We start from the raw sequence: 72,089 nt of genomic DNA on the forward strand, positions 1-72,089 counted from the left end.
AAGAATTCCTATCCTTAATTTCTCCTAGATTTATTTTTGTTCCTTAGAACTATGACTTTAGTTTTTTGAGTGTTTCTTTTCTTGTCTACTTGCCAGGGTCTATCAGAAGACACTGCTCGAGTTTACTTTCAGAAGACTCACCATTCTGGGTATTCAGGGAGATCAGAGGAAAGCATTGCTCTTTGAAGCTTCTTTATGACTTCATGCCTTAGCATCTGTGGAGACTTTTAAAAGTACAGAATGCCCTGGCATATATAGTAACTCTTGATTTTAAAATAATAGTAGCTAAAGTAGTAGTGCTTGATAAAATGAGCTAATTTCTCTTATTTCTTCTTAATATTCAATATTCTTCTAATGATTTAGCATAGGTCTCAGTTTGATATAGTTAAATCAATTATGGTACAATAATTCAATGGTATACTACTATGGCATTAGAAATAACAAATATGAAGTCTCTGAAGGAACAAGGGAAGACTCATAAATTTATTCATAGTGAAAGAACAATTATCAGGAAAATTATATACATAATGACTATAATAATAAAAAGAACAATAAAATGTAATGGAATATTGTTTTCCATTAAGATGACCAAACTCTTTCCTAGAGGAGATATTTTTAATGTTTTTTATTTGTTAAATATTTCCAGATAATATTTTTAATTAGCATTTTTCATTTTCAAGTTCTAAATTCTCTGTCCCCAAATTTTTGAGGAGGCATGCAATATGATATTAAATATAAATGTGTAGTCATGCAAAACATATACCATGTTGAAAAAATGTAGAAAAATAAGCAGAAAAAATAAAGGGGGAAATTATGCTTCAATCTGTATTCTGTGTTTATGGGTTCTTAATATGGAGGTGAATAACATTTTTCATTTTATCATTCCTATAAAAATGTCTTGGATCATGGTAGTGATCAGAGTAATTAAGTTTTTCACAGCTGATCATTCTTCAGATATCTCTGTTACTGTATATAGAGTTCTTCTGGTTCTGCACACTTCACTTTCTGTGGGTTCATAAAAAGACTTTCAAGATTTTTAAAAATCATTACAACTATCATTTCTTATAATAATATTCCATCACAATCGTATACAGTTTACTTAGCCATTCCCCTACTAACGGCATTCTCTCAATTTACAAATCTTTGCCACCATAAAAGAGAATTGCTATGAACATTTTTGTACTTAATGAATGTTTTTACTTTTCATTGATCTCTTTGTGACAAAACTAGTAATGCTACTGCTATGTCAGAGGGTGTTCTCAGTTTTCTAGCCCTTTGGGTAATGACTCATATGTTTAACAATTTGACTCAGTTCCCTATGTATTTGAAAAAATGAGGCTTTATCATAGAAATTTGTAAAAAAAATTTCCCAGTTTTTATTTTTTCTTTCCTTCTCAAAGTACCAGCTCCTAGCCTTATTTATTAGTTCAATAGTTCTTTTACTTTCAATTTTATTAATTTCTCCTTTGATTATTATGATTACCAATTTAATTTTTATCTGGGGATTTTTAATTTGTTCCCTTTCTAGTTTTTTCCCTTTCTTTTTTTATTAACATATTTAGTTAATTTAAAACATTGTTCTTTGGTTACAAGAATCATATTATTTCTCTCCCTCCTCTCCTCCCACCCTTCCAGTAGCTGACATGCAATTTCACTGGGTATTACATGTGTCCTTGATCAAAACCTATTTTCATGTTGTTGGTGTTTGCATTAAGATGTTCATTTAGAGTCTACATCCCCAATCATATCCCCTTGACCTATGTAATCAAGCAATTGTTTTTCTTCTGTGTTTCTACTACCTCGGTTTTTCCTCTGAATGTGGATACTGTTCTTTCTTGTACATCCCTCAGAGTTGTTCAGGATAACTGCATTGCCTCTAATGGAGAAGTCCATTACATTCAATTTTACCACAGTGTATTGGTCTCTATGTATAATGTTCTCCTGGTTCTGCTCCTTTCACTCTGCGTCAATTCCTGGAGGTCTTTCCAGTTCACATAGAATTCCTCCAGTTTATTATTCCTTTAAGCACAATAGTATTCTATCACCAACATATGACATGATTTGTTCAGCCATTCCCCAATTGAAGGGCATTCCCTCATTTTCCAATTTTTTTTTGCCACCACAGAGCGCAGATATGAATATTCTTGTACAAATCTTGTTCCTTATTATCTCTTTGGGGTACAAACCCAGCAGTGCTATGGCTGGATCAAAGGGCAGACAGTATTTTAACACCCTTTAGACATAGTTCCAAATTGGCCTCCAGAATGGTTGGATCAATTCACAACTTTACCAGCAATGCATTAATGTCCTACCTTTGCCACATCCCCTCCAGCATTCATTACTTTCCATTTCTGTCATGTTAGCCAATCTGCTAGGTGTGAGGTGATATCTCAGAGTTGTTTTGATTTGCATTTCTCTGATTATAAGAGATTTAGAACATGTTTTCCATGTGCTTATTAATAGTTTTGATTTCTTTAACTGAAAATTGTCTATTCATGTCCCTTGCCCATTTATGAATTGGAGAATGGCTTGATTTTTTGGACAATTGATTTAGCTCTTTATAAATTTGAGGAATTAGACCTTTGTCAGAGGTTTTTTTTTATGAATTTCGTTATGAATTTGTTATGAAATCTCAATTTGTTGCTTCCCTTCTAATTTTGGTTGCATTGGTTTTGTTTGTACAAAAGCTTTTTAATTTGATGTAATCAAAATTATTGATTTTACATTTTGTGATTTTTTTCTAGGTCTTGCTTCATTTTAAAGTCTTTCCTTTCCCAAATATCTGACATGTATACTATTCTGTGTTCACCTAATTTACTCATAGTTTCCTTCTTTATATTCAAGTCATTCACCCATTCTAAGTTTATCTTGGTGTAGGGTCTTTCTAGTTTTTTAACTTGCATGCCTAATTCATTGACCTCTTCTCACTCTTATTTGATGATTTATGTACTCAGGGATATAAATTTTCCCCTGAGTATTGCTTTGACTGCATCCCATAGATTTTGATGAGTTGTTTCTTCATTGTCATTCTCTTCAATGAAATCAGTAATTGTTTCTCTGATTTCTTCTTTGACACATCAGTTTTGAAGAACTAGATGTTTTAGTTACAATTAATTTTTAATCTTCCTTTCCACAAGCCCTTATTGGTTATAATTATTATTGCATTATGGTCTGAAAAATTGCATTTATTAGTTCTGTTTTCCTACCTCTGTTTGCAATGTTTTTATGCCCTAATACATGGTCAGTCTTTGTATATGTGCCATGTGCTGTTGAAAGGAAGGTATATTCCTTTTTATCCCTTTTTGTTTTTCTCCAGATGTCTATTACCTCTAATTTTTCTAACATTTCATTCACTTTCCTTACTTTATTTCTTGTTTATTTTTTTGGTTCACTTCCTTTTTATGGGTAAATTCATCCCATTCACATTCACAGTTATGATTACGATCTGTGTTTTCCTCTCCATTTTGACTTCCTCCTTTGATTCTTCCTTTTCTCTTATCACTCTTGCCCACCCCTTCAACTTTTTACTTTTAGTCAGTCTCTCCCCTTTCCCTTCCCTAATGTTACTCCTTTTTCCATCTCCTCCCCTCTTATTTATTTCCCTCTTACTATAGTACCTTTTAAATGACCCCCCCAGTCCCTCCCTCCTTAGATTGCTTCCCTCCCTCACCAGCCCATATATTACCCTTCTACTTCACTATAGGGCACAATACAATTCTCTGCCCCATTGGATCTGATTTTTCTTCCCTCTCTGATTCAATTTCAATGCATATAAGATTTAGATATTACCTGTATCCAACCTCTTCTACCCTTCCATTATATTAATTTCCCCATCCTCTATCCCTGTGTGCTTCTTTATGAAATATATATTTACCCTATTTTCTCTCTTTTCCCACTTCTCTTAGTATTATCCTCTTTTTTCCCTTAGTTTTTATATATATTTTTGACGTATCATGCATTTTGTCATTGTTCACTCTAAGTATACTTCTTCTAGTTACCCTGATGACAATAACAATTTTAAGAGTTACCAATGTCATCTTTTCTTATAGGAACACAAATCATTTTAACTTATTGCATCCCTTAATTTTTTTCCCTTTCTTAATTACCTTTTGGTGATTCTCTTGATTTATCTGTTTGGGCATCACATTTTCTGTTTATGTCAGATCTTTTCTTTAGGAATACTTGGAAGTCTCCTATTTTATTAAATGACCATATTTTCCTCAGTAAGAATATAGTCAATTTTACTGGGTAGTTGGTTGTAAACCCAGTTCCCTTGCTTTCTAGAATATGTGAAGATGAGATTAACTCTCCCCTGCCCATTTTTAGAGTTTAGAGATTTATTCACCAGGAGCTTATACACCGCACTTTCACTTAAGTGGGGGAGGTCTGTGACCCACATGTCCAAGAGTGGGTGAAAATCAGAATCCACTGACTGCCCCCTGGGTAGTCCTAAGCACAGTTTTAGTTGTAATTGGTACACATAAAATGGAAGGAAGTCACAGGAAGTGATGAAAAGGAATGGTCTTTAAAAATACCAAGAACTTCCTGTGAGGAGGTCTTTCATCTTAAACTTTACCTTGGAGGATCTCTGACTGAGGATTTGGAGTGCTTCTATTTTCCTTAGAACTGCCACATGGGATGAGTGAAAAAGGCTGGCTCCTTTCCTGGATGTTTGGAAGGGACTAGCCTCAGGAGAGGCCTACCCTATTGAAAGGGGCTATCTGTATCCCAAGTTCCTCAGCTCAAGATTGAGGTCCCCTCCAGTTAAGGATCAATTAGTCCTGCCTGGATTGAGCCAGGGGTTGGAGCAACATATTTAGTGTGGAGGTTAGATATCTTACCCTATCATCTCTCTGAATTTCTTACTTCTACTCTTTCTATATTTTATAAATAAATTGCTAAAAAAATCATTTTTCAATTGATTAAAATTCCTGGTGACCCTACTCTTAAATAATCCAGTCCAATCTTTTATATTAAACTCATTACATTCTTGCCTTTACAAATATCATATCCCATGCCTTCTGGTCCTTCAGTGTGCATGCAGCCAGGTCTTGTGTTATCCTAACAGTGGTTCCATGAAATCTTGAATGGTTCTTTTTAGCAGTTTGTAACATCTTTTCCTTGGTCTGGAAGTTTTTGAACTTAACTATAACATTCCTGGCCATTGTCAATTGGGGATTTAATGCAAGAGGTGATCTGTTGCTGCTTTCAATCTCCACCTTACACTCTTGCAGTTTTCTTTGATAATTTCCTATAGAATGATGTCCAGGCTTTTCTTCTGTCATGATTTTCCAGTAGTGTAATAATTCTTAAATTGTCTCTTCTGGATCAATTTTCAAGGTCTATTGTTTTATCAATGATGTGTTTCATATTTTCCTCATTTTTTTCATTTTTAAAATTTTGTTTTATAGACTCTTGTTGCCTTGTGAAGTCATTTACTTCTAGTTGTTGGATTCTAATTTTTAAAGGATGAATTTCATCCCTGGATTTTTTTATCATATTTTTCCTTTGGTCTGTTTTTCTTTGTAGGTAATCTTTCAGTTTCTTTGCCTTATTTTCAAGCTGGTCAAGTCTGGCTTTCAAAGCACTATTTTCTTGTTTTAGTTCATGTGCCTCTGTTTCCAGATGACATATTTTGCTTTTTAAGTTCTTTTCCCAATTTTCTTGATCCTCTCTTAATTTTTTTTGAATTGTGTTTTGAGTTCTTCCAAAGTCTGTGTCCAATTTACTGAACTTTCTGAGTTTTTGCTTGGTGTTCCTTGGTCCTCCTTTGTTCCATTTGATATTTGTTCATTACCTGAATAGAAGCTGTTGATTGTAATTCCTTTTTTTCTTTTTTTCCCTGTTGTTTACTCATTTTTTTTAAATTCTCCCCCCTCCCCAACATTAACTGTATCATTACTCCTCTGTTTATTTGCTGAATCTGTGGGTTTGGGCTATTGTGTTTTGAAGGGGCTTCTTCTCTTCTCTGCTGATTAACTGGATTAGTCTGATGTAGCTGACCTGTGGTATTAATGAGCCCTGAGGCCCAGTCTTCCCCAACTGCCAGCATAAGATGAAGGTGAAGGTGAAGGAGAAGGTATGGAGTATGAAGGTAGTTACCCTCTGTTCTCCTCTCTTCCTTCCTGCCAGTTCCCTCCCTTACAGCTCCCTGGTCAGAGCCCTAAACTTCATACCAAGGTGCGCTGTCACATGCTGCAGCCTTTGCCATAGAATCCCAGTCAGTTGAATTCCTATGATAAGTCTTAGTGTAGTTGGTGGGAGAGGGGTGCTGGAGATTGAGTTTCCCTGCCCTCTGTAGGATTCTTATCTGCACTATTGATAGACTGGATTAAGCCAGCTAAGCTGATGTGCCCTGATGCCAAAACCTCCAGAGGTATAGGCCCAAGATGGAGGAGTTGTGGCTGAAGGCTGTGATAAGACTGCCCTCCTCTCTGCCCTTCTCCTCCAGCTGCCTCCCTGCCAAGTGTTGTCAGAGCCCTGAGCATCAAGTAGCTGTGGTAGCAAGGCACTCCTCCTGGGCTGAAATCCTCACCCTGAGATCCCAGCAACCACCTGAGTTCTAACACAGTAGGTAGAGGAAAGGTCCTGGGATTTCCTTCTTTCTTTTTCAACCTTTTCTGTGAACCTTTTAATTTGAATCAAGCAGGAGGGTACCCTTGCTGTGTCCTGTTGTATTTGGTTTTGTGCCCCCCTAGAAGAGCTTTGTTTTTTATTGTTTTGGAAGGATTTTCACAGAGGACTTGACTTTGGTGCTTCTAAACAACCATCTTGACTCTGCCCATCTGCTTTCCTTATAATTTTGGCTATATTGTTTTGTTTGTACAAAGGTTTTTAAATTTCATATAATCAAAAGTATCCATTTTATTTACTGTGATCCTTTAAAGAGAGTACATAAAAATTCTATCTTACTATCTTTGTGTCAAAAGTGAGTTACTGAGGATGTGGAATATTGCATATACCATAAGATTTAATCAATATTCTGGGAGGTTTTTTTTTTTGCTTTTTAAAAATAAAATCTGTATTATAAGGCAAAGGTGTCAATTGGGGTTCATAGGCTCCCTGTGGCCCATGATACTCCTGAGAAGACTCTAGCCAGAATAAAATGTAACTGAGAAATAATTGACAAAATAAATAAAAATACAATAAAACAGATAATATTACAGACTAAAACTAATTCAAAAAGTGACCCACAGGGATATTTATGAATGCATTAGTAGTTCCCATTTCTATTTTAGTTTAATACTATTTTGTAAAGGATGACTCACTGGATAAGAGAAAAGTGCAAGACATATTTGGAAATAAATATAATATTAAAAAAGCATCCATAAAAATAAAATATTAAAAAAACATTTAGCATGAACCAATGCAATATTCTAAATGGGGATACTTCTCCCTCAAATAGAACATTTGACCTTTATGGCAACTAATAGGATAAATTTATTGACCTAGTTCTAATTCTGGTTTACCAAATCCTATAAAGCAACATATTCTTACAACTTATCACCAGTGACCAGGTTTTCTCACATTACTTGTATCCTCATTTAAGCCTGAAAATGGGTCCTTTTGTTTGGAACTGTATTATTATTTTCCTCATGGGGCACTGTGTCATTGTGAATTTTGACTTGAATTTGAGCCTAATTTAGAATAAGAGTACCTCCCAGAATCTAGGAGCTCTGTGAAGATGCCTGAAGAGACCACACACTGCTCCAGAAGATCCAGAATGAACTTTGAGATATGGTGAATTTGAATTTTGGGAGGGTTGAATGCTTTTGTTTTGAATGTATACTCATGCCAAAGGGGACTACCCCTAATTGTTTTTATTTTGTCAATGCACCTATTATTGGTTTTGTTCCTTTCCCTTTTATTTTCCTCTTATCCTCAAATTATTGTAATTTCTCTTAAAAACTGTAATATTTGATACCTCTTGTTCAAGTTACAAGTTAGTTATGTTTTCATGATCCATTGGGGAGACTGGTTTCCCAAAGAATGACAAGGGGGAAATATATTGATTTAGAATCTTGAACCCTAGAGACTACATTTCCCACAATCTCCTTTTCCCTTTTCCTGTCGTTTGTCAAGGGTTAATTCTGTATTCAGTTTTGCTTTTGAGCATGTTTTCGCTCTTTTTGCTAGAAGTGTGTGCTGGTGGTTGAAGTATGGAGCTAGATGAGGCTGGCTTTTTTCTCTAGTTTTACTTTTCTCTTTGCTCTAAGTAAATTTTTAATAAATAGTACTGAAATAATATTTGGAGTGTTGAATATTAATTTTAATCTTTACAGAACCCAAACATTTTCACATAGGGTCACATGTGTTTCACAAGTTATTTCACTGGGTGCCTGGTTCCTCATGGGATCTTCTCCCCCATACACACATGCATATAAACACATCACCACACACATTTTAAAATAACCTTTCCTAACCTGAGCCAAGAAAAAAGCCTCCAAAAGGTCAAATTCTTCCAGAAATCAGAAAAGCTATATCCAATGTCTAGTGGCTCTAGGAACAGACAATAACTTAGACGTCCAGGAGGTCAGTTATGACTACTTTCATTTTTTTATTTAGTATGGCAGAGCTGATACAAAAAAATCTTGATATTCTCAGAAGAAAACCTTCAGTTATGTCCATCCTAAATTCTTCCCAATTTCTAAGGCTCTAAAATGTTCCAGAATTATCAACATTTCAACCAAATGACATAAGGATTTTATCCTATCAAATCAACCATACATTTCATTGTTATCTCTAATAAATAGTGAAAAAATTAAACATTCACCTGAAGAATTGTTAATCCTTGGCCCTTTTTAAACTTTTCCTCACTCTCTCATTCCTATCTTCGTACCTAGCTAGGTAGTACAGTGGACATAGTTCTGTACTTGAAGTCAAGAAGACCTTGGTTCATAGTACACCCTTGGATACTTTTCAACTGAATGGCTCTGGGAAATTAATTTAATCTCTGTATCAGTTTCCTGAACAAAAAAAAAAGTGAAAACTTTCTCTCAAAGGATTTTGATAAGATTAACTGAGACAATATGCGTCAAGTGTTTTGTATGCCACTTGCAAATATTTGTTCCTTCCCCCCCTTATGCACCCTTCCTTTTCCCTTGTGTGCTATTACTACTCTGGAAGAAGTGAGAACCTTCTATGCTCACCAATATTTATAAGAGCAGAAGACCTTGTGGTCATTTCAGAAAAAAAAATAACTTAGGTTGACATTTTTAATGAATTCAAAGGGATTCTGACACATTGACAACCACAAGAATATTTTCTCTCTTTCTCACATGAGAACATGAAAAAATGATTAATGTCCACAAATGGGATCACTAGATGGTTCCCAGTCACATAATAATGATGGGATTAGATTTTTATATTATTTTCATAGTGAAAGAAAACTCTTAATAATGTCTCATTCAGCCTTCATCTAAAATGTCCTATTTCATTACATTTTCTGAGGATGTCCTTTTGGATGTCATATTTATTCTGGTGTGGTTTATGCTATTCTCAGAAGAAAGGAAGTGTAGGTGCAAATGTATATAATTTTCTGTATTCAGTCAAGAGAAACCAATCAATATTGATGACTCATCTAAATATGTGGTGTTCTAGTTACATTTTGCAAAACATTCCTATGATCACTGCTTCCTTTCTTAACCAGGCAATTCCTTTGTATTAATACTAAAACCATTTCTAATCTCTTCCTCATTCATTTGATTGACTTGTTAACATGACCAAGAAAAGGTTTTCTTCTGCACCCTCAAATACTTTACCTTTTCCTCCCACTGAGAATTGGGGAAATGTCCACTTGATTACCTGGGGCAGCACATGTCTCTTTCAAACATGTGTCTGAAGTATTTCCTACCTTTTTCTTTTAGTCTAAAATGGAGCTAACCTGCTTGCCCTTTACTGAGAAATGAGTTACAGAGCCTGAGGAAAGAAGAATTATGAATATTACATGCTGTGTGTGTTTTTTAAGTTAAAGACATCAGCTTGCTTAATCAAGTCAGACTTGATTTTCTCTAGTTTTAAGATATTTCTGTTCTCCTCATGATCAAAAACTTTCTCTGAATGGCTATCCATATTATACTTACCTCTTGTGGCCTAACTAAGATGAAAATAAGTCTTAGAACAAATATAATTACTATTCTGATCCATGAGTTATTTTCAGTGAAAAAAATCATTTTCTCAAAGAAACATATTTTAGAAATAACTTTCTTCAAGTTTGTAAAAGATATCACACAGAGAATAATGACTAGCTGATCTAAGAATCATATAATTTAGAACCTTGAAGGCCATCATCATTATCTAATTAAATACCTTCATTGCAGAAATGAAAATAATTGATGCACAGAAGGGTTACAACATTTGTCCAAGGTTTTGGTGCTAATTAATTGCCAAAGCCAACCTAGAACCAGCCTTCTGTTTCCTAGTACATAATGTTTCCATTATGCCATTTTGCCTTTCTCCTCTGATAATGGAACAGGAAGGTAAAAAAATGGCATTATAAAGCAATAAAAAAGGCTTTAGTTTAAAATTCAGAAAGAATTTTCCCATTTTTTAGGGTTAGCAAACTGCAGGGTAGTATTCTATCAGAGTTAGCCAGGTGAGGTAAGTTCAAGTACTGTAGAAGTCTGATTTAAATTATGTGTTGTCTAGTGGATTTCAGTAGCATAATATGGCCATACCATGGAATAGCTTTCTACCTTAATAAGAAATTTTTGAGAAGCTTCCTGGCTCCTGAATCTTCCTTATTTCAGAATCGCAATCTGCCATTTAAATTCCCATGGCTTTCTGGTTCCTAACTATCTTACTGGCTTTTGTTTTACTTCCTTACCTGGTCCTTTGTGATTTTTCTTCAAAAATTTTTTTTAACCATCTAGCTGATTCATCCCTCAACTAGTGCTGAAACACACTAAGTCAAGTGAGAAGTAACTTTTTTTTTTAATCAATGATCAATTTGTATGTTGGAATAACCACAATATAGATATCTGAGAGTTTTGAAATTCCCTTGTCCATAGAAACTCTCCTACATGTTTACTACAGGGCTAATGTTTCCATCATAAAAATTAGATTCCTTCAATAAAAGTAAGCTAAAACTCTCAAAGCACACAAGTGGATTTTTTTTTATCTTGTTGATGTGGATATTTTCTCTTAATAATGCCAGACTAATCTGGACAATTCTTGTACATACCTTCAATAAATATGACATAGGGCATTCACTTAAAAGTGCACAGTGTAATGTAGCACATAGTACATACTTAATAAATGCTTACTATTTGATTGGGAGTATTACTTACTTTCATGATACAGCAAAGATCTTGGCAGAAAAAATAGATGGTGTATTGGCTATCTATTACTATTAGCATGTGATCAGACTACCTTTTTATTTTATTATTTATATTATATTTTTATATCTTTCTTTGATGGCATTTTTCAATTTGCCATAATTCCTTATTTGAAGCATTACACAGGTAGAAAAAGTACTGAAGAATGAAAATTGTAGAAAGCTTTAAAAGAAACCTTATTGGAGGTAAACAACTCTGATTTCTTTGAAGAACTGATTCTTAAAGTATCTTGAGATGAGAAAAAAAATCTCAGACCTTATTACTACTACAGAGGCAAATGGAAGAATATCAACGACTACCGCTACATTTCCCTATTTTCCCCTTTATAAAGGGGTTTGGGGTGGAAGGAAATGACTAACAGTCATTTCATAATGAGATAAAAGAAAGGAGAATGAGCAATCAAAATTGTTGAGACTTGAATTTCCCTTCATTAAATGCTTTACTGCAGCCTGTAGGTTGAAGCATCCAATGGATATAATTGATGAGACAAATTTATAAGCAAGCATCAATTATTTGGAGGGTTTGAAATGCAGCAAAGGAGCTTTGATTAAGATACTATTTCACAGGTTAAACTCTCTGGCTAATATGGGTGGGTAATACTATACTCTGATTACTATTAATAACTTATTTTAATGTTTATTTAACATATTAAATAAATACCAAGAAAGACCCTAAGTAAATAATACTAAGCATAAGTAAGAGTGATTGACAAAAGAAAGAACATAAAATGGTTCTCAGTATATGGTAGTTCTAGTAAGAACAATAGCTAATGAAATACCAGAATTCAACCCTTAACAGGCTGGGATATTCACAAAAAAAGACATAAATCACTTGAAGAAAGGGAACTACAAAAGGAAATAAAGACCACAAAAAGGAAGATGAGATGAGCGATATAGTCAAATCATCTTCTTAACTATCTTACCTATGAATGGCAAGGAATGTTCTACTGACTTTTTAAAAAATGGATAAAGATGTATGGATAAAGATAGTGTCAGAGAATATGATTACTTTTCATTCTTTAGTGTTTTCTGATTCTATTTTTTAAAAAAGGTAACAAAAAGGAAAGATAACAATGGAGTTAATGAACAATGGAGCCATAATGGTAGAAATGGCTGGAACTATTCAACAACATATTTTCTTTAATTGTTGAAATTGCTCATGAACTCATCTTGACACATTTGGTGGTTAGATGTTATCAGTTCCTATTCATTTACTACAAACTTCAGTGAATGTAAAATTTGCATTATAATCATTTGGTCCTCAGATTTGGTCAGAGTCTTAGTCTGTTGCTCAGACTTTTTATAGAATCAATGGATCTTGTCATATTCCTTTTTTTTTTCATTGAAAATAACAAATCCTTGGTCTTTATCAGTTAACAAAAAGCTGGTTAAGGTTTTACTTTATAAGCAATGGATATCCTAGATGCTTATCTGTAAGAGTAAACTCTACTACTATTTTGTGATTTTGTGCTCTTGTTAACTGGTTTCATCAGTTATTCATCTCCCAGTGTTTCAGTGCATGAAATCTGCATTTAAAATCACATGTAAAACAGAATCCAGGTCCTTTTATATGTAAAATTGGAACTTTACATTCCAGTTAGACAGAGAGAAGAAATACAACTGGGATCTATCAAAGCATAAATTTTGTTTGGTTAAAAAGATTACATATTGCCAATTAAGCAATGAAATGTTAATTTTTGTGTACCTGGTTTTTAAGAAAATTAAGGTGTTTTACGTGCCCCTGAATCAAAAGAAACTGGACATTTGATTTCAAATCATAAAATTATTTTACTTCTTCTTTCCAATACCTCTCCATCTTCCTAGTGCCTGCAGTCTTCATTAACCTCCAAATTTATGATCACAGCAAAGGTTGAGCTTCATACTAGTTGATGATGAAGACAAATTCCAGCAGAGTTATTGGATACAGATGATGCAAGCAGATACTGAATTAGGGTGGAAAAAAGGATTCTATTTCGTGATTCTAGTCAAAAATGTTAATGTTTCTGTATTTTATTAAGAATATATTTTAAAACTATCTGCAAAAAGAGAAAAGAAATGCAATTTTAAGCTGCAGGATACATCCAGAAATGTTTAGGTATTTCTATTTGTATATGAATACCACAGCCTAAAGCACTTGTCTATAAATTGTAGATGTCTGTAGGTGTCATATTTTCAGCTCAGAGGTACTCCAAGACTAATTCATCTCCCCCACCCCTTGCTTGTCAATTTTTTTTTTCTTTATATCCATCCAATTAGTACTTGTTTCTTCATTTCTTCTTCCTCAAGAAAGCTGCAGCATAGAGACACCTGCTGGGAAACGACTGAATAAAAGCAAATTTAAAACTTGGCTTCTGGAATCAAAGTGATTTTACCTTGTTAGATAGGTTAAGATCATCTTTTTTTTTTTAACATGGCTTCGTTTAAAGGGATACATGCTCCTATGTTGATAAAAATATATCCACATGTAAAGTTCATTGCAACTGTGGTTCAGTGGTCTTACAATTTACATATAGAGAGACATTCTGTAAAATAGAAGAGTTGCTCTTTAAGGACTTAAAAATATAATAATGTTCCTAGGGTACAGATAATGAAACTTATTTTCCTTCTCATGGAAGGGCAGAAAGGAATAAGCAGCTGTGACTGAAACCATATTTTCATTGACATAGGGATGGAATAAGGAAATTCCCTCTACTCAGTTAGGTGAGTATCTCTAATCTATAGCATCAGAGAGTTGACTGGTGTACCAAAATTTTAACTCACCTGTTCAGGTCAAAGAGACAATTATATATTAGAGGAGACATATGAACACAGATCTTCTTGGCCCTGATGCCACCTCTTTATCTACCACACCAAACTTAAGCCAAGCTATGCCAAAGGCAGAATATCCATTCATTGTCATGTCTGGTTGTCGTTTTAGAAGTTTTTGCTTTATTTTGCTTCTTTATCATAAGCAAAATGGTCAGTTAGAGGCTTAGGGGTGGGGGTTCACTTTTTGCCTCTCAATGATTACATTGTAAAAACAAAAGAAATCAATAAAAAGTATTATTTTATAAAATAGAAGGAAAAAAGAACAATAACCAAAAGATAAAATAATACATAAACCTAACTATATAGATACATTTATTATATTTTATTTTGCAGATTACATAGATACAATTTTAATCATTTTCTGATATTTTATGATCCATGTTATTCCCCTCCCAGTCTCTCCACTCCTTTCCCTAAGATAAAGATAGTAGGTAATAAAAGAGATATTATACAAGTACTACCATCCAATACATATTTCCATGTTCATCATATTGTGAAGGAAGGTATATATATATATATATATATGTATATATATATATATATATATGTGACATTAGAAAAAAGCCTAGGAAGAAAATAATGTAAAAAATGGTCTGCTCCAATCAGCATGTAAACTCCATCAGTTTCTTCCATGGCAATTGATAACCTTTTTCATCATGACTCTCTTCGAGTTACCTTGGATTCTTACATTGCTGATAATAGTTGCATTCACAATTGATCATCATATATTATTATTGTTACTGTGTGCAGCATTTTCCTGGTTCTGCTCACTTCACTTTGCATCACTTCATATAAGTCTTTACAGGTTTTTTATGATCTTCCAAATATATTTTTAAAACAATAATTCCTAAAAAAATCATTAGATTTTCATATATAGAGCTGGAGGGAATTATAGACATCTTCTTATCCAACCTCCTCTTTTAAAAGGTGAACAAATCAAAGCTAAGGTAGTTTAAATTACTTATCAAGACACAGAGAGAGTATGCAACAGATTCAATATTTGAACTTAGGTTGTCAACCCCTAAATATAGTGTTCTCTACATTACACTAAATGGCCCAAGAGTTTGCATATTCATCAAAAATTTCAAGGCTCACCTCATATAACATGGATTAAGGAATATGTAGAGTACCTTTATAAGAATAAATCATTTTTTTTTCATTTTAGCCTGAATTCCATTTTGACCTTCATCACTGATTACTGGATTTAGTGCTAGAAGAAACCTCATAGCCCACATAGTTCATTTAGCTTCAGACACGTCATTTTCCTTCTCTGAGTTTTAGTATTCCTTCATCTACTAAGATATTATGGTATAATCTTCATAAATGGCCACAGCAGAGCTAATGCAACTATTTAATATGTCTTAAGAACTTATTGTGTACAAGAACTGGTTCCAGGACCAGAAAAAAAAAGATATCAAGATAAAAAGTTACCCTCCAAGAATCAAATATAATGGGGGGAATTAAGTCAATAACAAGAATGCAAAATAACAGGAAAATAATAAAGAGGGTCAACTTTAAGCTCTGATAGCTTTGAGAAAGAAAAATCAGAAAGAGTAAGAGAAATAAAACCAAGTGCAAAGAAAAAAACAATAGATCCAAATGTATTGTGAGATCAGAAATGAGAGTTTGAATAACTGGACAGTCTGAGAAGAGAGCAAAGCAATATCAGAATTACTGTTTGGTAAGTGGATAGCTAATATTGATATAAAACAAAAGTCAATTAATTCAGAAGGATAAAATGAATGAGGAAGGCAAACAATTGTGGAGTTTGTAGCTAACACTTCACAGAAAGGCTTATGCTACCAAGACCTTGAGTAAGTCATTTAACCTCTTAGTTAGGTTAAATGCTAAGCTAGGTGTTCTAAGATTTTCTGCTCTCAGGGCCACTTAGCACTCCTAAAATTTATTGAGGACCTCAAAGAGCTTTTTGTGTAGTTTATGTCTATAGATGTCTACTATGTGATAAATTAAAATGAATACATTGTTAAGCAATGCAGGGAGTCTAATCTGTAGTGTGAGGGAGCAGGGTATACCAACATATATTGGGGGGGGGAGCTTTCCTCTTGGCCCTTCCAATGAAGGAAGGTGGCATTCCCATAAATCCACATTCTAAATATGTCTGACACACACCAGTGAAATCACAGATCTCTGAATCACAGAAGTATAAGTACTTATTAAATGAATGATTAAAAAAACCTGATAGTCATTGCAGAGACAAAGTCTTACTCTATTTTTACAAGTCCGGATAAGAATACAATTTAGGATTGTCATTTAGACCTTCTTCACAGTAGAGTGGAAGAAAGAAGAAAGAGCAATTATGAGGAAAATCTAGGATAAGCACATCTTGAAATGACAAAATTAAAAACAAATTCTCTTAATGATAAAAAGACAAGAAACTGTCATCATGGGAAAGCACTCCCAGAATCTTTGGTCAGGCCAGATGTTTTTATTTTTTTTAATTTTCTTTAGAAGTAGAGGGAAGGGGATAAAATAATAATTTAACCTTCTGTTTATATTACTTCAACTTAGAAACTTTTTCTACTTGCACCTTCCAAATTGGACCCAGATATAAGCAGTACTCTATTTATTATTGCCCCCTAAAGACAGGCTGAATGTAAATTGGCTAAAATATAGGACTCTCAGTATAACTTTTGGGTTACTAATAAAATTCATGGTGCTTAAATTGCTCACTTCTAATGCATATTTTACAAGCCTCAGAGGAAACCAGAATATTCTGTAACTTGTGGGTTTTTTTTTTCTTTTCCTCATTACTGGGTTTGGTGCACTTTAAAATTCTCTAAGATGCATTTAATACTTTGTTCAGTTCTTTAAAAGACCCTTACCAAAGAGAAGTTTCAAAGGAGATTAAATCCTGGGCTCAGTCTGGTCTTGATGGTGTCCAGAATCTCTAGCCCCATTTACAGAAGGAGAAACTGAGGTATTGTGCATAAAATGTTTGAATCTCATAAGGATAACTAAAAGATTTCTTATTGAAACAAGCACCCCTTGTCCATGTTATCTGGTCTCATGATTTGAAAAATAATACCTTTTATCTATGTAACAAATCCACTGTTTATGCCTAACAGCCATTTTGCCATAATGGTGCCATTGTGACCAATCTGTATTCATAAGACCATCCTTTTCACAACTAATAGCCAATAAATGATAACTACATTACTAGCTGTTACAAGAGGAAATTAGAGTATTTGGGTTTTTTTTTTTTTTGAAGCAAGGATTATCATGGCTTCCCAAAGTATGGATGAAGAAGGAGGAACAATCTATGAACATGAAACAGCATGAAGTCAACTGGCCCATACTGGTGAAAGACCTTAGACTCTCATTGTCACTATAACCATATTTCCACTAAATTTGTTTGTCATATTCTAGCTTAGAAACACAATAAAAGCAAAGCAAAAGTATAGTGTAAGATCTACTGACTTTCTCAACTTGAGATGCTTAGGGTGTTCGATTAAAAATATATATTTTTGAACTCTCAATATAATTGGTTTCCTTTATAATTCTAACATATTTTATTCATTTAGAGATATAATACTGAGAAAGGGTCTACAGGGTTTATTAGACTATCAAAGGGAGTTCACGAAACAAATAAAAAAAAAGATTAAGAAACTCTGATCTAGCACAAAGGGACTAAGGGGTAGGGGTAATAATCCATGGATAAATACCAAGGAGTCCAAGAATTTGGAAGAGAAAAATAAATCTTTATTTTAACTAACTTCTAACTGAAATTTAACTTTTCCCTCAATCATACTTTTTTATTTAAATCATCATTTTAAGAAATAGTTCTGAGACTTCTTAAGACTATCAAAGGGGCCTATGACCCACACAAGTTAAAGAAGCCTTGATTTAAAGCTTTGCTCTCCTTTTAGCAATGTGTTGAGTAGTTCCTTTGAAAATGTCCATTAATGAAGTATGTGAATACCCAGTACTATAATAAAAAGCAAAACAAAACTCCTTCAGTTATTCTCTAGGGGGTAATCAGAAATTAGATGCTTAATCTGTTTTCACAAAACATATGATTAAAGAGATTTGTGTGAGGAGGTGGGAATTATCATTTTCACCTGGACATGATCTTCCTTGCTATTTTATCCATATTAAAATGGATTCATTAAGGGGACTAGATACAGATGGGATGAAGATGCCTCTTCCACAAAGGTTTAAACATTGGGACCTATTTCCATTCACTCTTTATTAAGTTTTGATACTGCTTTGGTTTGCACAGACAGAGTAGATGACCTCTCAAGGTCCCTTCTACTTCTGTGACAAAATCTCCCTATAGTAAAAGGTGCACTTTGAAATATATTAATCATTTACGTTTAACAACCTTGACTCCAGCTCTTTGTTTCAAAGACCTGCAGCCTCTCATTCTTTCCTATGCCTGACGCTACTGTAGAGTTATCACTTAATTATTAATTTTATAGCTCTGCTACTCTTATCTCGATTGTAATTGAACAGGAGTCCCACTGCTTTAGTTCTTGGATGTAAGTTTGGCATCAGAAAAAAAAGTAATCAAAGTTGAGACCTAGGCATTTGCATGCAATGTATATGAAATTACTTATTTCATCCGCATTAATGCTAAATGAATTCTCCCCGATTAACGTTGCTACAAAGAAAACCGTCTGAAGTAATAATAATTGACCTGTTACGTTAAAAAGGGGATTCCAAATGTAGCTCTAATCCTCTTAACTAAAACAAAATTCCTGCTGCTTCTTTTCCTATTGCAAGAGTCTTTTTGAGTTCAGCTGCTATTCAGCCTGACGAAATGGGGTTAAAAGCTAAGCAATATTATCTCAAAGCTCCTGGGGACAGCAGTTAACCCTGATACCTAATGTCAATTTTAATACATCCAGTCTTTCACTTCTAGCACTATGTTTTAAGCCCAACCTGAAGTGTGGAAAGGAAAATGATTCCGGGGCTTTCAACTTGAAGCACATTAAAATTATCAACCATCATCCCAACTTAGCTCAGCATTAGTGACAATAACTATGCATGAGCTTTGGCTGAGTTAGCCTCTCCCAAATCGGGGCCTTTCCCATGATTAAGGTTGACCAGTTTGAAGTGAATGTAGGGGTTCAGAGAAGGGAGGTAGATATTTTGGAGTTGAATTCACTCCATAAGATCCCGTGAGAGATCAGATCTTTTCTTTTTTTTTTTAACCTTGACCTGTGATTTGATTAGAGTAATGAATTTATCTGAACCAATGCTGGAGACTACAGCAAGTTTTCATTCACAAGGATTATTCACCATGACCAGGTGGGATTTATACCAGGAATGACCCAATGCTGATTAGAAAGCTGTTTATATAGTCTTATCTGCCTAGCGGGCAAGAGATGCTAAGTGAATTGTCCAGGGCCACTAAGCTGCCATATATTAGAGGAAGCCCTTAAAGGACAGATTTTCCTGACTCCAAGGCCAGTTCTGTGTTCCTTGTTCAACAATGTCTCACTCAGTTCAGTTAGAGAAATGAAGGATTGCAACATTCAATCTGAGTCATTTGGCAGAAAGTATCCCTAGCATAGAACATCACTAGTCAAAAAGAGAAAAGGGTGTGGTATGGTGATGATGTTAGGTTGTGTGTGTGTGTGTATGAGAGAGGGAGAGACAGACAGACAGACAGACAGAGACAGAGACACAGAGACACACAGAAAGAAAATATAGGAGGAGGAAGTGGAAATTGGAGAAATTTCCATCTTTCTGGACAAACAATGTAGAATATGAGTTTGACTTCTCAATTATAAACAGAAAACCCACTTCTGGCTAAAATATATTCTAAGAGTAAAGAGGCGTCTGTGACACTAACAAAAATCTCTTTCAGAATTAGGAAGTCGAGCTCATTTAAGGTGAGAGTTTGTGTTTCGTTCAGAAACGAGTTGTTTGGCCACTACAAATAGAGTACAGCAAAGTTGTTTCCTGCAAGTACTACCTATTGGTTTATTACATCTCCCAAAGAGGAAAAAGAAGTTGTCTATTAATTTTTTTATATCAGCTATAGATTAAACAGTCAAGAGTAGGGCCTGTGCTCCTATTCTATAGACTAAATGAATTAAATATACTGTTTTAAGTTTCCATGACAGCTTGATTTAAGATTCAGATGACTGAGGGAGTTCACCAAACTTAGAGTTCTTGCTTTCAGGCCACCTGACACATATTTTTTTTTTAAGTTACCCAAGCCATTATTAAATGACATGAAAGGTGTTTACAGCTTCCAAAGGCAGCCTACCAGAATATTGCTTTTTTCCCCTCTGAGCTACACAATCTTTTAAATGGCACTTTCTATAAATACTAGGTCTTTTCTAATAGGAGGCAATGCTGTGATCTCAGAAAAGTCTCACATATTGTGACAAATCTTTGGGCCTCTGGGCTGTTTGTCTATTGCTGAACTTGGAGTGCATGCCTCTCTGTGTCTGTCTCTCCCTCTGTGTGGAGCTCATCTTTTGTACTAGGAAAGAAAATGTGAAAATAGATATTTTGTTCATTTATCAAAAAAGAAGCTAGGAAAAAAGACACAGTCAACCCCATTAAAAACAAAAAAGAAAGGTGAAGGCCATTTTGAGTAGGTTCAGTCCATGGGGTCTTACTGAATACCCACAAATGGAGATAAATCAGTCTTGTACTACTGTGCCCCACAACTAATTCTAGAGCAAGAATTGGTTTTAGGGGTGAAGTAATTCTTTCCAAAGGTCACACTAAACATAAAAGAGAGGTTCCTTATTATAAGTAAGACACTGCAATTAAATATATTTCATTTCATTCATTCATTCATTTATTCGATCAATCATTTGGTGGCTTCCTTTACATTCATGGTACTAAGCTTTTCTTTATGAGGACTGGTGGAGGGGAAGACAGTATGCCAAATAATTAAAAGACCATAGACCCATGAAGGAATTTGCCATGAAATGAAGGACATGATAGAAATGTAAAATGCTATCAAATAACAACACCTGGGGGGCAGCTGGGTGGCTCAATGGACAGAGAGTCAGGCCTAGAGATGGGAGGTCCTGGGTTCAAATGTGGCCTCAGACACTTCCTAGCTGTGTGACCCTGGGTAAGTCACTTGATCCCCATGGCCTAGCCCTTACCACTCTTCTGCCTTAGAACCAATAAACAGTATTGATTTCTAAGATGGAAGTTGAGGGTTATTTTTTAAAAATGGTCTATTGCATTATAAGTAGGAGGGCATCAGAAAAATATGAAATAATTTAATAATATCTAATGCTTATAGAATCTACTGTGAGTAAGGTACTTTATTATCTCATTTGATCCTCATAACAGTCCTGGGAAGGATATTTTTATTATCCTCATTTTACAAATGAAGAAATTGAGACAAGTTAGTTTGAATGACTCTCCTAGGTCACATAGCTAAGATAGTATCTGAGGACAGACTTGAACACAGATCTTCCTGAATCCAGGCCCAGTGGCCTATCCACCAAACCATCTAGCTACCCCACAACTTGAATAAAAGATATACAACCAGGAAAAGAATATACTAAGTCACTATAAAAATGTTAAGAAAAGAACTGGAGATGAACTCTGATTAATTATAATGACCAGAAAACAGATAAATTAAATATACTTTCCTTTTTTTAAGGAGAAAATTGAGAGATGGTATTTGGTGGAATGTCATATAAATGTCTGAGCATAGAACTTTTATTAGTAGGTTTTACTAAATTTTGTTTGTTTTTTGTTTTTGTTTTTTTTTTGTTACAAGCAAGTGTTCAACTGGTACTGTACCTTAAATGATTGATGTAAAAAACCAAAACATTTTTAAAGAAAAAAAGTTGCATATAATTGGTTCATTAAATAAGTCACAAAGTTATACTGGAAGATCAGAAGAGATAGAGATCCTCTGATTTAAAAGTGATTTAAAGTTTTCCATAAAGGTTTAAAATATGAATTAAAATAAGATAGATCTTAAGTGATACATAGAAAAGTAGAAATGAGCAGGAAGAATGAACAGCCCTCACATAAATGAAACAGAATGGGGAAAAAAAACTTATGGTGGAGGTAAAGAAAGGAAAAGAATTTATTAAGTATGTCCCATGTGACAGAAAAGGGATCTAGGTGGCACAGTGTACAGAATGCCTGGCCTAGAGTCATGAAGAACTGAATTCAAATTTGTAGTTTGGCACTTATTAGTTGTTTTACCTTACTGCAAGTCATTTAACCTGGTTTGCCTCAGTTTCCTCATATGTAAAATGAGCTGGAAAAGAAAATGGTAAATCTTTGTCAAGCAAACCACAAAAGAAATCACAAATAATTGGATACAACTGAAACAAATGTGCCAGGCATTGTGCTAAGTGCTTATTACAGACATTATCCCATTTGATCTTCATAACAACCCTAGCAGGTAGGTGCTATTATAATATCTATTTTACAGCTGAAAAAAACCAAAACAAAAAAAAACTAAGGCAAAGGTTTAATTACTTGCCCAGGATCAGATAGTTGGTAAGTGGCCAAAGATAGAACTGGGGCACAAGAGACCCAGTCACCTGGGGTGGAGAATGTTTGTGGGGTAGAAGAAGACACTCTACTGAGGAAGAAGAGAAGAGTTGGATCTTTTTATAATAACATGATTTTGATTATAGTGTTGACTACTTTGAGTATAAATACCCGCTCTAATACCCAGGTAAGAGCAGCATAATGACTGCCAAATAGGATTTGTATACTAAGGTGGTAAAACGATCCAAATGTTTTCACCCAGTATCATTTGAGCTACCATTTCTCCAAATCATACTGCAATGCAGAAATCTGAAAACCATTTAGCTCTGCCTCCCTAATCAGGTTGGCTGTTAGAGTTGGTTTCATTGTATGCAAATGAAGCAGAAGACATTCCCTTCTAAATAGCTGCCAGGGATCAACCTTCACTGATCTCTGCAAGGTTCTAAGCCCCTACTGTGTAAGCTTGACTGTGGAGAGGGACTGACACAAAGCAAACTAATCCCCCAAGTGCTAAATTAGTCTGTGAGTGAATGGAAGTCTTGATCTTGATTTGACCTTAAAATTGTACAAGACCACAGGTCTTGTCCTGCTGCTCAAAAGAAAAAAGTACTATCTCAAATACTTCTCTGTTTCCTACAATGGTAGGATAATAAGATGGGAAAAGTATTGCATTTAAAAGCAGAGAATCTATATTTGAATACCCACTTTATCATATACTGCAAGTGAACTTGGATAAGTCATGGACCTTAATTTCTTCATCTATAAAATAAGGAAATTGCAGTAGATGATCTCTAAGGTACTCACCAGCTCTCTCTCAATCTATGTTTGTAAGTAATAGGGTAAAAAAGTGTCCTTTTTTTCATTTTATCTAATTAATGTTGCATAATCAATGTGGATTCATTAAAATAGATAGCAAAGCTACAGATTGGAATTGTATGTCATGATGAGATAGGATTGTAGTTCTAGTTGCAAGTGAATATATTATATATGTGTGTATATTTATATGTATGTGAATATTCATGTAAATAAATATTAAATAAAATGATTAAAAAGTGAGCTGTTTAAATCAGGCATCTCTTTTATCTTTAAAATGATATAATCCTAAAAACCTAAATCTAATTATCTAACATGGTACAATGGAAAATACACTGTCATCTTTAGCCAGAGAACCCAGATTTAATTCCCACCTCAGAAGTCTCCTTCCTAAGTACTTAATCTATCTGAGATTCAGTGTTACATCTATAAAATGAGGCGACTGGATATTGGACTAGGTACCTATGATAGCTTTTATAGAATCATATATCTAATATGTGTGTTTACATGTACACATATAGACCACCCTAAATGTCTCCATGTAGTTTTAAGCTCCTAATATTTATATAGAGTATATAATAACACACACAAACAATGTCCCAAAAGTCTTAATCAAGTTTTACATGTTAGTAGCTTAGTCTTTTGGAGCTTCTTAAATGTTTGTGTATATGCATATGTGTTTATGAGTTTTATATAGAAGAATAAAATATACATGTATTGGGGTCATATGGGTATGTGTGGATATATAGATATATATGCAATCAAAGATAAAGAGATGGAAAAGACTTTGCAGGCTAGCTAGTCTAATTCACAATGTTCTCATTTTATATTTGGCAAAACTGAGACTCAAAGAGTTAGTGACTTGCTCAAGGTTCACACAATAAGTAAGCATCAGAGGTAGGCACTGAAGCTTGGTCCTTCAACTAAAGTGTGTCATATGATTTTCACTGTACTTTATTCATTAACTAAATTTGGGATCTTGGGATCAAGTCATTTTAAAGATAGAAGAGATGCCTAGTTCAAACATCTCCTTTTTAACAGTTTGCTTTTGGAAACTAATTACTTCTCAGATTAAGTGAGGCCCAAATCCTTGATTATGAGGGCAAATATATGAAAATATTGACTAAGCCAGAGTCCCTACACCTAAATACCAGATAAATACCTCAGGCAGCTTCAGCAACATTCAAATACACTGTTATTAACTGACAGCTTCTTTGCTATAAGGAAGGCAGAAACGCTTCATCCAATGAATACATTATAGACACATAAACAGAAATGGTTAAGGAACACACCAACTGTTCTTCCATGTTGTATACATTAGTTCATTTTTCAGTTTCACATGGGTCAATAGTGTTGAGAAACACACTGATAAAGTATTGATTTATGAAAAAAATAAAAGTAGTTTAAAGTTTGCATTAAACTTAGATGATTTAGATATCTAAAGTAATTATTAAAGACTTGAAAAATGCATTTTTATGGAAAAGCTAAAAACAAACAGGTTATTTAATACCTAAGAATAGAATGTTAAGATAATAAAAATATAGGATAAAGGATCAGATATCTATAGAATTATCATGTTGAGAACAGATGATTTATTTTTGACATCTCTAATAAATGATGACCTTTATAGTAAATGGGTTAGAATTGAAAGAGTAAGTTGAATATAGGTAAGAGAGTCCTGATTTTAAGGGGATTTTGACCCTCAAAATGGATTTTTGAGAGACTGTGCAATATTTGAAAGCCTTTAAATGGAGGAACTATGATGTTACAATGGGTCCTAAGGAACCATATGATTCAACTCTCTCACATCGTTCATTCAGGAAGTTATTTTTATAAAATGCATTTAATTGTGTTCTGTCTTTCACAAATCTGGAGAATATGCTCAATGCCCCTCTGATGAAAATGCTCCATATACAGGAAGACCTTGTAGCTATACTGGTATCCTGCTCCTGTACCTAACTAGTGCTATGGAGGTGAACCTGGATTCTCAAAGCTAAAGGTAAGCTAAGCTCAGGGAGAGGTTCTTTAAGTATTGGACTAACAGCAATCTGCCTACCAATTGAAATTCTGAGAGGCTACGCTGTCCATGAAGTAATGTTATTCATCCATCCATCAAACATTTGTTCATTTATCTATGCCACAGCCTAGGAAACATTGTGTGGTCTATCACAAGTGAAAAACTATGAAGTAGTGGGAAAAGTGGCAAATATGGAGAAAAGGGACCCAAGTTCAGAGTCCTAGCTCTATAATTTATGATCCGTATAACAAGACAAGTCATTTGTGTTCTTTGAATCTGTTTCCTTCACATCATTAAAGGTACTGAAAAGTAAAACAATCCCTTTTCTTGAGGATTTTACATCCTATTGGGGGAAATAACATGTCCATAGAAATGTATCATGACAGAGGCTAGCACTAAAGAAAAAGTGCCAGGCTGAAGAGTGGGTGAAATTAATTACCTTGATGGGGGAGGGGCTCCAGGAGTTTGGAATCTAGAGGAGAGGACTCGGGCAGGTAGAGCAGTGAGGGGGTCTCAGTCTTGAGAAGTCAAAGACAGAAGGTGGGAAAAAGACTTTCTCCTGAGCGTTACCCACCTTTACTGCTGGTGACTGGAATGCTTTCCCACCAACACTTCCCAATTGAAGGGACTTTATGAAGAGAAACCTGAGCAAACTTTACCTCAGCTCCTGTTGCCCAGGGGTGAGTCAACCTGACTTTCTCTCAGGGGGCTCAGGCTGCCAAGGCCTGAGGTCCCCCTAAACTCAAGGAGGGAGGGGAAAGGGTTTAGATAGAGACAGGGACCCCGTTTTCCTACTTTCCTTTTCCCATTTTTTACTGCCAGTTATTCCTTTGCATTATCCTGATTGAGTGGACATTAAAATACTTATCTGTTCCCCATGCTGTGAACAAATGTGAGTGAACAGATCAAGGGGAGACCTTTTGTTCTCAAGTAGTGGGGGGATAAGAGGGACAAGAGCAAATCTGGGAGAGCAGCTTTAGCTTAGGAGGGAAGGCAGAAGGGGGAAAATCTTCAAACCCCCTCTCCTCTCTCTGAGTCAACCTTAAACATCAGCTGTCTCCCCTGTAACCCACTTTGAGAAGGGGGGTCTCCACTCTTTCCCCCTCTCCATACTGAAAGGTCTTACCCCTCAGGTTACAAATTAACTCCCTTTATAAAACAGTATGAAAAAATGGATATAAGGCAAAAATAAAAAAAAAATTTGAATATCATTTCAATCACAAAAGGCATTATCTATTGCCTAGATTTAATAGCATCTTAAAATATTATTGATACTTAAAATTCTAAAGCATTATGATTGCCTTGTATACATTGTTTCATTGCTCTGTGATGAATTCCTCTACAATGTGTGACAAAGAAATCACTTTAAAAGACTGATTATATATTAATTTAAGGTTGCCAAGGAATTCAGCTATGTAATTCCTAAATGAAAACTCAAGTCAGCAGTCAACCTTTTATGGAGTTTTTAATTACAAACAGGAGGAAGAAAGGTGAGAGAGAGAGAGAGAGAGAGAGAGAGAGAGAGAGAGAGAGAGAGAGAGAGAGAGAGAGAGAAGGGAATAGGGCTTAAATACCCCCTCTGTTTAGGCTGGGCCAAACCCTTAGATAGCTGAGGCAAAGAAAAGAGATCAGTCCCTATCACTCACGTGACCAAAATGGAGAAACAGTCTCAAAGGCCCCCACCTTCAGCTTCCTTCAGAGCAAGCTTCTCAGAGCACAACCTTTCAGAGCAAAACCTCTCCCACCACCCTAGTCCTCAGACCCTGCTATCTTTAAGGAAACCATCCAAGTTCCCTCCCCTCAGTTCTCACATCTACCAATCACTGTCCATGTCTTCCCTGTGCCAATGGTGGCTCTACTTTAATCCAGGACCACCCAGAGGTCTGTGGCTTTGCACATGTCTGTTGAAGGTCATATTCTCAAATAATTAAATCTTGATCCTTTGCTGCAGCCCTTCCTAAATCCTGTTACCCTGAGTAGGGTGGAGATTGGAAGTTCCAAGACCTGGTTCTGTCATTCCAAGTATCTCTATTGTATCAATTCTAAAATCAATCATGACTCAAAGAACTTCCTGTTCTATGCTTAAGCATAGGTCAAAGCCCTTTCCATTGTTCAGCAAAAGGTTTCTGTCCTAAAGTAATCTTAAGTAGGGAGGAGAAGGACCCTCCCATGCCAAGGTGGGGTTCACATTCCAATTGACTATCAGTAGGAAATTTTTCAAGTATGAAATTTCCCAATGGTGAAATTTCCAACATTTATAAGTCTAAGAAATTTTAAGGTTTACAAATGACATTAATGTGAATACTACTTTCTCCCCAATAGAGATGAAGAAACTGAGGACTTAAGTGATGACTCAACCCACAAACTACAGTTCTTTTCTACTTGATGATTTTTATGCCCAAATGCAGAACATGGAAATTTCTGGTCAGCTTTAGTATGCTTGACTTTACATACTATAATTATATAAACAAGTTGCACCAATGCGACAATAAAGAAAGTGATGAACTATCATTTGAAACACAATGGTGTTGTCTGCAGCGATTATTACTATCATTCAACTACCATCATGTGTTTTCAGCAGTTGAGGATTCATAAAAACATGGCCATTGAATTTCTATATCTTGCCCTATTAATTGCGTCATATTTAGAAACATTATAGATGAATTTAAAAATCTATTAGCATTAACATTTTTCATTTTATCATTTACTATCATAGCAATAGGACTTCTTAGACTGCCTGATCATACTTTGTTCCTAGGCTAAATTTCAAATAATCAATCTGCATTATTTGCTCCAGATTTTTTACTTGAAGCTTCATTTCTATGATTTCTATTATTTTTTTTCCTTCATCTTGTGTTTTATATGTAGGCAATTCTCCAAAAGTTAGACCTACCTCAGTCTTCTATTGTTTTTATTTTATTCTCTCTACCTTGGAGAGCTCATAAATAATTCCAGAATCTCTATTTCTAACCCTGATTTCCCACTTATGTTACTTCAACTACTCATAAGTCAAATAAGATCATTCCATTTAGATTCTCTACCTATGCTTGATATTGAATATGTTCCAAACTTGGCTTAATAGACTCCTCCACCACCAAACTTCCTTCCTAAGTTTTCACTTATCAGCTAAAACTACATACTTCTTCCAAACATCAAAACTTAAATGCTTTGGGTTGTATTTATTCTACTTCTCCTAAATTCCCTCTAATGAATCTCTCACCAAATGTTACCCATTTTATCGTGTACTAGTCTTAAATTCCTCCTTTTTGTAAATGATTCTGGATTCAGTCACTGAATACTTAGTCTAGCATGGATTATGTCATTTGCATAGCTTTTGATAATACTAATAGCCCTCTAACGCAATTCCTTGCTTCAAAGGATCTCCACTGCTCACATCACCATTTTTTAGAAACAGAGGATCCACAATGTCAATGTCTTCTTTCTACTTTTCTGCCATTATTTTCCAAACTATTTAATTATAGTCAGTTCAATTTATCTCATAATTGTTTCCTAAGTACAATATGCTCATTCTTGTTTCTTTGCCTTTGCTCATTCCATCATTTCTCTTCACACCCTTTCTATCCCATTATTATCCCATTCTAGCACTTTCTGAGCTGGAATAGCCTCCCCAGATCTCTCTACCTATTCAATCCAATTTATCCTTCAAACTATCTGAAGTTATGTCTGATCTTTATGAAGCAGTACATGACCCCCCAGAAAATCTTGGCTTTTCCATTTCCTGATCAATCATGACATAAATCATAAACACTAAACATTTTACAGATAGATTAACATTCCATCTTCTACTATCTAATTGTTTTCTCTCTGTTGATTCTCCCCACTTAGATTATAAGAACCTTGCATCAAAGATTGTAACATTATATAATTTACATGCCAGAAAGTAAGAAAGAATACATTTTTGAAAATTCATCTATTCAGGTATAAAATGATGTGATATCTTTATATTAAATAATCCCTTCCTTTTCATATCAATGATCTTCCCCTACTATTAATGCAAACATCCTAGCTTCTCTTTTGTAAATTTTACCAAGGGGAATAATGCTTCTGAATTCTCCCCAGTATCGGGACAGGGTGAAAGTTTAAAAAAAGAAACTTTCACAATCTCAGGCACTCTAATATAATAAAAAGCTAGAAGAGAAGTCAGAGATCATTCAGTCCAACACCCTTACTTTACATATAATGAATATGAGGCCAAGAACTAATAATATTCTGAATGCGTTTCCTTCATGAATTTTTCTCTACTATGAATAATATATGTCTTCATTCACAATATAGAGATATACATTGGATGATAACACATGTACAACCTATATGATATTATATGTTATCTCGGGGAGGTGAGGGGTGGAAAAGAGGAGATAGCATGGAGCATAAAGTGTCAGAAAATGATTATCGGATTTGTATCTACAGGTAATCAGGAAAAATATTTTTAAAAGGCTCAATAATGGGAAGAACAATAATAATAGCAACAACAACAACAATAATAGAATAAAAACTATTTATATGACACTATCTATCAGGCACTGTGATAGGTGCTTTACAGTTGTTACCTCATTTGATCTTCACAACAATCCAGAGAAGTAGGAGTTATCATTGTTCCAATTTTGCAGATGAAGAAACTGATGGAGGTTAAGGTTAAATGATTTGCCTAGGATCACACAGCCAATAAGAATCTGAGGCAGCATTTAATCTCAGGCCTTCCTGACTCCAGCTCTAGAGTATCCCAATGTCTTAAATTGGCTAGTCACAGAGTGGAATCCATACAAAATATAAGCTGTAGAGTCTAGAGTATGGGAGTGAGGGGAGATAGGGATACAACAAAATTCATTCATCATTATCTATATCCAAAAAACTTTGAGAGAATCAGTTTCTAGAATGTGGGCTTTCTCCACTAATCTCCTTTCACTTCTTCTAAAAATAACAATTAAATATATCACATTTGCATAGGGATTTACATTTTCCAAAGTGTTTTCTTCCCAATAACCCTGTGTGATAGATAGTATAAACACTATTATACACATTTCAGAGAGGAGGAAATTGAGTCCCTGAGAAGTAATGCTGTTTGCCTAGAATAAAAGAATTTATAAGTAAATGTAATGGTATTTTGAATATAGGCCCTCTGATTTCAAATCTGGCATGCTTTGTATTACCCTTGGAGATCTTATTCTACTATACTGAATTTAATAATGTATATAGGTTAAATTTTAGCTGCAGTAGAATTTTATATTGCTATAGTTTTGCAATCTTCAATGTTGCTAATCCAAAATATAATACTGTGCATTATTACTTAGAGCCACAAAGTTGTCAACAGTAGGTAGAAAAATGAGTTTTGCTCTACTTCTCATCTAGTATTAACAGTAACATAAAATGATATGGGACTCCAGGGAACTGTCTAATGGGAGAAGAGACCTTGGGAGGGGTCTGGGTTAGAGGAAGTCAAACAAGGTTATATGCAGTTAAGGGACCCCAGCAGTTGATCTTAACCTTGCATAAATGATTCCAAATGTTCCTAGATTCAGCAAGTCAGGTTAGGAATGTAAAAGAAAATGTATAAAGCCCCTTAAACTTCTAACCATGGAAAGTGAATACTTATGCGTGAATTTTATTACATACATTAAAAGACAGCAAGCTTTGGCAAGTAAGTCCAATGTATATATTTTTTTCCTTTTTGCATGATTTACTAGATAAACTACAACTAAATAAGATGTCCATTTGGTGTACTATTAACAGTATTTTATGAAATTATTTCTTTAATTTTTTTTAAAAATTAAAAGAAATCCATCCTTAGGTCACCACAAAAGGTCAGCAGGGACTGTGTGATTTTGTAATAAAGATTTTGGATTTGGAATGAGAAGATCTGAATTCATATCTATGTTGGCCACAGAATCTTAAGAATATCACTTCAGATTTCTGAACTTTGGTTTCAACATCTTTAAAATGTGTATACCCTATATTAAGTTGTTTAAGCCTCATAGAATTTATCGGTCCATCTGGCTCAGATAAGTTTAGTGCACATGCAAGACAAGATTAACAAGGTAGGAAGGAAGGAAGAAGGAAGGAAGGATGAATGGAGGAAAGAATGCGAGGAAGGAAGCAAGGAAGGGAGGAAAACCAAGAGCAATGAAGTATAGTGTTAATTTACTCATAAATAATTCCATTTAAATGGAAAATGATTAAACAGTTGAGGGGAAAATAATCAGTAAGATTCAGAGGAAAGCAGTACAGAGGAAATGAAACTTTATTTAGCCTTTGAAGTTTATTTATCTGTTGGGTAAATCACTGTATACGTTTGGCCAATTTGATTGAATAATAAACAGATATGATAGCCCAGGACAAAGACAAAATATATTTGTATTACTTCACCCTAGGAGGTTGTGAGGAGATTGGTGGGGATAATAGGATTCTTGAGCAAGACATGCCATCTCCTAACTCAGAATTTTCATTTTCTATCCTCCAGACCTGAAATGTTCTCCCTCTTCCTCATTGCTCTAGGCATCGCTAATGTTCCAATCTAAAACCCCAATTTCGATGGGATATCTTTCCTGGTTCCCCTTAATTCCCTCTGTTGATGATTTCAAATCTATTCTGTATATATCTTGTTTGTGTATTTTTTGCATATTATCTCTCACATTAGACTTTGAGTTTCTTTAGAGGAGTGACTTTCTTTTACCTGCGTTGTATTCCCAACACTTAGCCCAATGCCTAGCACATAGTAGGTGCTTAATAAATGTTTATAAACTGACAGTCTTTACTGTTTTTTATACTTTTAAATTTTCTTTTTATTTAAATAAAGGTCCTTTTGCATTACTATGATAATATAAAGATGCAACTCTGAAGATCCAGGTTCAAAGATTAATGTAAAATATATTGTAACTACTTGAACATAGTATGGATTGATATTATAATAAATGAGTGCAGCAGAGAATATTTCAAGGAAGTGAATTTGTGTTTAGCATCTACCCAAATAAAGTAAGAATTTCTATATTTATCTAATTTCACTTTGCAGCAGACTATTGGCCAATCTCTATCACCAATGAATTATTGTAGCAAAACACTTAATTTATTTTGAACCACAAAAAACTTCCAGAATTAAGGGTGGGAAACCTCAGTATATAAGCACCTGATAATTTCAATCAGGCTTGCCATTGATTCATGGGGAATGTAGTCATTTTCTTTGTATGTTTCCCTATAATGATGTAGATTTCATTATAAAGTATCATTGGAAAGAATATGAACAAATTGCTGTTTTCCATAGAACTTTCAAAAATATTCCAAACTATTTTTAAGGTAAAGAAAAATTCAGATAGAATTTTACTTTATGGGAATTCAGGCTCTTCAATCTTATTCAAGGTCACTTAGGAGAGGGCTGGACAAAATGTGTAGATGGAAATTTTGTTTCATTTGAGAAAGTCAACAAATAGCCATTATGATGAGAAGATTCTCCTTCTCTCTCTCTCTCTCTCTCTCTCTCTCTCTCTCTCTCTCTCTCTCTCTCTCTCTCTCTCTCTCTCTCTCTCTCTCTCTTTTCCCTCTGTCTCTCTCCCACTCTCATTATATATATGAATATCTGTTCTTTCTCTCTTCATGTATATACATATATATGAAAATAATACTTTCTTTTGAGTTAGCTTGGAAAATTTCCATTTTCTTCTTTTAATATTTTCACCCACAGAACTAAATTCTAAAAATAGAACTGTAGAGCTGAAAGAGACCTTAGAGATTATCTATTCCTACCCCCTTCATTTTATAGATGAAGAAACTGAAAAATTGTATTTTAAAATCAGGACTTTGTAATCACAAATCTGAAAAGAGTGTTGTCAACTTAAATTAAAATGGATTAATTGAACAGATTTTCAATTTTAACATCCATGTGGTTGTTTATTCTTTTTTTTCTTTTTGAGAAAGGATATTGGTCAGGGAAGGTCTCCTAATTATATTCGTGTGCTTATCGTTATTCCGAAAATAAAGTGAATTTGATTAAGTAAATTATCATTAATAGCTAGTTTTATGTGATCTGTACTTCTATTTTGAAAGGCCCAAGGAACTCTATGTCAATTCTGGGATGAGAGATGATAGGCAAAAATAAGTAGTGAGAAATTTCTCAAAAAAGGAAATAATTATAGAAATTGTTCTAACAACATCCCCAAAACCTTCTATTTTCACAAAGGTAAAAAATATTTATGTGCAAATCACGGTATACCAAATCTCCTTCTAGTTCCCCAGATTCAATACTATGCTGATTTAGCAGTACTAGGTCATTTAGATGGCAAAATATAAATTTGGCCATTTTGTGTTAGGAGATTAGGAGATATGTAGGGAGAAATGTGGGAGAAAATACATAGGGATGAAGTATTTGTTGTATACATGGATTATTTTTAGTTCAAATTTAGTAAAAATCATCTCATATTATCAGGACAGCATACAGATGGAAATTTAATAAATCAAGTTCATTGAATAGTAGAATATATACTCAAGTAGGCCTTAGATGGAATAAGTGGTTCTATAGTTTCACAGAGGGTAGAAACCAGTTAGCACAAACCATTACTGAAAAACAATATCTCTATAAAATATATTATGACAGGTTATCTCTAAACTTTGCCTCAAGATTTTAGTAAAGAGCAACTTATCTCCTCTCAGGATAACCAACTCACATTTTGGATAGGTCTATTTGTCAGGAAGATTTTTTTTTTTCTGACAGTGCTTAAATATGACTTTGCAACTTAAGCCCTTGCTACCTTCTCAGGAAAAGAATAGTTTTAATCTTTTTGTCCATATCACAACCATTGAAATACTTAAAGACAATAATCATACCCTACCCTCAAGTGATTGCATTTCTTTTCAACATAGCATGGGCTTACGGCCCTTTATTACTCTAGTTCCTATATAATGAACTCTCTGGCATGTCACCTTCCTCCTCAGAACTGGCACTCCAACTCACTAGAATGTTTGATGTGAAGCCCAGCCAGGATATAATGTACCAGGATTATGATTTCCACTGCTTCTCTTTAAAACAGCCTAAGGTCACATTACCTTTTCTGATTGCCACATCCTATTGATGCAATCGACTAAATTCCTTAAATCTTTCTGTCACACCAACTATTGCTTAGCCATTTAGTCAAGCACACAATGTTACAGAAAATGAAACAAATCTAAAGCATGTGGATGGAATTCTTCAAAATCTTTCCCTTACAGGTATCCTATCTTAGGCAGTATCAGTATAATTATCCCATTTAAAAAATGAAGAAACTGAGCCCTAAAGAAGTAAATGATGTCCATAATCATGCATCCACTGAGGTCAATTTCAGGGTTCAAATAAGAGTTTTCTACTATAGCAGATGGAACTACTAAAAATGTTAGGGTCTATTTTATTAGGAACAATGCAAAAGAAAGAAAATAAGGAATAAAACAGTCTCAAAATTGAAAGAGACCTCAAAAAACATTCAATTTTCCCAGATTTATTCAAGAATCTCCTGTACCACCTCTCCATCAAGAGACTGGCAGATCTCTACATAGAATGTCCAGTAAACAAGAACTCATTTGCCATGGAAGGTAGTTCATTCTACTTCTGAATACCACTAATGTTTATTGTTTATCAAATTTAGCCTCTTAGTTGCTAATCATTATCTATTGATGTCAAGCAGAAGATGTCTAATTATTCTTCCATATGGTATCCCTTCAAAAGTGTGAAGACCACCATCCTATTCCCTCTATTTCTTCTTTGCTTAAAGATAAACCTCCTCAGTTAAATGATCATTCTTAAATAATAATGATAGTGATGGTGAATATAGCATTTACAAAGCACTTCAAGTTTAGTTTGTAAAGCATTTTACATATGCTATATCAACTTAACCTGATAAACTTCAAGTGATTTGTCCAGTCATACAGTTCCTGAAACAGAATTTGAATTAATAGTTGTATCTAAAACTATCTTTCATTTTGCTCTCTCATAAATTCTAAGAAGTAGTAGTCATCACTTTTCCCTAAAGAAATTTGTTTTTCAACCACCATTTTCTAAAGTTCTTAATGTTAACAAACTCTTCCTTATTCCAATTCTAAATATGCTTCTCACCAATTTCTACTCATTGTTGGAATAATTAAAATACACCTTTCACATGATAGACCTTCATGTATTTGAAGATGACTATTATATTTTATAAGTCTTTTCTAAAAGCTAATCTGCCTTGATTTCTTCCTTCAATCTGTCCTTTCCTAATATAATTTTCACTACCCTTTTTCTATTTTCCATTTGCTGTACCCAACCCAATTTATGAATCCTCTAGCATTTATAAATATCCAAGGCACTCAAAACTAAGACAATATTACATATATAATCTGACCAGGCCAGAGTCCAGGGGCATTGCCCCTGTCCTCTATAATTTTTGCTTTTCTTCATGTAGTCTAAGATCAAATTAATGCATCTCGGTGTGTATTTAACCTATTATGTTACATTGTTGATTCACATTCAGTTTGTAGTTCCCAGAACTCCCCTAAGACTTTTTTTTAAATATAGATGTTGTGGGATCATAGAACTAGAGGACGTTTAGTCCAAACTCTTCATTTTCCATATAAGGGACATGAGTTCCAAAGAGTTTATCAACCTACTCAGTAGCACAGAGTTGATAGGATACTGATATTCAATCTCAGTATTTCTGTTCTCAGAACTATATCATTTTACCTGAGTAGACATAATTTTCCATATCTTATAATTGTGCTGAAATTAAAGTATGTTGTAATTGTGTTATTTCCTTCATTTTCCAATTAAAAAACAAGGTCCAAAAAAGGAATGAGCTTGGTCTGGACTGTCGCACTTGGTGACCTTATGATGTCTCATTGTGATCACCATTTTCCCTTCTAACTGCGTATAAACTGCATCTTTAAAATATAATAGATGGAGAGAGAAGTGGGAGCGAGGGAAAAAATAATGAGACAGATTTTGAGACATAGCTTTGGATATATGAATTTTTTTTCTATTGGACAGGAAACTTTATTTCATATTTATAACAAATCATATGAATTATAACATAATGTTACATAAAATGAAATGAAAACAAAAATGGAAAATGGCCAATTTAAAATACATATAAAAATACAATTTTCTTCCCTTTGAAACTTCATAAAATGAATGAATATCCTGGCCTTTTGTTAAAGGTTAAAATAAAACAGTAAAAGTTAAATGATATATAATACTGTGATAGTTGTCACCTAATAGAAGCTAATTTAGAAAGGATTTGATGGAATTTCCAGGATTAAAACAGATTCCTCTTCAAAAAAAAAGTACTCTAGATGGTTGTCAAAAGTTTAAGTCAACATCAGCAACCTGCATATCTAGGTTGATTAATCCAATGTCTTCTGCTTTTTGAAAAGCACAACACATTCCTTGAGTTTTTAAAAGCAACTTGGGTTGTACACAAGTGAAAGACTTTCTGCTAACTAAATTTCATCTTGTTAGTAGTTTCAACCTACTATTTCCAACTGTTGAGACCTTAATTTTGCCATCTAACATATTAGCTATGAATGAAAAAAGCATTTACTTCTTACTATGTGCCAGACACTGTGCTAAATCCTGAAGATACACACACGTACACACACACACACACACACACACACACACACACACACACACATCATGAAGAGATTGCTTTCTTGCCAGGTGCTTATATTAAGGAACAGCAACACACATAAGGAAGTTATGACTAGTGAAGACAGCGAATAGATCTTTAGACAGGAGAATCAAAAGGGTAGTGGAGCTTCTAATCCTGTACCATATACATATTTGACAAGTATGCTTTTATTTTCTTTATTTCTATTTTATCTTGTATTGTGGCAAAACTTTTCCATGTTTTTATGCCACCAGTGCTCAGAAACTGTGTTTGTAGAGCTTCATGACTTGTGAGACATAAATATGGACTTCCAAAGATTTAGGATTGGCAGTGAACATCTTGGGGCAAAATATGACAGTGTACATAATGGAATAGTCATGAGGTGACTTAGTTGTTCAGTTGGTATTTCTTTGATGTTCTAATCAGGCTAGGAAAATTATAATTAGTGATTATTTAAAATCTACTTTTTATGTAATAGAAGCAAGCAATATATTTCCAGAGTAGTGACGGAGACATCATTTTACTCAAATATATTAAGAAACTGTGACTTGGTCATTATAAGAACTCCTGTTGTGAAAGATCACAGAACAATCCATCTATGATTTAGTAGATAAGTCATAGTGAATTGCCTGAGCCACAAAGAAGTTAAGTAATTCATCCAGGGTCAACCACAAATAATTAAACATTAAAAATGTAGGTCTTGTGAAGAAAATCTAAATGAGTTATGGTTATGTTTAATTATGGAAAGAAAAGTCAGGACTAAAATGACAGCTGAATTATTTGCAAACTGAAGTTCTGGCCTATCTTTACCCTTGACTTTGTTTTTGTTTTTTATCCCTTTTCTTTTTCTTTTTAAAAAATTAACAAGGATTTATTTTCCACTCCTGCCCTAATGCCAATTGGAAAAAAGAAAAGAACATTTTCAACAAATATATAGTTGAGCATGACAAATCTCTACAACAATGTTTGACCTCAAAAAAACTTCCATCAGGGAAATATGACAAAAACATGTGAAGATAATAAAATGTGTGTGTGTGTGTGTGTAAGAGAAAGAGAGAGAATAATCATATTGCTTTATATCAATTTATCTTCTTTTCTCATGGATAATGTGACAATTGATTAAGCAATGTGGTCATATTCTAAGTGACATTGTGTTAAGGACCCTAAAGAGTTCTGGTCCCATACCCAAATTTGGGGTAATGGCTATAGTGGAATTTCAGCCACATATGTGAAAATAGTGGTAGTAGGACATGTAACTATAGAAATTCCTTTCCCTATTTAACTCCAGCAATTATGAGTTACTGAGCATCTTGTCCTCCCTTTATCCTCCTCTTCCTCCCCCTCCCTGTCAACACATATAATGAGTAAAAGTTTTTTTTTTAAATAAAAGACAAGTTGGGCCAGTCTCTCTCACTTAAACCAGAGGATCTTTAAAATACATGTCCAGGAGCTCACACTTGGGTGTGAAATGGCTTGGAAATGGAGTCATACTGATATTTTCTCCTTGTAATCTCTATCCCACCAGAGGTAGAAGTCTAAAGAACAATTTCTCTCTTCATAGAAAGATGGGAACAGCAGCAGGGATGTTTTTCTTCTCTAGTCCCAAGTGACTCACACTGAATGAACACTGAGTCATTTATTTGGAACTTGGCTGAATTTTACAACTCTAGAAGCACCTATATTTCTAGAGCGGAACAATAAAGCTCATTTACACAACTTCAACCCCTTCCAAGTCACTGGGAACAGCCTCTTGTTTCTTCAGTTCTAATGCTAAATTCTTCTTGCCTCATTAAATATAAATATTCGTTAAGGTCATGCTGATTTGCTACCACTGGATGCACATTAGCAATTTGCAATCTGGTGTTTTAAAATATATAAGGACATAGCTATTAAGTCAAAATGGAAACTCATATTACATTTTCAGACACTTCTCAAAAATAATAGTGTTTCACCTTTATACTAGATGTAAACTGAAGTTTTCAGGACTTTTTTCCAAAAATTTTATCACCAACAAATAACTATCAAACCATATAACAAGAAGTAAAGCATTCAGATAAACTGCCATGGTGACTTCAGAGTAGAGTAGAAAAGTGAGTATATAAATAATATTATTATACCTGGGTTGTTCCTAATATCTAACCCTTATTAACTCTGTGTACAATACAAACAAATCTGCAAATTGGATTTCTACCTTTCTAAGAGTGGAATATTGCAACTACCTGTACAGTTATCTCCTTCGAATAAGATGATTTTACTTAATGTGGAAAGGTTTCATTTAATCTGTAATGTAAAACAACACATACTAACAATTTTTTTCCATATTTCAGACTAGAGGAAATTCAGTAACCAAAAATGGGATTTTAAATTCTTATACTATTGCTATTATTTTATTCTTTATTAAGTTCTCTTCTCAGTTTTTTTATAAATCTCTTAGTTTAATTACCTTGGAATTATAAGCAACACAGAATTATTTCAATCCCATTTTGTGGATATCTATGTAAATGTAAGCTCTCATCAACATAGGCACAACCTCTAACATTAAAGTTTGTAATACATTCACCTTTTCTCATCTCATAACTGCTGAAGAACTAGAGAATAAAAGTTTTTGATGCTTGAGTTCTTTGCACTATCAAATACTTCTATATTAAAAAATTAATATAGTTTTAATTAAGGTGACAATGTTAAAGGAGATGAATTACATTTTACCTTGCCATTATGCCTTAGGAAATACTAGTTCTTCCATTTGACTTATAGCTAAAACTTCCTAAATGTGTTTTCTCACTCTTTTTACCTCCCTTTAAATAGGGAATGTCTAGCTTTCTGTTTCTATCTTTAGCACTGAGTATAGTGCTTGGTACATAGTAGGTACCTATTATGTGTATTGATTCTTATTTTTTTTCTTTTATGCATTCTTCCAGTGTGACTTCATATCTTTTTTATAAGCTATTATTTGATCTCCCTATATGACTAGTCCACACTCTTTTTAGACCATTCCACTGATGACATTCTTCATGTAAATTGCTCAGTGAATTTTTTTTTATTTGTGGTATACTATAACTTATCTTTCCCTGTCATACACTACTCTTTGGGTGATCAACTTCAATTACATGAAGTTCATTAATCTATAACTAAAAGCCATATACCATTATGAGAAGAGTAATGCCATTAAAACTTTGGACCTAGGGATCATTAAAATCACTCGACAAGTTCCCAAAGGTTACTTGGGGAAGGTAATTTCTTTCTTCTATTCCAGGCAGGGCTAATTGTCTATTTGATGTCAATCAGTACAGAGGCATTCATTTTCATCTACTGTGTTCCAGCCAATATGTGAAACACTGGAGATAAAAAATCGGCCCATGCTCTCCAGGAGTTCAAAGTTCAAAGGGAGGACAATAATAAAACAACTATGAGAAAGTAAGAAATCATCAAGATTAAGTGGCAACAATCAACAGAGGGAAGGCATTAACATTAAGGAGGATCAAGAAAGACTTTCAGTGGAAGGTAAATTTTTAGCTGGGACATGATGTATGTAAGTCAGAGAACCCAGAGTAAGATGAGAAGAGAACTACTTCAAATTATTTTCTAAAATGCAAATTAGTTATTTACATAGTGTAGTTTTGATGGGGGGAAATGACCAATATGCATTGATCTCAAAAGTGTGTTTCCTTTTGCAGAGAGTTCAAGACTTTATACAGGTTTTTTTGTGAGGCATAATGGACTGATATATCATTTAAGAGTTCCAAAGTTCATTGTCTTTCCAGGAGTAGTTTTTTTTTTTTTATTAATTTATTTGGTCAATTTAGAACATTATTCCTTGGTTGCAAGACTTATGTTATTTTACTCCCTCCCTTACCCCAACCCTTCCCGCAGCCAACATACAATTCCACTGGGTATTACATGTGTCCTTGATTAAAATCAATTTCCATGTTGTTGATGTTTGCACTAGGATGTTCATTTAGAGTCTACATCCCCAGCCATATCCCCTTGACCCATGTATTCAAGCAGTTGTTTTTCTTCTGTGTTTCTACTCCCACAGTTTTTCCTCTGAATGTGGATTCTTTCTCATAGATCCCTCCAGGTTGTTCAGGATCACTTCACTGACAATAATGGAGAAGTCCATTACATTCGATTGTACCACAGTGTAACAGTCTCTGTGTACAATGTTCTTTCACTCTGCATCACTTCTGGAGGTTGTTCTACTTCCCATGGAATTCCTCCACTTTATTATTCCTTTGAGCACAATAGAATTCTATCACCAACATATACTACAATTTGTTCAGCCATTTCCCAATTGAAGGGCATCCCCTCATTTTCCAATTTTTTGCCACCACAAAGAATGTAGCTATGAAGATTATTGTATATTGTCTTTTTCCTTATTATCTCTTTTGTGTACAAACCCAGCAGTGCTATGGCTAGGTCAAAGGGGAGACAATCTTTTAGCTCCCTTTGGGCATAGTTCCAAGTTGCCCTCCAGAATGGTTGGATCAGTTCACAACTCCACCAGCAATGCATTAATGTCCCAACTTTGTCACATCCCCTCCAGCATTCATTACTTTCCTTTGCTATCATGTTAGCCAGTCTGCTAGGTGTGAGATGATACCTCAGAGTTGTTTTGATTTGCATTTCTCTGATTATAAGAGATGTAGAGCACCTTTTCATGTGCTTATTAATAGTTTTGATTTCTTTAACTGAAAATTGCCTATTCATGTCCCTTGCCCATTTATTAATTGGAGAATGGCTTGATTTGTGTACAATTGATTTAGCCTTTTATAAATTTAAGTAATTAGACCTTTGTCAGAGGTTTATGTTATGAAGATTGTTTCCCAATTTGTTGCTTCCCTTCTAATTTTGGTTGCATTCGCTTTGTTTGTACAAAAACTTTTTAATTTGATGTAATCAAAATTATTGATTTTACACTTTGTGATTTTTTTCTAGCTCTTGCTTGGTTTTAAAGTCTTTCCTTTCCCAAAGATCTGACAAGTATACTATTCTGTGTTTACCTAATTTGCTTATGTTTTTCTTCTTTACTTTCAAGTCATTCACCCATTCTGAGTTTATCTTGGTGTAGGGTATGAGATGTTGATGCAAATCTAATCTCTCCTCCCAGCAGTTTTTATCAAATAGTGGGTTTTGGTACCCAAAGCTGGGAACTTTGGGCTTATCATAGACTGTCTTGCTGAGGTCACTTACCCCAAGTCTATTCTGCTGATCCTCCTTTCTGCCTTTAGGCAGTACCAAATTGTTTTGATGACCACTGCCTTATAGTATAGTTTGAGATCTAGGACTGCAAGTCCTCCTTCCTTTGCATTGTTTTTCATGATTTCCCTGGATATCCTTGATTGTTCTTCCAAATGAACTTTGTTATGTTTTTTTTTTCTAATTCAGTAAAAAAAAGGCTTTTGGTATTTCAATGGGTATGGCACTAAATAAGTAAATTAATTTGGGTAGGATTGTCATTTTTATTATGTTAGTTCGTCTTACCCATGAGCAATTTATGTTTTTCCAATTGTTTAGATCTAGTTTTAATTGTGAGGAGAGCGTTTTGTAGTTGTGTTCATATAGTTCCTGTGTTTGTCTTGGCAGATAGATTCCTAAATATTTTATATTGTCTAGGGTGATTCTAAATGGAATTTTATTTTCTAATTCTTGTTGCTAAGATGTGTTGGAGATATATAGAAATGATGATGCCTTATGTGGGTTTATTTTGTATCCTGTGACTTAGCTAAAGATGTTGATTATTTCCACTAGCTTTTTGGTTGATTCTCTGGGGTTCTTTAAGTAGACCATTATACCAATTTTAATACCTTCAGTTTCTTTTTCTTCTCTGGTTGCTACAGCTAGTGTTTCTAGTACAATGTTCAATAATAGAGGTGATAATGGGCATCCCTGTTTCACTCCTGATCTTATTGGGAAGGCTTCTAGTTTGTCCCCATTTCAGATGATGTTTGCTGATGGTTTTAGATATATAGTGTTCATTATTTTTAGGAAAGGCTCTTCCATTCCCATGTTTTCTAGTGTTTTTCCAGGAGTAGTTTAAAACATAGATTGGCACAACGAGTTAGGATGCAGGGGTCTGTGTAGGACCCTATTACAGGAGTTTATTGATGGTTAGACGGTTGCTTCACTGGCAATCCTAATGTTAGGATTGCCCAAGAAATCTCCTCAACATATCTTAGAGGTAGCTTTTAAACATAGTAAGATAAGGTTTTCCCTATCAACACAGTGGCAAACAGTCTGTCAACCAACTCCTCCTTTTGTTTAGTTAAATCCCTCACCAAATGTTTTGAAAAGCTATTTTTCTTTCCTTCTCCTTTGTTGCTATTTGATTAGTGATTACTATTCATGACTACCACCATTATTTCCCTATCTTTCCACATAAAACATTTGCAGTCAGATTGCATTGTAAACTGGTTTTCCTGATGATAACATCCTATATATATCAAATGCATGTTGACTGAGATAGTATCCAGGTTCTTTCAGAATCTGAACCTTGCTGTTGTTTTACATCAGTTAAAATTTCTTAAGCTATAATAATTTGGTTCTTTGTAAATTCTTTTAGCCATTTCTCATATTTAAACATTTTGGATCAGAATTTCCTGAAGTAACTGTCATATTATCTGCATATTTTAAATTATTATTGTTAAATAATTAGTTTTAGACTTTCTTTCATTTTGGTATCAATTTTGATTTTCCAAATAACATGATGACCTGTCTATATACAGATGACTGATTCAGAATGATACTTACTGGGGTGATGGAGAACCAAGATGATACTATAGAGGAAATACTTTGCCAATTTTCCTAAAATTCCCCCACGAACAATACCTAAAAACAAATTCTGGTGTGCAAGAGTCAACTCAGTGTCAAGGTGAGATACTTTTCCTACCTAACACAATTTAGGATATTGGAAGGAGATATCTGTAACACTTGAATGGTAGCTGACCCAGAGTCTACATGGATAAAATAACAACAGTGGGACTAAGTGGTGGAGGCAAAAGCAGCAGCAGTTTGGGGACCTTTCATGTTAGAGACAACAATAAGGGGATTTGGCAACTAGTTAGAAAGAGACAACAGGAAAGCCCCACTCTAGCAGTGCATATATCACTAGAAGTTTGTTTGGCAAGTCCACTGATTATACCAACTTCTGGATCAAAATTCAAGGATTGAGAGGAGTACTTTTCTTAATGAGAGATAGAGGGCCTGAGGAGCAATATCAGTTATAATCCTAATAAATCAAAGGTGCTACTTGAGTAGGGTCCAAAGTATAGATGAGGAGACCAATGATCCCACCTCTCCACCGATCACAGCACCTTAGAAAGACTTAAACTTCCAAACCTAAATAACTAGCTATGAAAAGAGAAATACAAAAAAGCCTGAGAGTTGGGATAGTTTCCCTCTGCCACCTATGCCAGGAACAAAGCCTAAATTAAACATAAATTTAAAGTCCATCAATAGAGTGAGGGATAAGAAAATACAAAAAAAAAAATACCATACAAACTTAGTAAGGTGACAGGGAAGATTAAGACACAAACTCAAAAAAAGACAAATCAAAACAGCTATAAGCAAAGTCTCAAAAAAGTGAATTGGACACAAATCCAACATAGTAAAATTTGTGGAATGCAGCCAAAGTAGTACATAAGGGGAAATATTTATTGCTAAACATGTGCATAAATAAAAGAGAGAAAGAGAAGAGATCAATTAATTAGATGAACAATTAAAAATAGGAAACAGCAAATTAAAAACTCCAAATAAATAACCAAATAAGAAATCCTGAAAATCAATGGAGAGAAAAATAAAAAGGAAAGTAAATTTTTTTAAAATTGTAAATAAATCTAGTTAGTTTTATTAAAATAATGAAATGTATAAACAAATGGTTAATTTGATTCAAAAAAGAAGAAAAATCAAATTATCAGTATCCAAAATGAAAAAGGCCACTATACCACCTATGAAATTAGAGAAATTATTTAGAATTATTTTGCCCAATTACTTGACAATAAATCTGATGCTCTAAGTAAAATAGATAAATATTAACAAAAATGTAAACTACCCAGATTAACAGAAGATAATTAATTCTTAAGTAACCATATCTTAGAAAAAACAATTGAACAAGTCATCAATGAGTTCCCTAAAAAATTTCCACAGGACCACATGAATTACAAAGTGAATTCTACTAAACGCTTATGAAACACAATTCCCAAACTGTATAAATTATATGTAAAACTAGGTGACGAAGTCTGCAAATTCTTTTATTACACAAATAAATTTCAATATTTAGCCAGGGGAACAAAAACAAAAATAAAAATATAGACCAACTTCCTTAATATTGATGCAAAAATTTGTTAGTACTAGAAAAGAGATTGCAGCATATATCACAAATATCAAATATTATTATCAAGTGGGATTTATGCCAGGAATGTAAGACTGGCTTAATATTAGGAAATTCACAATCATAATTGATTCTAAAACAATCAACAAAAATCACATGATTATAACAACAGATACAAAAAAAGCCTTTGTCAAAATTCAATATGCTTTCCTGTTGAAAAGCACAGAAAAACATAGGAATCAATGGAGCCTTTCTCAAAATCACAAGTAGTAATTATCTAAAACCAAGGGTAATCATTGCTTATAATGGAGTTAAACTTGAAACTTTCCCAATAAGATCATTTGTGAATCAAACATTTTAATTATCACCATTATTATTCAAAATTGTATCAGGAATGCCATTTATAACAATAAGACAAGAACGAGAAATTAGAGGAATAAGAATAGGTAATAAAAATAAAACAATCATTCTTTCAAATGATATGATTAAATTCTTGGTGAAAGCTAAAGAATCAACTAAAAAACCAATTGAAACAACTTTAGCAAAATGATTATACAAAAAATAAATGTACATATAAATCATAGGGTACCTATAAAACCCAGTAAGAAGAAATAGATGGATTCCATTTGAAATAAATACATATAATTTTAAAACACGGGAATCTACCCAAGTAAAATTGAGGTGGTATAGACACACAATAAGATCACAGTCTTCACACAAATAAAGACAGAGCTTTACCATTGGAGAAATATTAATTGCACTAGGGTAGGCTCAGCCAATATAATAAAAATGCCAAATCTATCTAAGTTAATTTACTTATTCAGTGCCATATAAAAACAAACTACCAAAGATAATGAAATTCATCTGGAAAAACAAAAGGTCAAGAGCTTCAAAGAAATCAATAAAATAAAAACTTTAAGAAAGGAGGCCTAGCAGTACCAGATTTCAAACTAAATCTCAAAGTGGTAATCATTATAAAAAAATGCATCTGATACTAAGAAATAGAACAGTGGATCAATGGAATAGATTGGCTGCATAAAACAGTAGTGAATGTCTATAGTAATTCAGTATTTGATAAACTGAAAAATCTAAGCTTCTGGAATAAGAACTTATTTCACAAAAATTTCTGGAAAATTAGATAGCAGTTTAGGAAAAAATAGGCAAAAGATCATCTTTTCATCCTTTATTCCATGATCAGGTCATAATAGATAAATAACAAATAGCAATATCATAAAGGGAATATGAGAAAAAAACATGTCAGACCTATGGATAAGTGAATAGTTTAAGACCAAACAAAATATAGAAAGAATCAAAAATCAAGGGAAATAAAATGGATAATATTGATTACATCATATTTAAAAAAACATACACACAAAAGTTGAAGTTGTGAACTGGTCCAGTAATTCTGTACAACAATTTGGAACAAAAAGTTATAAAACTCAGCATACTCTTTGGCTCAGCAATACCATTGCTAGGTTTATATCCTAAAGAGATCAAAGAAAAGAGGAAAAGGACCAAATTTATGTGTGTATGCTTATATATAATTCTTATATATGATTGTGATGGAATACTATTGTGTTTTTAAAAAATGACAAGCAGAATGGTTTCAGAATAAACCTGGGAAGATTTATATGAATTGAAGTAATGCAAAGTGAGTAGAACCAAAGAGCAAAAGGTCCAAGATGAAAAAAAGCTATTGACTTGTAAAGAGAGAACTGATAAACACTGAATGCAGACTGAAGCATACTTTTTTTTACCTTCTTTATTTTTTTTTGATGCTTGTGTGTGTGTGTGTGTGTGTGTGTGTGTGTGTGTGTGTGTGTGTTTTATAGTATGGTCAATATGGAAATATGTTTTGTCTGACTTCATATGTATATGATAATTGATATAATTTCTTGCTTTCTCAAGAACTGAGGGAAGAGCAAGAAGGAGGGAATTTGGAATTCGACATTTTAAAAAAATAAATGTTAAAAATTTTACATTAATTTTAAATATTTCATTAGATAAATAAGAATATATATTTTAAAAGAATGTTCTATATATTGTCAAACATTTTTTCATGTCTGTTTTGTTTTGTTACTTGGTGATCACTACATAGGTAAGTTAATATCACAGTTGTGATACATTGAAGTTTCCAATATGGTTTATTATTGAAAATTTAATTAAAATCTCCATTAAATGTTGCTATTAATTTACATAGCATCCAAGTATGTCAGTGCACTGTTAATTTTAATGTTTAGACAATAAAAGCCAAATAAAAATATAAAGGTATATTTAATTTTTTTTTTTTATTTTACATGTTCTTAGATTCCTTTCATATGCTCCTTTTGCAATAATATGACCTGGCTAGTCATCTAAAATAATGAATCATCAAGGTTTTATTCCACTTTTATTTTGTGCAGCACACTGAAATAATCCTTTGTAATTTACATTAAAGAGAGAGAGAGTATATAGCATATATCTCATGACTGGACTGGGCATTTTCTCAAAATGGAATGGAAGAAACGGCCAATCAGAGGAAAAATCTTCAGTGTTAGAAAGCAGTATTTCAGAGTGGCAAGCTATTGTATCATGGTGGAGACAGACGACCATAGAGTCAGCAGCAGAATCAAAAGAGAAATGAAGTAGTAAATATGACTTGCCTTTGTACTTTCCTTCGAATAGTTCTATGAGGAACTAACCAGTTAGAAAATTGAACTTCCAAGGTAATAAAGCAGCTAAGGCAGATTCAGAAACATACTTTTTCTTCCTCGGTTTAGTAAAATTCCCTGGGCAAATTATTCCCATTCTGTTCTGATTTCCTCAATTCCAAATAAAGAATTATGTGGAAATAGGAAGGACTAGTTAAGATAGACTTTATTAAAAACCTATAGGTAGATATATAGATTTGTATATGCATATCTAGGTATATATGGCAGAGGGCATATAAAAAGGTACGCACAAATACATACAGAATAGATGGAAAATGTTTCATCTCTCATTAAAGTGTTCAAGATATGATGAAAATACCCCAAAATAAAAGATCTGAAAAGTTTTCATGAACATAAAAAATGAAGAAGTAATCTTACACTGAGTGGCAGGTTAGAAGACCAAGGGAGTAAGGAGGCACAGCACCATGAAGGGGGACAAAATGGTAAACTTGAAGAAAGATTATGGAAATTCCTTCAGCTAGTAGTAAGTATTTAGGAAATCCTTTGATAAAACAAAAGAATATATCAACTGACACATCTGATGCAACACACACCTTGGGCAATGCTCTCATGTCACTAAGAGACAAACTGAACTATCCAGGAGTGAACTTGACTAATTTTGATGCATGGAGGCTGGAAGCCTTCCCCAAGAAGTGGGCAGTCAAAGGAACTTGTCATTCCACATCAGCCTATCTCTGAGAGATGTGACACTTTAATACAATGAAGACAAAAAAGGAAACTTCCCTGCATATCTCCTGTTTAAACAGAAAATAAAATGCCATCTGTATTCTGCCTCCTGTTTGCTGAGGGAAAATAATTCTGCTTCACATTTAAATAGTCCAGACCTTTGGGCTAGGTAGTCTAAGTTATTATTATTCCCATTTCATAGATGAGATAAGCAGAAGCTCAGAGAGATTAAGTGGCCCTTGGCCACACAGTTGGGGAGGAGTTAAGAGTGAAGATTTGAAATCAGGTCTCCTAACCCCAGGACTAGAATATTTTTCTTCTAAAACAATCCAATCTCTAGGCAAATTAAGATAATAGCTAGTACTCATAGCCAACTAAAGATTGAACCTGCCTGTCTGCAGAATAGAGGCAGGCAGAAGAGAGAGACAGTTTCTCCCCTGTAGGTTTTCTGGATGAAGAAGCACTGTCAATCACCTTCTGAGGTGCCTCCCTTTAACATATGTATTCTCTATAAACTTATGCAGTCAACCTGGGCTTCTTTCCAGATATGAGCATATGGGAGGTCACACAAGTATTTAAGAAAATCCAGAGGGTTAAAAAAAAAAAGCTGTAGCAAGAGAATATTGATTCTAGAAACTGGGTAAACAAGTCCATCAAATCTGTGTGTAGAGAAACAATGATAATGGAACTCCTACCCCTACTGAGTTTCTGTTGCATTTCCTGTTTGCTCTGCAGTATACACTGAAGCTCACCATTGAGATAAATATGAATATGAACAGGCAATAAATGGAAAGCTAAAATACCTCCAACTAGGACTAGCACTCCAACAGAACCCAGGTACAGTTCTATAACGGAAAAATGTGATATGACCTAACAGAGGAGCAGTCTATGGTGAATGAGACGTGAAAGAATATCCCTGCCAAAATTTAACTGTGCAGCATGGCTGCACTGATAGGAATTTTCAGCAATATTCTCCAAGCAGCCTGACGTCATTCTGGATTGGTTATGGTACACAGAAGTCTAGGAAGGCTGAAAACACTCAGAAAGGAAATTAATGCAGGTATGCAAAAGCAGGATTATTTCTTAGCAAATAAACCAACCAAGAAGAGCTGTCATATTTATTCCTATTGCTTTCTATAGTTGCAGATTATATTCAGATTCTCTAGCCTTAAACCCCCTACCCTTCTTCAGACAGAGAATTCAGGTTCTTTTAAAAACAATAACAAAAATCATGTCAAATTTGATTGAGTTAAACAAGCATTCATTAAATGCCAACTATTTGCAAGCCAATTTATTAAGAAAGACAGCATTAGCTCTGTGTGGCAACACTGACAATCCACCACCCTTCAATTAGGTAAAAAGTGAAAGTTTCTTAGCAAAACTAGTCAACTAATTGAGATGAGTGTTTCCAGCCCAGAGAGAAAATCTGTGACTTGAATAAAAGAATTATTCCTAGTCTACAGCTAGAGCCCAAAGGAGGAGAAATCACCAGGACATGAATTTCTTCTGTTCTACATGACAATGGCAGGCATCTGACAAGTCAAACAGCTGTCCAAATGGCCAGACATATGAGCTCCTCAGCTTTCAAGCGACAAAACAAAACAAAACAACAACAACAACAACAAACATTTAACTTAGGTCTGAGGGGGATTATGGAAGTGTTAGGGAAAAAAAGAGGGAAAAGGTATAAAAGAAAATTGACATCTATGGGAAAGACTTTAGATGCAAGAAAGAGAATACCTGTATAGATGCAGAGAGCTGATGAGGGAATATAAATGAATCAATCTACAAAAAGATCAAAAGGATTTGAAAAATCCCTTTTAGGAAGACTAGCTAAAGCAAAGAAATGTGATGGGCTGGATAGCTTTCCTCCTCTTGCTTTTTAATTTATTTACTCATTAATTTGCAATTCCACATGCTAAATTCATTCAAATCCTATCTGAATCTACTACTCTCATTTGTTTCAAGTGTGAAATATAGTTCTAGGAAGTCACCAATGGCTGCTATCAAGTTAAAATGGAGAGGAAGAAATGGAACTCCAAATGATGCTTTTTAAATGAAAACCCGTCAATTAGATGAGTCATTGCAGGGGCACAGAGAAACCTATAATGGGTTAGGGAAAGCTTACCTGCTCACCACTCCCATTTAGGCTATGTCTATCACTGCCCTGGCCAAACTCTGACAATGAACTGATATTTCTTAAGCCAAAGCAGGGACAATTTTTAAAAATACAAAGGTTTTTTTTCTAAATTACTGCTGCCCGTGTCATTACATTTCATATTGTGCATGGAATATAAATACATCACTTTGTTCTGCATGACAAGCAGAAGTGAGCATTCATACATTACTCAGCCACTTAATTAAGTGCCTGGGATATTTGCAGTTAGCAGAAACTAATAAGGGAATCACATTTAAATTCAAATCACTCCTCAGGGTAGCTGTCTGCAACATAAGCAAAGCTTACTGGGTAGCTGTTCCACTAAATGCTCAGCTAAAAGCTTAGATTCACTGTATTTGTGAATAAAGAATAATTCCATTTGTGATTAAAGGTGAGAGTGAAATAAACAAATCTGTTAGGGATTTTCAAGCCATGTTTTATTTCCCCTGCTTTTAAATACCCATTTTGTCTGTTACTTTGTCTAATAAAACAACAGTATGATTTAGAGCTTTGCTCGAATAGAACAGGAGGTTCTATAAAAACAAATGACTGGGCTTACCCTTGCCATGGCTGCTTTCAAGAAACTTGACAGTAAAAGCCCCTTATATCACAGAGAGCAAATATTAAAATTATATACTCCTCTTTTTATCTGTATATGGAGGAAAGAGGAGGGGAATGATGTAAAGGAAGAAAGATTTTACATTAGGATAGGCAGAAAGGTTTTGTGTGTTTGCTTTTAATGAAACCACGTCCTCAGCCTTCAAAGAATGAATGCTTACCTGTCTCTTTCTTCCTTATTAATCAACAGATGATTCATTTTTTGTCTTTCATTTTCATAAATTTGAACTTTTCTGGACTTAAACAGAGCCACATATGGTTTCAAATCTGCCCTTGATTCCAAACATCCCTCTCCCAGAGCTTCTCCAAAAGTTCAAAGCCATCTGGTCGCCGGCAGTATAAATAACCTCTGAGAACCCTTCTCAGAGAGAGAGTGCTGCTTCCATAACTCGGGAAACTGAACTCTGGCAGGCCTCTTGCTCTCTGCTGCTATCAGAAATAAAAGATAGAGAAGGATACTATCATCTCTAGAAAAGCATAAACGTAATCACAGAATTTGGAAGATATACAATTGGAAAATTTTAAAATTTGCTTGGTTTCTTACTTGTGGAACATTATATAACAATCTTGCAAACTGCATTATTTTTTCTAGGGAAAAGACAAATGTCTATTTGGGACAAATTCCCAAAGTTCAAATTCTGTTTCCAGGCAGCAGCAGAAACATATGCACCATTCATAAAATAGTAATTGTTTTTAAAATTACATTTAGATTAAATACGTGATTTGGAGTTATATAACAAGTTGGCATCTCATACAAGTCACAAACACTTTGGGGCATAAATTCTGATCATCACAATGGGTACTGTCACACAGCATCACCTCAGAGACTGTCAAGGTACCATCTGGTGCTGGTTATTCAGCAGTGGTTGGCAAAGTGTGGGCCTAGTGATCAGTCCTCAAAAGTGCATGACATAACAATCACCTCACTGCTTCTAACCAATGAGGGGCCCCCAAATTAGTAAGCTGGGCACCAAACAGCATGAAATGACTGCTGCTATTACCCAAGTGTTTCCTCTGCCCACCTGCTCCCAAATCCTAAGTCTGACAAAACACTCAGGTGTTCCAAGCTGTTCCTTCCAAACCTAAAGAAGTGCCCTTACCCACTGCACAAGGATCCACCAGTTTCATGAACATCAGCCCTCTACACTTTCAACAAGAACCATCAACTACTTCACCTAAATCTTTTAAAATGAAAGTACTTCATTCTAGAATCAGTCCTCATTAATTAGAACGTAAAGAGAGGTTTTCATACCCAAGACCCAAATTCTTTCCTATATTGGATTCTAATGTGACAGGAGGCACTTTTAAAACCAGAATTTAGTACTCTGTAAATGCCTTCAACTTGAATTGTATTCTATTTTTGCCTTATTATGCCTTGCCTTACCCCCAATCCAAGGATGGTAGTTAATAAGAGCTTATTGAACAAAATAGAGGAAAATAATAAGGAAGCATTAAAAACAATGGTTAGGCAAGGAATAGGAAGGAAAGGGTTAAGTAAGATTGTAAGGATAACTCATTAAATGGATATCAAATAAATTTGGGTTAGCTCATGACATTTTACACACTGCTATATTTTGACACATGATTAACAATTTAACAGTGCGGAAAGTTAAGGAGAATTTTATGCCATTAATTTGTGTGTGTGTTTTCCTTTTTTTATTTAGAATATTTTTCCATGGTTACATGATTCATGATCTCCACCAAACCCACACCTCACTCTTTCCTTCCCCCTCCCAAAGCTGACAAGCAGTTCCACTGGGCTATATATGTATCATTGTTCAAAACCTATTCCCATGTTATTCATATTTGCAGTAGAGAGATCTTTTAACATCAAAATCCTAAGCATATCCCTATCAAACTACATTTTTCAATCATATATATTTCTAATGCATTTCTGCTCCCACAGTTCTTCCTTTGGACGTAGATAGCATTCTTTCTTATAAGTCTCTCAGAATTGTCCTGGATCATTGCATTGCTGCTAGTAGAGAAATCCACTACATTGGATTGTACCACAGTGTATCCATCTCTGTGTATAATGTTCTCCTGGTTCTGCTCCTTTCTCTCTGCATCAATTCCTAGAGGTCTTTCTAGTTCATATGGAATTCCTCCAGTTCTTTGTTCCTTTCAGCTGTAAAAATGGAGACTTGAATCCAGGACTTCAATCCCCAGAAGTCCTTGCTCCACTTCCCCAGAATGCCTTGTAACCTCACCTGGGCCAAAAGCGAAATGGGGTATTTAACCTGGTTGTAAAAAGGTCCTCTGGTCTTTCCTGTTTCCTCTTGCAAGCAGATGCAGCTCTTTTCATAATGTAGGTGAGGTTGGCCTTGTTTTTTTATTCTGTATTTTCTTTAATCCTTAACCTTTAAAACTAATTTCTACCTGCCTTAGTTTCCCTAAAATTTTAACTGTTACACAGCACAATAATATTCCATCACCAACATGTATTTTTTAACCATTCCCCAATTGATGCTCACCCCCTCATTTTCCAATTTTTGCCACCACAAAGAACACAGCTATAAATATTTTTGTACAAGCCTTTTTCCTTATAATCTCTTTGTGGTATCATGGTATGGCTGGGTCAAAAGACAGGCATCTTTTAAAGTCCTTTGGGCATAGTTCCAAATTGCCTTCTAGAATGGTTGGCTCAATTAACAACTCCACCAACAGTGTAGTTGTGTGCCAATTTTGACACATCTCCTCCAACATTTATCACTTTCCTTTGCTGCCATATTGGCAAGTTGGCTAGGTATAAGGTGGAACCTCAGAGTTGTTTTGATGTGCATTTTTCTAATCAGGAGGATGATAGAAACTTGGATTTAGAAGGATATTTAGACATATTCTAGGTCAATAGCCTCATTTATTAAATGAGAAAACTAAGACCTAGAAAGCAGAAATAGCTTCTCCGAAGTCAAACACACAGATAATTGTGTACAATTTTGCTCTTGAGCCTAATTTATTGACTCCTATTCTTAATACTTTGTCATAATTTGAACATAATGGGAATTTAATAAGTGTATGCCATTTGAAAATTTGACATAGTACAAAAGAATAAACAAATAACCAGCATCAGTTTCATAATATAGAAGACCTGGGTAAGAATCCTACCTCAAACACTTTTACTAGATGAATGAGTCTGTGAAAATCACTCAATCTCTCTGAGCCTCAGTTGCCCAAATTGGAAAATATAAAAAATAATAAGGACTAAACTAAAGAGGACAAATAAATATGCTATAATGGATAGAACACTAATTTGGGGATCAAGAAGATATGGGTTTGGATCCTTCTTCAGACACTTGAGAGGGCAAATCACTCAGTTTTCCTTTGATTCAATTTCTTTACCTGTACAATGAATGGGTGATATTCTTGACCTTTGAAGTATCTTCAATCTCTGAGTCTATGATTGTATCATTTTAGGATTTTCATGAAGGTCAATTTATAGATCTTAAAAATTACACAAATATTCATTATTATAAAGTTAATTTTACTACTTGCAATATATTTTGAGGAGTAGATTCTAGCTATTCTTTTTTTGACTAGTTCCTCCCCAATGCCATATGATCATAGTTTTAGAGTAAATAAAATTAGCATAATAGGATAATAAAAGTTGCATTATATTTTGTTTGTTTTATTTTGTTTTGTTTTTGTAAAATTGAGATAGATACAGTATCTATATGGATCTGCTCCACCAATTTTCTCACCCTCAAAGATTTCTCTGCCCCTGGTGATTCTTCCTCCATTTAGTAAGCCAATAAACGTTTGTTAAGTGCTTCCTAAGAGGCAGGCACTTTAATAAGTAGGCATTGGAGTTAGAAAGAAAGGACAATAACGTACAAAGTACAAACAGCAATAACCAGATAATACAGAATTAAGGAGCTCTTGCACTAGGAGTGAGGTAACTCAGCTCAGCAAGAGAGGATTCTAGATCTGACCTAATGTGGGTATAATTGAGAATGAGAAATTGAGACACGATTAAGATTATCTATTTTTCTCATGTCTTCCCAGACACTTTTTCTTCAGCAAACTGAAGTGAGGTTGTCCTCTTCCATCTTCCTTTGAATAGTCTTGAAGGGGTAGTGGCTGAGAACTGAGGTTTTGCCTATCACCAATTCCATTTCCCCCCTTGCAGGCTAGGACATTCATCTCCAACAATAAGGAGAGAGTCCCATACCGGTGGCTCTCAGAACAGGGCTTATACCAGCAATTCAATCCAGGAAACGTTTATTAAGCAACCATGAAGCATCAAGCACTGTGCTAAGTACTGCAGATACAAATAAGAAAAAGAAATAGAGGTTCTGCCCTCAAAGGAGGTTATGCTTTCCTACCATGATATTTCATGGAGTTTACACCAAGGTGAGCTGCTAATGGTGAACAGATTTATCTGAAAAGTCCTAAGATATCAGGAACAACTAGAAAGGAAGGTTTTGGGAGGAGATTATTGCTCTATCCTCTATCCTTTTAATCAAAGAGGAGAGACAATTGAGAGAGTAGAGAAAGTATTGAGTATAAAAAACAGTTCATGGTGATGAGATTTCACATAAGTGCTTAGTAAATTGCTTAGAATATAGCAAACACTTAATTGCTTTATTATTTTGACTTGATTGATTTACTGAATAATATTAATGAAGTCATCTCTTGATTTCACAGTTATATTAGTTTGTGAAAATTCTACTCTCCTCATAATTTTTTAAGAAAATTTCTTTCCAAACTAGATAGATATAATCCAACATTTCACATTATATACTAAGATGAAACCAAAATGGGTACAAGATTTAGACATAAAAGATGCTACAATAAACAAATTAGGGAAGCGTGGAAAAGTTTACAGATCAGATGTATGGGTAAGGAAAGATTTTATGATCAAGTAAGAAATAGAGAAAATTATGAGATATAAAAAAGTATTCCATGAGCAAAAACAAAAGCAAGCAAGACTACAAAGACAAAGATTACAGAAAACCGGAGAGAATTTTTTTTTCATAAGGTCTCTGACAAAGACCTTGTTTCTCAAATATATAAAGAACTGAGTGAAATTTAAAATAACACAAGTCATTTCACAATTGACAAATGGTCAAAGAATATAAAGAGGCAGTTTACCGATGAAGTAATCAAAGCTATTTATAGTCCTATGAAAAAATGCTCCAAGTCACTGTTGATTAGAGGAATACAAATTAAAGCAGTTCTGAGGTACAGCCTCATATCTATCAGACTGGCAAACATGACAATAGAGGAAAGTGATAATTATTGGATAAGATGTGAGAAAGTTCCTATGTTGGTGAGTTTATGAACTATTACAATCATTCTAGAAAACAATTTGGAAGTCTGCCAAAAAGTTTATAAAATTTTGCATATTCTTTGATCCAGAAATATCACTAGTATGTCTGTATTCCAAAAAGAGTTTTTAAAAGTTTAATCTGCATTTTAGTACACCATTTCAAAAATATTTTATTTCCCCAATTATCTGCAATAACAATTTTTGACATAGGTTTTCTGAAATTATGAGATTCTAGTTATCTCCCTCCTTCCTTTCTCTCCCCTTTCCCTGAGATGGTAAGCAGTGTGATATAGCTTATATAGTTATTATCTTGAGACATATATATATATATATATATATATATAAATATTCCATATTGCTTTTTGTAATAGAATACTCAGATAACGCAAAAACCAAAAGTAAAGACATGAAATAAAATAGTAGGAAAATAGTAGGTTTCAGTCAAATTTATACTCTGGCAGTTTTTTCTCTAGAAGTAGATTACATTCTTTGCTATAAGTCTTTCAGAATTATCTTGGATCACTATTATTTACTCAGATTAGCAAAATCTTTCATAGTTGATCATTGTCAATATTGCTGTTACTGTTCTCCTAGTTGTGCTTATTTCATTCTTTTTTTTTCTTTTCATTTTTAATTTTTATTTGGTCAATTTCAAACAATAATCTTTGGTTACAAAAATCATATTCTCTTCATCCCTCCCCTTCCCCCACCACTCCCATAGCCGAGGCACAATTCCACTGGGTAATACATGTGTCCTTGATCAGAACCCATTTCAATGTTTTGGTGTTTGCATTAGGATGTTCATTTAGATTCTACATCCCCAATCATATCCCTTTGGCCCATGTAATCAAAACACTATTTTTCTTTTGTGTTTCTACTCCCATTGTTTTTCCTTTGAATATGGATAGTGTTCTTTCTCACAGATCCCTCCGGGTTGTTCCAGATCACTGCATTGCCACTAATGGAGAAGTCCATTACATTCGGTTGTACCACAGTGTGTCAGTCTCTGTGTACAATGTTCTCCTGGTTCTGCTCCCTTCACTCTGCATCACTTCCTGGAAGTTGTTCCAGTTCAAATGGAATTCCTCCACTTTATTATTCCTTTTAGCACAATAGTATTCCATCACCAACATATACCACAATTTGTTTAGCCATTCCCCAATTGAAGAACACCCTCTTATTTTCCAATTTTTTTTGCCACTACAAAGAGCGCTGCTATGAATATTCTTGTACATGTCTTTTTCCTTATTATCTCTATGGGGTACAAACCCAGAAGTGCTAAGGCTGGATCAAAGGGTAGTCTTTTAGTGCCCTTTGGGCATAGTTCCAAATTACCCTCTAGAATGATTGAATCAATTCACAACTTCACCAGCAATGAATCAGTGTCGCCACATTGCCACATCCCCTCCAGTATTCATTACTTTTCTTTGCTGTCATGTTAGCCAATCTGCTAGGTGTGAGGTGGTACCTCAGAGTTGTTTTGATCTGCATTTCTCTGATTATAAGAGATTTAGAACACTTTTTCATGTGCTTATTAATAGATTTGATTTCTTTGACTGAAAATTGCCTATTCATGTCCCTTGCCCATTTATATTTTGAGGAATGGCTTGATTTTTTTGTACAATTGATTTAGCTCTTTGTAAATTTGAGTAATTAGACCTTTGTCAGAGGCTTTTGTTATGAAGATTGTTTCCCAATTTGTTATTTCTCTTCTAATTTTGGTTATATTGGTTTTGTTTGTACAAAACTTTTTAATTTGATATAATCAAAATTATTTATTTTATATTTTGTGAATCTTCCTATGTCTTGCTTGGTCTTAAAATTTTTCACTTCCCAAAAGTCTGACATGTATACTATTTGGTGTTCACATAGTTTCCTTATAGTTTCCTTCTTTATGTTCAAGTTATTCACCCATTCTGAATTTCTCTTGGTGTAGGCTGTGAGGTGTTCATCAAAGCCGAATCTCTCCCACACTGTCTTCCAATTTTCCCAGCAGTTTTTATCAAATAGTGAATTTTTGTCCCAAAAGTGGGGATCTTTGGCCATGTCATAGACTGTCTTGCTGAGGTCACTTTACCCCAAGTCTATTCCATTGATCCTCCTTTCTGTCTCTTAGCCAGGACCAAATTATTTTGATGACCAATGCTTTTATAGTATAGTTTGAGGTCTGTTACTGTGAGTCTACCTTCCCTTGCATTTTTTTCATGATTTCCCTGGATATCCTTGACCTTTTGTTCTTCCAAATGAACTTTGTTATATTTTTTCTATAATTCAGTAAAAAAGTTTTTTTTATAAATTTGATGGGTACAGCACTAAATAAACAAATTAGTTTGGGTAGGATGGTCATTTTTATTATGTTAGCTTGTCCTACCCATGAGCAGTTAAAGTTTTTCCAATTGCTCAGATCTAGTTTCAGTTGTGTGGAAAGTGTTTTGTAGTTGTGTTCATATAGTTCCTGTGTTTGTCTTGGCAGATAGATTGCCAAGTATTTTATATTGTCTAGGGTGGTTTTAAATGGAATTTCTCTTTCGAATTTTTGCTATTGAAATGTGTTGGAGATAAATAGAAATGCTGATGACTTATATGGCTTTATTTTGCATCCTGCAACTTTGCTAAAGTTGCTGATTATTTCCACTAGCTTTTTAGTTGATTTTCTAGGATTCTTTAAGTAGACCATCATATCATCTGCAAAGAGTCACAGCTTTGTCTCTTCATTGCCTATTTTAATAATTTCAGTTTATTTTTCTTCTCTAATCGCTATTGCTAGTGTTTCTAGTACAATGTTAAATAATAAAGGTGATAATGGGTATCCTTGTTTCACTCCTGATCTTATTGGGAAGGCTTCTAGTTTATCCCCATTGCAGATGATGTTGGCTGATGGTATTAGATACTGTTTTTTGTTTTTTATTTTTAGGAAAGACCCTTGTATTCCTATACTTTCTAGTGTTTTCAATAGGAATGAGTGTTATTTTGTCAAAGGATTTTTCTGCATGTATTGAGATAACCATGTGATTTTTGTCAGTTTGCTTGTTGATATGGTCAATTATGTGGATGGTTTTCCTAATATTGAACCATCCTTGCATTCATGGTATAAATCCCACCTGATCATAGTGAATAACCCTCTCAATGACTTGCTGGAGTCTTTTTGCTAGTATCCTATTTAAGATTTTTGCGTTTATGTTCATAAAAGACATTGGTCTGTAGTATTCTTTCTCCTTTTTTGACCTGCATGGCTTTGGAATCAGTACTATGTTTGTGTCGTAAAAGGAGTTTGGTAGAACTCCCTCTTTGCTTATTATGTCAAATAGTTTGTACCGTGTTGGGATTAGCTGTTCTTTGGATGTTTGATAGAATTCACTTGTGAATCCATCAGGCCCTGGGGATTTTTGCTTAGGGAGCTCTTTTACGACCTGTTCAATTTCTTTTTCTGATATGGGATTCTTTAAGAATTCTATTTCTTCTTCTGTTAATCTAGGCAATTTATATTTTTGTAAATATTCATCCATATCACCTAGATTGGTTTAGTTATTGCCACATAATTGGGTAAAATAGTTTTTAATGATTGCCTTAATTTCCTCTTCATTGGAGGTGAGCTCTCCCTTTTCATCTATGATACTGTTAATTTGGTTTTCTTCTTTCCTTTTTTTAAATAGATTGACCAGTACTATGTCTATTTTGTTTGTTTTTCAAAATAAAAATCCCAGCTTCTAGTCTTGTTAATTAGTTCAATAGTTCTATCACTTTCAATTTTATTAATTTCTCCCTTAATTTTTAGGATCTCTAATTTATTTTTCTTCTGGGGGTTTTTGATTTGTTTGCTTTCAAGTTTTTTGATTTGCATGTCCAAATCATTGACCTATGCCCTCCCTAATTTGTTAATATATGAACTCAAGCATATAAATTTTCCCTTGAGTACTGCTTTGGCTGCATCCCATTGATTTTGAAAGGATATCTCAACATTGCCATTTTTTTCAAAGAAATTATTAATTGTTTCTATGATTTGTTCTCTAACCAATTTTGGAGAATCGTGTTATTTAATTTCCAATTAATTTTTGATTTGGCTCTTCATGTACCCTTACTGATCATTATTTTATTGCCTTATGATCTGAAAAGTTTGCATTAATTATTTCTGCTTTTCTCCATTTGTATGCCATGTTTTTATGACCTGGTAAATCTTTGTGAATGTACCATGTGCTGCTGAAAAGAAGGTGTATTCCTTTTTATTCCTATTTGTTTTTCTCCATATATCTATTAATCCTAATTTTTCTAAGATTTCATTTACTTCTTTTACCTCTTACTTATTTATTTTTTTATTTGATTTATCTAAATTTGATAGAGGAAGGTTGAGGTCTCCCACTAGTATAGTATTGCTATCTATTTTGTCCTTCAGTTCCACTAGTTTCTTCTTTAGAAATTTGGATGCTATACCATTTGGCACATACATGTTAATTACTAATATTTCCTCATTGTCTATACTCCCTTTTATCAGGATGTATTTACCTTCCCTATCCCTTTTAATCAGATCTATTTTTACTTTGGCTTTGTCAGATATCATGATTGCAACTCCTGCCTTCTTTCTATCAGTTGAGGCCCAATACATCTTGCTCCAACCGAGTATCCACCCACCTCAGGTGTGTTTCTTGTAGACAGCATATGGTAGGATTTTGGATTCTAATCCTCTCTCGTATTCGCTTACATTTTATGGGTGAGTTCATCCCATTCATGTTCAAAGTTATGATTGTCACTTGTGAATTCCCTAGCATTTTGATATACTCTCCTAGTTCTGTTCTTTCTTCTTTTGCTATATCCTTTTAAACCAGTGGTTTACTTTTAATCAATCCCCCTAATCCCTTCCCTTAATATGCTTCCCTTTATGGCCCCTCCCTTTTTGTTCCCTTCTTGTTTTTATAGGGTCCGTTAAGTTCCCTCCCCCCTCTCTTTCCCTCCCTTTTTTATTCCCTCCCCCATACCCTCCTTAGTTTTCCCTTCTCACTTACCCTGTAGGATAAGATAGAATTGAAAACCCCAATGGGTCTATATGCTCTTCCTTCTCAGAATTGATTTCACTGAGAATAAGGTATAAGTATTACCTATTGTCACTCTCTTCCTCTCTGTCTTATAAGAGTATTCTTACCCTCCCCTTCCCATGTGTATGTTTGTGTGATAAAGATTATCCTATTTATTTTATTTCTCAAGTATCTCTTGGTGCCATCTTCCATTTCCCCCACCCTTTTTCTTTTTATGCATATCATTTTATAGCCCTCAATGCCCCAGTCTCTTCCTGTGAGTGATTCTTCTAATTAATATAATAATAAATACAAATTTTGAGAGTTACAAATACCATTTCCCCATATATTAATATATATAATTTGATCTAATTGTAGCCCTTAAAGGAGAGAGTTTGAATGCAAAATATTTCCCCTTTTCCCTCTCTTTCTTATTTGCCTTCCCATGTTTCTCTTGATCTTTGTGTCTGGATATTATAAAAATGGAAACTTGAACCCGGGACTCCAATCCCCAGAAGTCCTTGGACACCAGGATGCTTTGTAATCTCACTGAGATCCTGACCTGGGTGAGATAAAAAATTTCTATTTAAACACTTTGTAAAGCCTACTGGCTCTCTCTTCCTGTTTCCACTTGCAAGAAGACAGGTCTTTCATGATGTAGGTGAGGTTGAATGGGCCTCTCAGTCTACCAAGACACGTGCCTTTCTTACTTGTATTTTTTAAACTCTGAATCTTAAATAAACCCCATAAAATATAATACTCCTTGACAGAGAAACTAACTTCTACCTGCCACAGCTTGGCCCCTAAATTTTAATCTTAATATCTAACTTTCCACTTAGTTATTATCTTTTCTTTACAAATACTTAGAAATCTTCTATTTTTTTGAATGCCTATACTTTCCCCTAGAAGTATATAGTCAGTTTTGATGGATAAGTGGTTCTTGGTTGAAGACCCAATCCTCTTACCTTTCTGAATATCATGTTCCAGGCCTTCCAGTCCTTTAGTGTGGAAGCTGCCAGGTCTTGTGTGATTCTGATTGGTGCTCCCTGGTATCTGAATTGTCTCTTTTTGGCTTCTTGTAGAATTTTCTCCATAGCTTGAAAGCTCTGGAATTTGGCAATTACATTCCTGGCAGTTGTCTTTTGAGGATATAGTGTAGAGAGTGTTCTATGAACTTTTTCAATGTCTATTTTGCCGCCTTGTTCAAAAACATCTGGGCAGTTTTCTTGGATGATTTCTTGTAGTATTATGTCAAGATTTCTGTTTCTTTCTGGCTTTTCAGGTAGACCAATGATTCTCAAATTGTCCAGTCATGATCTGTTTTTCTGATTCATCATCTTGTCAGTGAGATGTTTTGTTTTCTTCTATTTTGTCAGTCTTTTGACTTTGCTTTATTAATTCTTGCTATTTTGCAAAATCATTGGTTTCCAGTTGCCCAATTTTGGTCCTTAAGGCCTGGTTTTCTGTTATAATCTTTGGTTTTCTGTTTTAATCTTTTGATTTTCTCTTTGAACTGTTTTCCATTTTTCTTGCCAGAAGGTTTCCATCTTTTTGATAAGCTCCAATTTAAATTCTTCCAGAGCTTGTGGACAATTTCCACTTTTATTGGAAGCTTTTGGGTTTATTTGAATTTTCTCCTGTATTTCCTCTGTAGCTTGGGTTTTTCCTCCATAGAAATTTTCGTGGGTCAATCCCTTTTTTTTTTTTTCTTGGAGGTTATTTGTTGTTCCTGTGCACAATTTGCCATCACTGTGGAGGTTTTTCCTTCCCTTTTTAGTCAGAAATCTGAATGACATGTGCAGGCTCTCTGTGTATGGACTTAAGGAGCAAACATTTTGCCTGAGGCAAGCTCTTGAAACTCCACAGCCTCCACTATTCACTGCCCTTCTCTGCACCACATTCCCCAGAGTGCCCATAGTCTGGGCTCCCTAGCCTGTCAGGTTTCAGGTGTAGCTACTCTCAGGGGTAGGTCTTTGGTGGTCTTAGTCAGCTCCTAAGTACCTATAGGTGCCCCTTGCTTACTCTAGAGGTGACCCTTGTTCACTTGTTGATTCTGGTACAAGCTGGTTCTGACTCTGGTTCTGTAGTTGGGGTGGGGGAGGGTAGATCAGCTCATGTTTGGGTGAGAGCTTTTTCACCCCCTTATAGTGTGGAAATGCCCAAATCCCACATACTTTCAATGCTGCACCCTACTGTAGAGTCCCTTTGTTCTTATGAATTTGGATTTTTTTGGTCTTTTGAGGTAGTCTATATTGGTGGGTGCTGAGGAGAGGAAGCATCCCATGTCTAGAATGCCACCATGCTTACTTGGAACTACTTCATTCTTCATAATGTTTTTCCAGTCTTTTTTGAAATAATTTTCTTTTCATCATTATCAAACCTGCTCATCATTTCTTATGGATCAATATTATTTGATCACAATAATTTGCCACAATTTGTTCATCCATTCTCTAATTTATGAATATCATCTCAATTTCTATTTTTCCAGCACAAAAAGAGATGCTATAATTTTTTGGGCAAGTAGATACTTTTTCATTTTAAAAACCTCTTTGTGACATAGACTTATTAGTGCTATTACTGGATCCTTTGATCTAGAGTATGCATAGTTTTATAATCCTTTTACTATGGTTCCAAACTGTTCTGGTGAATGGTAAGATCAGTTCACAATTCCACAATGTACTAATTTTTCCATATTACCTCAAAAATGTATAATTTTTCTTTACTGTCATGTTAGCCAATTTGATAGATTTGGAATGGTAACTTGGAGTTGTTTTTATTTATACTTTTCAAATCTTTTTTGTTTGAAAAATTTTATTTAATTAATTGCTTTAGAATAATTTTCCATGGTTACATGATTCATGTTCTTTCCTTTCCCAACTCCAACCCTGCTAACATAGCCAACAAGCAGTTCCACTGTCTTTAACATGTGTCATTGATCACAACCTATTTCCATATTATTAATATTTGCACTAGAGTGATCATTAGAGTCTATGTCCCCTTTCATATCCCAATTGACCCATGTGATCAAGCAGTTGGTTTTCTTCTGTGTTTCTACTCCCACAGTTCTTTCTCTGGATGTAGATAGCATTCTTTCTCATATGTCCCACAGAATTGACCTGAATTATTGCATTGCTACTAGTAGAGAAGTCCATTACATTTGATTGTACCACAGTGTATCAGTCTCTGTCTATAAAGTTCTCCTGGTTCTGCTCCTTTCACTCTGCATCAATTTCTGGAGGTCATTCCATTTCACATGGAATTCCTCCAGTCAATTATTCCTTTCATCACAATAGTATTCCATCACCAACAGATACCACAATTTGTTCAGCCATTCCCCAATTGAAGGGTATTACCTCATTTTCCAATTTTTTGCCACCACAAAGAGCATGGCTATACATATTTTTGTACTTGACTTTTAACTTATTATCTCTTTGGGGGTATAAACCCAGCAGTGTCACAGCTGGATCAAAGGGCAATCAGTCTTCTGGTGCCCTTTGGGCATAGTTCCACATTGATTTCCAGAATGGTTGGATCAATACACAGCTCCAACAGCAATGTATTAATGTTCCAATTTTGCTACATCCCCTCCAACATTTAGTACTTTCCTTTGCTATTATGTTAGCCAATCTGCTAGGTGTGAGGTGGTACCTCAGAATTGTTTTGATTTGCATTTAAAACACATTTTCATGTGTTTATTGATAGTTTTGATTTCTTTATCTGAAAAAAATTGCCTATTCATGTCCCTTGCACATTTATCAATTGGGGAATGGCTTGATTTTTTGTACAATTGATTTATCTCGTCATACATTTGAGAAATTAGACCTTTATCAGAGGTTTTTATTATAAAGATTTTCCCCCAATTTGTTGCTTCCCTTTTAATTTTCATTGCATTTGTTTTCTTTATACAAAATCTTTTTATTTTAATGCAATCAGAATTATTTATTTTACATTTTGTAATAATTTCTCTTTCATGGTCTTAAAATCTTTCCTTTCTGATAGATCCGACAGATACACTATTCTATGTTCACCTAATTTACTTATAGTTTCCTTCTTTATATTCAAGTCTTTCACCTATTCTGAATTTATTTTGGTGTAGGGTGTGATATGTTGATCTAAACCTAATCTCTCTCATACTGTTTTCCAATTTTCCCAGAAGTTTTTGTCAAATAGTAGATTTTTGTCCCCAAACCTGGGCTCTTTGGTTTTATCATACACTGTCTTGCTGAAGTCATTTACCCCCAAGTCTATTACACTGATCCTCCCTTTGGTCTCTTAACCAGTACCAAATTGTTTTGATGACCACTGCTTTATAGTACAGTTTAAGATCTGGTACTGCTAGGCCCCTTCCTTCACATTTTTTTTCATTATTTCCCTTGATGTTCTTGATTCTTTTTTCTTCCAAATGAACTTTGTTACAGTTTTTTTCTAATTCAGGAAAAAAAGTTACTTGGTAGTTTGATAGTTATTGCACTATTTAGTATTTACACATTTAAGTAAATTAATTTGAGTATAATTGTCATTTTTATTATGTTAGCTTGTTCTTTCCAATTGTTTAGATCTAGTTTTAACTGTGTGGAAAGTGTTTTGTAGTTGTGTTCCTATAATTCTTGTGTTTGCCTTGATAGATAGATTCCCAAGTATTTTATATCGTCTAGGGTAATTTTAAATGGAATTTGTCTTTCTAATTCTTGCTGCTGAGATGTTTTGGAGATATATAGAAATGCTGATGACTTATGTGGGTTTATTTTGTGTTCTGTAACTTTCCTAAAGTTGTTGATTATTTCCACTAGCTTTTTAGTTGATTCTCTAGGATTCTTTAAGTAGACCCTCAAAACATTTTCAAAGAGAGATATCTTAGTCTCCTTATTGCCTGTACTTCTCTAATAGTGATTTAGAATATTTTTTCATATTATAGATTTGATTTCTTTTTCTGAAAACTGCCTCATCTTATTATTTGACCACAGCAATTGGGGAATTACCTGTATTCTTATAAATTTGACAGTTTTCTATATATTTTTAAGAATTAGGTCTTTATTAGAGGAATCCATCCACCCCAAATTTGTTGTTTCACTAATAATCTTTTTAACATTAATTTTATTTATTACAAATTTTTCAAAATTAATATTAACATAAGTATTCATTTTAGATCTCATAATGTTCTTTATCTTATTTGGACATAAATTCTTCTGTTATTCATATGTATTACAGGTAAATTATTCTATGTTCCATTAATTTGTTTATTGTATATTCTTCATATCTAAATCATATATCCACCTTGACCTTATATTGGAAAATCAAGTGAGATAGTGGTCTAGACCAGTGTTGACAAAGACATGGAACTGGTGCAGAGCTGGCCCTTAGGGAGCTGTTCTGTTTCCCCTCTTACCAGTGCCCAAGGACATTTTTGCCATGCTCCATCTCTCTCTCTAGCTGCCAAAAGCAGCTCCTTCAATTCTCTCTGGTAATCTGGGGGGCTCAAAGACAGTTTGAATTTGCCCTCTGGGCTCTTGAAATTGGAACAGATTCTGCAACAGCAAGAGTCTATACCTAGTTTCTGCCATACTGTTTTCCTGTTTTCCCACCAGTTTTTGTCAAATAGTGAGTTATTGTCCCTGAAGTGATCTTTGGGTTTAACACTAAATTGCTATGTCATTTGCAACTGCATATTGCTTATCTAATCTGTTCCACTGATCCACCATTCTATTTTTTTAGCCCAATGTCAGATTGATTTTTTGATTAGTATTTTAAAATACAATCTGGGATCTGATACGGCTATGTCATCTTCCTCATTTTTTTTCATTAATCCCTTTGAGATTCTTGGCCTTTTATTCTTTGAGATGAATTTTGTTATTATTTTTTCTAATTCCTAGAGAATTTTTTTTGGAATTTGATTGGTCTGGCACTGAATAAGTAAATTAAAGTAGAATTATAATTTTTTTTAAATTTTGTTAGCCCAGCCTGCCCATGAGCAATTAATATTTTTCAATTGTTTAGATCTGAAGTGTTTTTTAATTTTGTCCAAAATAATTCCTGTGCTTGTCTTGGTAAATAGACTCTTAAGTTTTTTATACTATCTAGATTTATTTTAAATGGAATCTCTATCTCTTGCTGATGAACTTATTGGAAAAATATAGAAATGATCATGATTTGCTGGGTTTATTTTGTATACTGCAACTTTGCTGAAATTATTATTTCAACTAATTTGTAGTTGATTTTCTAAATATATTCTTATATCATCACATTGTCATATCATGCAAACATTGATAGTTTAGTTTGTTCATTGCCTACTTTAATTCCTTCAATTTCTTTTTTTATTGTGAAAGCTTATATTTCTAGTACAATATCAATTAATGTTGGTAATAATAGGCATCCTTGTTTAACTCATGACATTATTGGGATGGCTTCTAGCATATTACCATTACATAGAGTTATTGCTGGTGGTTTAAGATGCCTACCTCCCAAGTTATCTTCTGCAGGATAATTTTCTCACCCTATGACCTTTTTGGTTCCGCCATTCCATTATATTAGTTTTTGAAGAATATTTTAAGATTGATAAGAGAGGATTCTCAGAAAGGTTCAGGCTTTTAATACCTCTGTTCCTTTACCTTATTTCCATCCTAAGGAGGTTTTGAAAAAAGGAGAAAATGACCTATTTGTATAAAAATATTTATAATGGCTCTTTTTTATTGTAGCAAAGACTTTGAAATTAAAGTGATGCTCATCAACAAGAGAATGGTTGATCAATTTGTGTTATATGATTGTAACGGAATACTATTGCATAAGAAGCTATGTACTATGAATGACAATTATCAATAAGAAAAGGATCAAGGACAACCAAAAAGATTCATGATAAAAAAAATAGGATATCTACTATCATAAAAGGAATGATGATATTCAATTGCAAATTGAAACATTCCATTCTTTGCTTTATTTCCTCCATGAATTTTTCTCTAACAAAAAGTATGTCTTCTTTCACAACATGAGAAACACAGAAATATTTATTATATAATAACATTTATGCAACCTATATAATATTCCCTGCCTTCTTGGAGAGAAAGGAATAGTGGGAGGGAGAAAACATGAATTTCAAAATATTAGGAAATTAATATAAAATATTGAATTGACACATAATTAGAAAAAATTAAAACTTATAATATTAAAAAGAAATGAAGAGTTGGGGGATTTTGGAAAAACATGGAAAAATAGTAATGAACTGAAACAGAGTAAGGTGAATAGAACCAGGAGAATACTATACACAGTAACTGTGCAATGAAAAGCAGTGAATGATTTAGCTATTTTCAAAAATACAATGATCCATGAAAAACCGAAAGGACTCAAGAAATAAAATTCTATGTATATCCAGAAAAATAACTGATGGAATTTGAGTGAAGATCAAAGAATACCATTTTTCTTTATTCTTTTAATTTTTTTTCATCTTTTTAATTGTTTACCATCTCAGGGAAGAATGAGGAGGGAGGGAGATAATTTGGAATACAAAATTGTAGAAAATTAATTTCAAGAATTGTTATTCTATGTTATTAGTAAAAAAATTACTGTTGGAAAATTAATTATATTTATTAAATGTCACAATTAGTAGTTATATCACTGTGAAAACATCTATTCATTCATTCAATCAGCAAGCATTAAGGAAAGACTTAGCAAGGTTTGCACTAAGCCCTGGGGGACATAAAAAGCTAAATATCAGACCCTTATGCAGAAATACTTTATATTCAATCAATAAACATTTATTAAATGCCTCATATGTTCCAGGCATTGTGCTGACCAGTGGTAATAATAAGCTTATAATTAATTTGTTGTGGTATAAAGGATAGAGAACTGACTTGGAGTCTGGAGAACATGGATTCAGATACAGCCTTTTATAATTACTAGGAGCATGACCTTGGTCAAATCATTTAAATCATCTGAACAATGGCACCTTTATCTATAAAATAAAATTTAAAAAATAAACCTATCGGTAGTTGTACTCCTATATGTTTCTACCATATGGAAATTAATGAAAAAATCCTTTTAAAAATCCTACATAACGTTTGAATAGTTGTAATGATAATAGCAGCAACAGCAATGGTAATGACAATATAATAATAATAGTAGTAGTAGTAGTAGTAGTAGTAGTAGTTGTTGTTGTTGTTGTTTCCAGGTTTCAAAACTGACAGTGAGCAGAGCCTAGAATCAAGAAAACTTGAATTCAAATTCAGTCTTATACTTTTGCTTCCTATTTGACATTATAGAAATCATTTAAATTCTGTCTGCTTCAGTTTTATCATCAGTTAAATGGGAACAATAATAGTATCTACCTTCCAGAATTGCTGTAAGGATGAAAGAAAACATTTTCAAAGAATATTACAAAATATTAAATATTATATGAATTTTAGGTAACTAGCAATGAAACTAGTAGGAACAGCATTGATAGTGATGAATAAGGCCTGAAATAGAAATAAGTTATTACAAAAATAATTTCTATTTGGACTCACTTATATGATTATCAAAACTGAGTTTGCTAAAACAAAAAAGAGAAAGATTAAGAAAACTAAGCTAAAATTAGGTTTGGAGATAATTGAAGAATAGAATTTCTATGCTCTTTCTATTTCTAGAACAATATGTATTTGAGTGTTGACATCATTCTTGAAAGAACTTAATTTATTTCATACTTTATAGTTTAAAATGGCAACTAAAAGAAAATTATTTTATGTTTAGTAAGACTCAGTACAAAGCTAGCATCTCCAACAGATTTATTCATAGGATATATCTCAACCACTTTCACATACTGAGTTCAAGATAGGTTGTGATTATTTTAGGTTATATGGTATGTTTTTACTTCCCTATGCTAAAGATTTCTCCTCTTTTTTTTTAACATGAAATGGTCTATTTCAGTTATGTAGTACCTTTGAAAATTAGTTTGTGAAATCTTGGATTGTTATTTTAATTGTGGGAAGGGTCATTTTCAGTCAACATGATACTAAGATAGAAAAAAATAATCTTGTTATATTCTAAGACAGATTCACATTGAGTTTTAGTGCATGTACTGCCAATGCAAGCACAATCAACCTGATTTTTAGGATAAAAAGTAAAAACATCCATCAATTCCACCCTTTTCACACTGAACTAAAGTCATTATTCCATTTTTTAAACCCTTACCTTCCATCTTATAGTCAATACTTTTTATTGGCTCCAAGGCAGAAGAGCAGTAAAGGCTAGGGAATGGGGGTTAAGTGACTTGTCCAGGATCATACAAGTAGGAAGCATCTGAGAACATATTTGTACCTAGGGCCTCCTGTCTCTAGGCCTGGCTCTTAATACACTGAGCCACCCAGCTGGTCCCTCCAATTTTTTTTAATTAATGTCCTTTAGTATGTATTTATCTCTAAGTACTATACAAAGAAAATTATTTATTTAATACTTTCTAAAATAAATGTTATTTTAGTACACACAAAAGTACTGTGTGTCAGAGTGGATAGGCTTCTAGAACCCTATCTCTGACACTTAAAACAGGGTTAAATGATGCTAGAAAATTCACTTATGTTTCAAATCTAAAAAACAGTGATGAAAATATTTTTAGAACCTATCCTATAAGGTTTTGAATAAGGTTAAATAAGATATTATATGTAAAGGGTTTAGAAAAACTTAACATGCTCTTGGTCACTTATGATTATTACACACATTAACTCTTCCAATAATGCATCTCCATGTATATGTCAAAATCTTACAAAATTCCATGAAACATGTAACAACTGAAACAAGTTTTTTCTAATGCTCATATTGTTAATAAATTGTAAGCAACGCATAAAATAGTAAGATGTGTGCTCATCCAAGTTGTTCATCACTGTCATAGAAGATTTCCACCAGAGTTTTAATGGAATTGATGTTAGTTAAGTTATTCAAAACTATTTATTGCATTTATCTTTGGAACATTTCACAGACCAGTAAATGAAATCCATAATTATTCAAAAGAATTTGAATAAACTATGTACCTAGGAACATCCAAAGGAATGAAGAATTTTTATTGTTCAGAAAACAAAATTAAGGGAGATTGATAATTCATTGTGTATATATAAATTTTGTTATGTATTTTATAAGGTAAAGCATACAAATATTGTGAGTCTTTGTGTGTATGTGTATGTATTAAATGGACATATCAAAATAACCATAGCAGGCAAAGGGAATAAACATTTATGTAGCACCTACTACATGTCTGGCTGTGTACTTTATTTTTTAATTTTTATTTGGTCATTTCCAAACATTATTCATTGGAAACAAAGATCATTT

General features: G+C 34.0%; 1 long non-coding RNA gene across 1 annotated transcript; it reads right to left on the reverse strand.

Moving 5' to 3' along the window:
• Window positions 1–13,133: 13,133 nt before the first annotated feature.
• On the reverse strand, window positions 13,134–52,405 carry LOC130456291 (uncharacterized). Its single transcript, XR_008914917.1, has 3 exons — window positions 52,350–52,405; window positions 51,692–51,956; window positions 13,134–13,278 (listed from the first exon to the last, which is right to left on the reverse strand). It is a non-coding gene; the product is annotated as an uncharacterized LOC130456291 (long non-coding RNA).
• Between the last annotated feature and the right edge of the window lie 19,684 nt (window positions 52,406–72,089).

Source organism: Monodelphis domestica, chromosome 1 (assembly GCF_027887165.1).
Source record: "Monodelphis domestica isolate mMonDom1 chromosome 1, mMonDom1.pri, whole genome shotgun sequence".
NCBI classification, from domain to species: domain Eukaryota; kingdom Metazoa; phylum Chordata; class Mammalia; order Didelphimorphia; family Didelphidae; genus Monodelphis; species Monodelphis domestica.